At 37.3% G+C, this 72089-nt stretch overlaps 1 non-coding gene and 1 pseudogene across 1 annotated transcript; both read left to right on the top strand.

Moving 5' to 3' along the window:
• Window positions 1-29019: 29019 nt before the first annotated feature.
• LOC116763848 lies at window positions 29020-29152 on the top strand. The gene has a single exon (XR_004352659.1). It is a non-coding gene; the product is annotated as a small nucleolar RNA SNORA41 (small nucleolar RNA).
• Window positions 29153-36534: 7382 nt separating this feature from the next.
• On the top strand, window positions 36535-40883 carry LOC116763316 (annotated as a pseudogene).
• The last annotated feature ends 31206 nt before the right edge of the window (window positions 40884-72089 follow it).

The raw sequence follows: 72089 nt of genomic DNA, 5'->3' as shown, positions 1-72089 counted from the left end.
ATTTGACATACAATAAAGAAGAGAGTGGATATCATAAAGTAATTTGCCATTAATTTGCCAAATAAGTGATATACATAGTGTTTTGGAATTTAGACAAAAGACAAATCTGAATGCTTGCTATTCCCAAAGTCTCTCTTCATGGTAAATATTTCCTTATGTCAGGCAATTTATTGATGACCATAGTCTCAGTATCTTGAACATAGATGTTTAAAAACCTATGGTACTTGAGTCAAAGTCTTACAGGTCCTAGACAGTACCCCAAATTACTGTCTTCTTGATTGTGATATATGAACTCAACCAAATCTTCTCTCTCGAGGAGTTTTATTGTGATATTACAGAGAGAGTCAGTATATCAAAGTGTAATTCAAAATAGAAAAGATACATAAATAGAGAAATAAGTAGAAATAATGATTCAGAAAATCCAGAAATCAGAGGCAAGTCAAAAAGAGGGGGGACCTTCAAGATGGGAGAGGAGTAAGACGTGGAGATCACCTTCCTCCCCACAAATACATCAAAAATACATCTACACGTGGAACAACTCCTACAGAACACCTACTGAATGCTGGCAGAAGACCTCAGACTTCCCAAAAGGCAAGGAACTCCCCATGTACCTGGGTAGGGCAAAAGAAAAAAGAAAAAACAGAGACAAAAGAATAGGGATGGGACCTGCATCTCTGGGAAGGAGCTGTGAAGGAGGAAAAGTTTCCACACACTAGGAAGCCCCTTCACTGGTGGAAATGGGGGGTGGGGTGGGAGAGGGTGAAGCTTCGGAGCCATGGAGGAGAGCACAGCAACAGGGGTACAGAGGCAGAGCAGAGAGATTCCCGCACAGAGGATGGGTGCCGACCAGCACTCACCAGCCCGAGAGGCTTGTCTGCTCACCTGCCGGGACAGGTGGGGGCTGGGAGCTGAGGCTCGGGCTTCGGAGGTCAGACCCCAGAGAGAGGACTGGGGTTGGCGGCGTGAACACAGCCTGAAGGGGGCTAGTGCACCACAGCTACCCGGGAGGGAGTCCGGTCAGTCTGGAACTGCCTAAGACGCAAGAGACCACTGTTTCGGGGTGTGCAAGGAGACGGGATTCAGAGCACCACCTAAACGAGCTCCAGAGACGGGTGCAATCCACAGCTATCAGCTCAGACACCAGAGACAGGCATGAGACACTAAGGCTGCTGCTGCAGCCACCAAGAAGCCTGTGTGCAAGTACAGGTCACTATCCACACCTCCCCTCCTGGGATCCTGTGCAGCCCCCCACTGCCAGGGTCCCATGATCCAGGGACAGCTTCCCTGGGAGAACACACAGCATGCCTCAGGCTGTTGCAACGTCACATTGGCTGCTGCCACCGCAGGCTCACACCGCATTCGTACCCCTCCCTCCCCCCGGCATGAGTGAGCCAGAGCCCATGAATCAGCCGTTCCTTTAACCCCTACAGACGCCCTCAGGTGACCTACACACAGAGGCCAAAATTTAACTTTGGGGCCACCTCCAAAACTGAACCCCAGGAGCTGTGCGAACAAAGAAGAGAAAGGGAAATTTCTCCCAGCAGCCTCAGGAGCAGCAGATTAAATCTCCACAGTCAACTTGATGTACCCTACATCTCTGGAATACCTAAATACACAACGAATCACCCCAAAATTGAGGCAGCAGACTTTGCAAGAAACTGTAGAGTTGCGGTTTGCTTTCTGCATCTAATTTGTTTCTGGTTTTATGTTTATCTTAGTGTAGTATTTAGAGCTTATGAACATTGGTAGATATGTATATTGATTTGGTTTCGTTCTTCCTTTTTAAAAAAAAATTTTTTTTTTCCTTTTTCTCTTTCTGTGAGTGTGTATGTGTATGCTTCTTTGTGTGATTTTGCCTCTATAGCTTTGCTTTTACCAGTTGTCCTATGGTTCTGTCTGTCTGTTTTCTTTTTTATAGTTTTTAGTGCTTGTCCTTGGTGGATTGCTTTTTTGGTTTGGTTGTGCTCTTCTTTCTTACTTTTCTGTTTTTTTATTACTTTTTTATTTTTAATAATTTTTTTTTTGTTTTAATAACTTTATTTTTTTTCTTTCTTTCTTTCTTCCATTTTTCTCCCTTTTCTTCTGAGGCATGTGGCTGACAGGGTCTTGCTACTCTGGCTGGGTGTCAGGCCTGAGCCTCTGAGGCGGGAGAGCTGAGTTCAGGACATTGGTCCACCAGAGGCCTCCCAGCCCCATATAATATCAAACAGCAAAAGTTCTCCCAGAGATCTCCATCTCAATACTAAGACCCAGCTACAGTCAAAAACTAGCAAGCTACAGTGCTGGACAACCTATGCCAAACTAGCAAGACAGGAACACAACCCCACCCATTAGCAGACAGACTGCCTAAAATCATAATAAGTTCACAGAGACCCCAAAACACACCACTGGACTCGGTCCTGCCAACCAGAAAGACAAGATCCAGCCTCATCCACCAGGTACCAGTCTCCTCCACCAGGAAGCCTACACAACCCATGGAAAAACCTTACCCACTGTGGGCACACACCAAAAATAACAGGAACTATGAACCTGCAGCCTGCAAAATGGAGACCCCCAAACACAGTAAGTTAAGCAAAATGAGAAGACAGGGAAATAGACAGCAGTTGAAGGAGCAAGGTAAAAACCCACCAGACTAAACAATTGAAGACAAATAGGCAGTCTACCTGAAAAAGAATTCAGAGTGATGATAGTAAAGATGATCCAAAATCTTGGAAATAGAATGGAGAAAATACAAAAAATGTTTAACAACGAGCTAGAGGTACCAAAGAACAAACAAACAATGATGAGCAACACAATAAATGAAATAAAAAATTCTCTAGAAGGAATCAATAGCAGAATAACTGAGGCAGAAGAACGGATAAGAGACCTGGAAGATAAAATAGGGGTAATAACTAACGAAGAGCAAAATAAAGAAAAAAGAATGAAAAGAATTGAGGACAGTCTCAGAGACCTCTGGGACAACATTAAATGCACCAACGTTTGAATTGTAGGGGTCCCAAAACAAGAAGATGAAAAAAAATGGACTGAGAAGATATTTGAAGAGATTGTAGTTGAGAACTTTCTTAATATGGGAAAGGAAATAGTAACATTCAGGAAGTGCAGAGAGTCCCATACAGGATAAATCCAAGGAGAAACACGCCAAGACACATATCAATCAAACTATCAAAAATTAAATACAAAGAAAAAATATTAAAAGCAGCAAGGGAAAAGAAACAAATAACATACAAGGGAATCCCCATAAGGTTAACAGCTGATCTGTCAGCAAAAACTCTACAAGGCAGAAGGGAGTGGCAGGACATATTTAAAGTGAAGAATGGGAAAAACCTACAACCAAGATTAATCTACCCAGCAAGGATCTCATTCAGATACAACTGAGAAATTAAAACATTTACAGACAAGCAAAAGCTAAGAGAATTCAGCACCACCAAACGAGATTTACAAAAAGTGCTAAAGGAACTTCTCTAGGCAGGAAACACAAGAGAAGGGAAAGACCTACAAAAACAAACCAAAAACAATTAGGAAAATGGTAATAGAAACATACATATTGATAACTACCTTAAATGTAAATGGATTAAATGCGTCAACCAAAAGACATAGACTGGCTGAATGGATACAAAAACAAGACCCATATACATGCTGTCTACAAGAGATCCACTTCAGACCTAGGGATACATACAGACTGAAAGTGAGGGGATAGAAAAAGATATTCCATGCAAATGGAAATCAAAAGAAAGCTGGAGTAGCAATTCGCATATCAGACAAAATAGACTTTAAAATAAAGACTATTACAAGAGACAAAGAAGGACACTACATAATGATCAAGAGATCAATCCAAGAAGAAGATATAACAATTGTAAATATTTATGGACCCAACATACGAGCACTTCAATACATAAGGCAAATGCTCACAGCCATAAAGGGGGATATCAACAGTAACACAATAATAGAAGGGGAATTTAAGACCCCACTTCCACCAATGGACAGATCATCCAAAATGAAAATAAATAAGGAAACACAAGCTTTAAATGATACATTAAACAAGATGCGCTTAATTGATATTTATAGGAATTCCATCCAAAAACAACAGAATACACTTTCTTCTCAAGTGCTCATGGAACATTCTCTAGGATAGATGATATTCTGGGTCACAAATCAAACCTTGGAAATTTAAGGAAATTGAAATCGTATCAAGTATCTTTTCCAACCACAACACTATGAGACTAGATATCAATTACAGGAAAAAAACTTTAAAAATACAAACACATGGAGGCTAAACATTACACTACTTAATAACCAAGAGATAACTGAAGAAATCAAAGAAGAAATCAAAAAATACCTAGAAACAAATGACAATGAAAACACGATGGCCCAAAACCAATGGGATGCAGCAAAAGCAGTTCTAAAAGGGAAGTTTATAGCAAAAGCATCCTACCTCTAGAAACAAGAGACAGCTCAAATAAACAACCTAAACTTACACCTGAAGCAATTAAAGAAAGAAGAACAAAAAAACCCCAAAGATGGCAGAAGGAAAGAAATCATAAAGATCAGATCAGAAATAAATGAAAAAGAAAGGAAGAAAATGATAGCAAAGATCAATAAAACTAAAAGGTGGTTCTTTGAGAAGATAAACAAAACTGATAAACCATTAACCAAATTCATCAAGTAAAAAAAGGGACAATACTCAAATTAACAGAATTAGAAATGAAAAGGAGAAGTAACAACTGACACTGCAGAAATACAAAGGATCATGAGAGATTACTACAAGCAACTCTATGCAAATAAAGTGGACAACCTGGAAGAAATGGACAAATTCTTAGAAAAGCATGACCTTTCAAGACTGAACCAGGAAGAAAAGAAAACATAAACAGAACAATCACAAGCACTGAAATTGAAACTGTGATTAAAAATCTTCCAACAAACGAAAGCCCAGGACTAGATGGCTTCACAGGTGAATTCTATCAAACATTTAGAGAAGACCTAACACCTATCCTTCTCAAACTCTTCCAAAACTCAAACTACCAAACTAATTCTACAAGGACACCATCACCCTGATACCAAAACTAGACAAAGATGTCACAAAAAAAGAAACTACAGGCCAATATCACTGATGAACATAGATGCAAAAATCCTCAACAAAATACTAGCAAACAGAATCCAACAGTATATTAAAAGGATCATACACCATGATCTAGTGGGTTTTATCCTAGGAGTGCAAGGATTCTTCAATATAGGCAAATCAGTCAATGTGATAATCCATATTAACAAACTGAAGGATAAAAACCATATGATCATCTCAATAGATGGACAAAAAACTTTTGACAAAATTCAACACCCATTTATGAAAAAAACCCTTCAGAAAGTGGGCATACAGGGAACTTACCTCAACATAATAAAGGTCATAAATGACAAACCCACAGCCAACATCATCCCCAATGGTGAAAAACTGAAACCATTTCCACTAAGGTCAGGAATAAGACAAGGTTGCCCACTCTCACCACTGTTATTCAACATAGTTTTGGAAGTTACAGCCACAGCAATCAGAGACAAAAAAATAAACAAAAGGAATAAAAATCGGAAAAGAAGAAGTAAAGCTGTCACTGTTTGGAGATGACATGATACTATACATAGAGGAACCTAAAGATGCTACCAGAAAGCTCCTAGAGCTAATCAATGAATTTGATAAAGTAGCAGGTTACCAACTTCATGCACAGAAATCTCCTGCATTCCTATACACTAATGATGAAAAATCTGAAAGAGAAATTAAGGAAACACCCCATTTACCATTGCAACAAAAAGAATAAAATACCTAGGAATAAACCTACTAAAGGAGACAAAAGACATGTATGCAGAAAACTATAAGACATTGATGAAAGAAATTAAAGATGATACAGACAGATGGAGAGATATACCATGTTCTTGGATTGGAAGAATCAACATTGTGAAAATGACTATACTACCCAAAGCAATTTACAGATTCAGTGCAATCCTTATCAAACTACCAATGGCATTTTCCCCAGAACTAGAACAAAAAATTTCACAATTTGTATGGAAACACAAAAGACCCTGAATAGCCAAAGCAATCTTGAGAAAGAAAAACGGAGCTGGAGGAATCAGGCTCCCTGACTTCAGACTATACTAGAAAGTTATAGTCATCAAGAGAGTATGGTACTGGCACAAAAACAGAAATATAGATCAATGAACAGGATAGAAAGCCCAGAGATAAACCCATGCACATACAGTCACCTTATCTTTGATAAAGGAGGCAAGAATATACAATGGAGAAAAGACAGCCTCTTCAATAAGTGCTGCTGAGAAAACTGGACAGCTACATGTAAAAGGATGAAATTAGAACACTCCATAACACCATACACAAAAATAAACTCAAAATGGATTAAAGACCTAAACGTATGGCCAGACACTATAAAACTCTTAGAGGAAAACATTGGCAGAACACTCTATGACATAAATCACAGCAAGATCCTTTTTGACCCACCTCCTAGAGAAATGGAAGTAAAAACAAAAATAAACAATGGGACTTAATGAAACTTAAAAGCTTTTGTACAGCAAAGGAAAACATAAAGAAGATGAAAAGACAGCCCTCACAATGGGAGAAAATATTTGCCAATGAAGCAACTGACAAAGGATTAATCTCCAAAATTTACAAGCAGCTCACACAGCTCAATATCAAAACAACAAACGACCCAATCCAAAAATGGGCAGAAGAGCTAAGTAGACACTTCTCCAAAGAAGATATACAGACTGCCAACAAACACATGAAAGGATGCTTAACATCACTAATCATTAGAGAAATGCAAATCAAAACTACAATGAGGTATCACCTCCCACTGGTCAGAATGGCCATCATCAATATATCTACAAGCAATAAATGCTGAACAGGGTGTGTAGAAAAGGGAACCCTCTTGCACTCTTGGTGGGGATGTAAATTGATACAGCCACTATGGAGAACAGTATGGAGGTTCCTTAAAAAACTAAAAAATAGAACTACCATATGACCCAGCAATCCCACTACTGGGCATATACCCTGAGAAAACCATAATTCAAAAAGAGTCATGTACCACAATGTTCACTGCAGCTCTATTTACAATTGTCAGGACATGGAAGCAACCTAAGTGTCCATTGACAGATGAATGGATAAAGAAGATGTGGCACATATATACAATGGAATATTACTCAGCCATATAAAGAAATGAAATTGAGTTATTTTTAGCAAGGTGGATGGACCTAGAGACTGTCATACAGAGTGAAGAAAGTCAGAAAGAAAAAAACAAACACCGTATGCTATCATATATATATATATGGAATCTAAAAAAAAAAATGGTTCTGAAGAACCTAGGTACAGGACAGGAATAAAGATGCAGACGTAGAAAATGGACTTCAGGACACAGGGAGGGGGAAGGGTAAGCTGGGTGCAGTGAGAGAGTGGCATGGACATATATACACTGCCCAATGTAAAATAGATAGGTAGTGGGAAGCAGCTGCATGCCACAGGGAGATCACCTCAGTGCTTTGTGTCTACCTAGAGGGATGAGATAGGGAGGGTGGGAGGGAGATGCAAGGGGGGGAGATATGTGGATATATGTATATGTGTAGCTGATTCACTTTGTTATACAGCAGTAACTAACACACCAATTGTAAAGCAATTATATTCCAATAAACATGTTAAAAAAAAAAAAAGAGTCAAGAAGAAATGGAGGCAAGACAATGGTAGGGCATTAAATCAGGACACCCCTTTCTCAGGACACAAATCAATAACATTGCTGCTTTGTTATCTGAGATCTTTCCAGGCTGAGTTGCTGCCATTATATCCGGAAATTATCAGTTATCAATGAGCTTTTGTTCTGAATCTGTTGGGATTTCTTTGTGCCTCCAATACCTGTCCATTCGCTCTATAAAGTCATCATTAATGAAAGTAGTCTGAATTACCAGCCTGTAGCAATCTGAAAAACTCTTAACACATGGGTTCTGGGAAGAGCAAAGCCCTTAAAAAGACTTCCCTTGCAGGACATAAGCCCCAAATAAGCAAAAACATGCCCAGAGGACAGTGCGGAGACTCATTTGTCTGGAGCAGAGCTTCAGAAGAGATACAGCTCTGTACCAAGGTAATGAAGGGCCTTAAGAGCAAGGTTAATGATTCCGAATATTATTCAATTTACAATTAAGAATATGAGATATGTTCTACTTTTTATGCAGAAAAGAAGAAAAGATCAAAGTCTGTTTTTCAGTAGGAGTCATGAGGGCACTAACTTCGTGCAGGTCCATGAGTGAAAGCGATGATGCTGACAAGCTACTCCAAACCCTGAAAAGCAGGGGTGTAGCCCAGGCTCACTCTGCACTAAAAGCAGTGTCTTCTTTCCCTTCTCCTAAGTTTTATATCTATTTGTGTCTTCCTGCCTCTGCATATTCTCACTCGTACATGCTCCCCATTCCCTCCCACCCTCAAATGTAGGAATGAAGGCACTTTCAATTTAAGTTCCCTAGTGTTCATTTATATAACGCTAACAATTTTATATTTCTTTCTTTTAAACTCATTTATATTGAGTTGCTTTTTAATTTTATGTGTCCTAGATCAAAGCTTCTGCTATAAAAGTTTCCGTGGCTCCCGCAGGCTTACCTGAGCACTCTAATTATTAAAAGGAACCTCCATACTTCTGTCATTGCTTTGCTTTAATATAATTTTCCCATCTGTCTTGGCTGTTAATCTATAAACTGTTTTAGGTTAAAATTGTTTTTTAATCATCTCTATTTTCTCAGAGACTGGCACAGTGCCTTCCATGTTAAAGGTACTAAATAATTGTTGAATAAATGAAGCAAATCCTTCACCTCTAGTTTAGCGTAAAATTTAAGATATTCACATGTAGAAATCTATAAGAGGCTATGTCATTTGCCAGAATCAATAATCATCATCATTTTTGTTTCTGTCACATTAAATGAGATTGCACTGGCTAGTATTGTTCCTTCTTGATTAATATCTTCCCACACGTCATTGTCTCATAGCAGCTGGAGCAGTACAAGAGATTTATGTCTTTTCCAAAGGCATAAAAATTAATCTGATTTTTAATTATTTTTCCCAATAGTATATAAGCTTCAATTTAGTTTCAATATTAGGATTGAATCCTTCAATATTAGGATTAATATTGATTTAAGTTACTTTTAAGTTACTTTAGTAGTTTAAGTTACTTTATTAAGTTACTATATTTAAGTTACTTTAGTAGTTTCACCTTTTTTAAAAAGAAGCCATGTCACAGCCAACCTCATAAAATTATGGCTTAGTGTTCATTAATATTAATCACAGGCATTAAATTTGATTTTCTCTTTGGGGTTTAGGAAGGTATAGGTTTAAGCAGAGGAAACAAGTCCTTCTTCCCTGAATTAAACTGAGATCACTACCTTGTGGTCAGAATGGCCCACATTCAATCGCGATGTACTTTCTATTCTATTCCTAACAAAAAATTCTATGGGTGCTCAATCTTACTGTTTACCATGGAGTGTAGTTGGATGCCTTATGCAAATCTTTGGAAGGGCTAGAATGGTTTTAGTACAAGAATAAGGACACCTTGCTATCTTTTTATATGGAAAACCAGCCTGACGCTCATTGTTCAACTGGGCAGTAGAAGATGCAGAAGACTTCAATCTTCCATAAGGTGAACAAGGCAATTCCTGGGGATACAAACGGCAAACGTGTAGCATTCATGCCACCAATCCTCTGTTCTGCATCTATGACCAACAAGCTCTTCTTTCCTGCATCTGGACTTAGTTCAAAACCCTCCACAAACAATAACTCCAGGCACTATGACTAGTCACCAGAATTAGAACAAGTACATAAACCTCTTTACATACCTGCCCAACAGCATAATATGAGCAAAATCTCACTCAACAAAGATTAAAACTCTTCCACTTTAACTCTAGGCTATAGGACATTATCACTGGATGTGACCATGTCTCTGATTTGCTCATGCAGTGGTGTACCATCGTAATCACTTACCTTATTTCCTTGATCTCAATATATATGTGTTCAGACTTTAATGTTTCTGAAATTGAGGTTTGTACGTATAACATGATAGTGTTTGTTGTGTATGATTATATTGTATTCTGCTTTTGTTTTGTTTGATGTGATATGATTTCACTTGAAAATGTGTTATTATGTTGATGATCATTTATATAATAGAATAATATCAAATTTGTGAGTTTTCAATCCTTTTTAGGGTAGATAATTTGTTGTGCTATTTCATCAGAAGTATACATTTTGAAATACATCATGTCAGACATTAACTCACAAGAAAATAAGCTTTATTATAATTAACCAATCAGATTTCAGGAGCATCGTGATGATTTCCAATTTTGTTTGCCTCTGACAGGCATTATAACTTAGCACCTAAACCGAAGTAGAGATTGATGTGGCATAACTCTGTAAACGTAGGCCAATTGCAAAGTCACAGAGCACATAGTTTAACATATAATGAACTATAATATTATCTCTAGCATAAAAATAACTAATAATAAGAGGGTATGTGACAAAAGTAGAACATATGAAGTAGGTTTTACGAAATAATAGAAGTAAGTAACTTCGGAAGAATACAACTTGTCTCATTTTTACATTTGCCTAAGGCCTTGCTAGCAGGAGAGGTACCTATGTTTGGGGAATATATAGACCTTTTCTGCTTTTATCAATAGGTGTATAGAAATATATACATAAATACATATATATACATATATGTGTCACTTTGCTGAATAAAATATGTATTTTTTATAGTATTCTAAACAAAGACTATAAGTTAAATCTCTTGTCCACATAATTATTGTTTAATTTGAAGTGATAGAAACGTTAAGTTTATTCTTTCCCACAGAGGAGTTTACAATCAAATCAGACTGGAATATTTATAGAAAGGGAGAAATCCATATAGCTATAGTACATCCTCTGGCTACTAAGAATAAATTAGATAATGCATTTGAAAAAATAGAGGGGAAGTATGCAGGCTAGACTAGATATCCTGTAAAATCCTCCTACAACAAAGCACTGAGAAACTCTAAATAAAACATTACAAAATATTATTGCAAATGCATATTTGTACTCACAAAACAGAAACTCCATAGGCACCAAAAATATAAAGTGTAAAGCACACTGATAAATAGGCTTTCAAGTCACAGTGACCAAGGAGTGCTTGTTGATATCAAAAATTTAGAGCTTTGGGTTTCATGGCTGGTTGGGTCAGGAGATAAGCCCTTGGATCCCATAATTTAGGGAACTGTGACAGAGACTTCTGTATGAAGTCAGGACCCTTGAAAGTATACACCTTTAGGAAAAGAGAATATTGGATAAAATATCTCTCATGAGCAAAGGGAGATTTATTTTCTCTATCTGAGAAAGCCCCTGAAAATTTATTACCACAGTTTTGCTCTCACACAGATGCTAGCTTTTAATATATTCTACCTGAATGTTGGTCTTAGATATCTCAAGAGAAACATTAAATTAAATTAAATTGATCCTGGATTGGTAAAGTTTCTGAATACATGACAGAAAGAAGTTCACATTCTTCCTGGATGGATATACCCTCACAACAAGCCTTGGTATTCCCAAACATAAACTCAGTCAAACCTGAATTCACAACCCCAAATTGCAAAATACCTAAGAAAACAAGTCAACATAAAGTAGAGGTGGGAAAAATCAATTAAATAAAAGCAGATTTTCACTCCCCATGACTGAAGATATTAGAATTCCTGGATCTTGAATATAAAATCATATGTTTAATATGTTTAATAGAAATAAAATATGTATTTTAAATGAGCAAGAAAGAAGATACCACTGAAAATATAGGCAGTTTTTCAAAAAACCAAGTAGAAATCCTACAAATTAAAAAATTCAACATAGAAAAATTCAGTGGATCAGATAAACAGCCATTTAGACTAAAGCTAAAGAGAATTTGTGATCTGGAAAAGAGATCTGAGGAAATCAACTAGAATACAACATAGAAAGACTAAGAGGTAAAAGATTTGAAAATATATTAATGAACTAAAGAGACAAAATAAACTATAACAAAAATGAAATAGGAATTAAAAATAATTGAATAGAAAAATAAAGGGGATATATATTCAATGCTATGATGCTTAAAGCCTTATAATACTTGATGTAAGATATGAATACCCAGAGTCAGGACATATGTAAAGTAGAATTAAGTAGAAAAAAGAAAATAGAAAATTATAATAAGACCTGTCATAGTAACACTGTACACCGCCAAAGACAAAAAGAAGAGCTCAAAGCTTCCAAAAAGAAAAAAGGTTCCCTTTAAAGACAATGAAAATTCTTTTCAAGGTGTTAAGAGGAAATAATCATCAACCAACTACGTTTCATTTTCATTAAAGGATAAGTGCTAAATATATAGAATTTCAAAAAATGGATATTTTTATCACTAATGTATCATTAATAAAAGCTATAATTTAAGAAGGAAAATAATTGTGGAAGGGATGTCTGAGAGTAGAAAGACAAGCAAATAAATTGGGGTATCAAAACTAATATCAACAACATGTAAAACAATGATAATATGTACTTTGCGATGTTAAAACACAGATAAAACTACTATACTAGACAATAATGTAAGATAAATAAGATATTTAATCAAAGAGAAGGCCTTTCATGCCTTTGGATCATTCGAGAGGAAGCTCCAGTAATTGATTTACCTCAAGCATTATTAAAGTAAGATTTGTGTGTTAATATTTTTAGGTAATTACCCTATAAAAATAGTCTGTATAATTCTACACCAGTGCATGAAAAAAAATGGAACTAAAAATTCAGTTAATTCATAAAGAGGAAAAACAGGTGAAATGCAAAAGCAGAGAAAAAATAGGACAAATAAAAAGCATAAAATATTATAGTAGAAATGAATTCACACATATCATTGAGCTCAATAAATAGAAGGGTTTAAAATAGACATACTCAAGATAAATTAATATATTATGGTTGAAAGTAAAATAACAAAAGTAGATCTAAAAGGAAAAAAACAAAAGAAAAATTATTTTAGCATATTATTACCATATAAATATACTTTAAGGAAAAATGCATTATTAATCACAAATAGGATAAAGATATAATGATAAAATTTGAGTTTAATAGAAAAACAGACATTGTAACATTGAGGCATGAAATAATATAACTGAAGTATGTATAAATAAAAAGTTGACATAATTCTATTTCTAGAAGAAATAGAAAAATTCATCATATATAATTAAAATTCAACTCTTTCAGGTAATTGATAGGCCAAGCAGAAAACAAATTTATAAGGCAATAGAAGATTTAAGTCTCACTGTTAGTAAACTTGACTTAGTGAATATACAACCCCAAATCCAACAATTCTCCCATCTGTAAACACACACGGAACATTTTTTTTAAATGACCAAATAGCCTAGACCTACACTTTCTAATATGATAGCTACTAGCCACAGGTGGATATTTAAATTTAAATATAAATTGATTAAAATTATATAAAATAAAAAATTAAGTGTTTCAGGCACAAGAGTCACATTTCAAGGGCTCAATAACCACATGTGGTTATTGGCCACTATATAGGGCAGCAAAGACACAGAATATTGACATCACTGCAGACAGTTCCACTGTACAACACTGCTCTGGAAAAATATTAAAATATTTCTGCAATGCTAACCATAGAGGAAATTACTGCAAGTTCAAATAAATATCAACTTTGAAGAAGCATGTGTCCTGTTATATCCAAGCCAATTAAAAAAAAAAAAATCTTTGATGTAGAAGTTATTTCGTGGGTTTCAAATGAAACAGAAAAAATAAATGAGAGAATTGAGAAGAGGATTGCATTATGCATAAAATCCAATAAACAGGGGCTTCCCTGGTGGCGCAGTGGTCAAGAGTCCGCCTGCCGATGCAGGGGATGCTGATTCATGCCGCGGTCCAAGAAGATCCCACATGCCGTGGAGCGGCTGGGCCTGTGAGCCATGGCAGCTGAGCCTGCGCATCTGGAGCCTGTGCTCCGCAACGGAAGAGGCTACAGCAGTGAGAGGCCCGCGTACCGCAAAAAAAAAAAAAAAAAAAAAAGAAAATCCAATAAATAAATGATCAAATGATTAAGTAAGTCACAAAGGATTACAGAGAAATGGTAAAGAGTCACACTCACCAACTAGCATTGCTTAAAGAAGAAAAAGCATGATTTTAACCTGTTGGACTTTGGGAAGTCCAAATAAACAGGAGGCCTGTTCTAGATATTCTTGGCTAAAATATACAGATTAGATCACTTTTCTATTCTTTAACAATATCCTATACCCAGAAATAAACCCACACATATATGTTCAACTGATCTTCAACATGGATGCCAAGAATATCCCAACGGGGAAAAGATAGTGTCTTCAACAAATAATGTTAGAAAAACTAGATATCCACATGCAAAAGAATGAAATTGGACTAGACAGAAAAATCAACTCAAAATGGACTAGAGATTTAAACATTAGACCTGAAACTATAAAACTCCTAAAAGGAAACATAGGGGAAAAGCTTCATGACAACGGTTTTGGTGATAATTTCATGACACCAAAATCACAGGCAACAAATGCAAAATGGACTACATCAAACTAGAAAGCTTCTGCAAAGCAAAGCAAACAGTCAAAAGAGGGAGAGGCAAATTAGGGAATAGGAGAAAATATTTGCAAACCATATGTCTGATAAGGGGTAATTTTCCAAAACATATAAGGAACACCTTCAACTCAATAGCAACTCAAAAGCAATACCTCATTTATTAATCAAACTTGATTAATAAATGAGGTAAGTACTTAAATGGACATTTCTCCTAAGAAGACATACGAATTGCCAGAAGGTATATAAAAAGATGTTCAACATCACTAAGCATCAGGGAATACAAATCAAAACTACAAAGAGATATCTCTCATGCCGGTCAGGATAGCCATTATTAGAAAAAAAAGAAAAAAGAAAAAAAGACAAGTGTTAGTGAGGATGTGGAGAATTTTGAACCTTTGCACACTGTTGGTGGGAATGCAAAATGGTGCAGCCACTATGGAAAACAGTATGCAGCTTCCTCAAAAACTTAAAGATAGAACTCCTATGTAATCCAGCAATCCAACTCCTGGGTATATATTCAAGGGAGTTAAAATCAAGATATTGAAGACACATTAGTACTCCCATATTCACTGAAGCACTATTTACAACACTTAACATGTGGAAACAACCTAAATGTCCATCAATGGATAAATGGATTTTAAAAATATAGTATATATGTACAAGGGAATATTATTCAGCCTTTAAAAAGAAGGAGATCCTGCAATATGTGATAAGGACAATATGGATGAACCTTGGGGACACCATGCTAAGTGAAATAAGCCAGTTACAGAAGGACAAATACTGCATTATTTCACTTATATGAAGTATCTAAAGTGGTCAAATTCATAGAAGCAAAGAATAAAATGATGGTTGCTACAGACTGTGGGGGAAGAGCCAATGGGGAGTTGCTAATCAAGAGGTATAAAACTTCAGTTATGTAAGATGAATAAGTTCTAGAGATCTGCTGTACGGCATCGTGCCTATAGATAACAATGCTGTATTATACACTTAAAAATCTGTTAAGGGGATAGATCTCATATTAAGTGTTTTATGCAATAAACAATAATTAAAAAATACTACAGATGAATCAAATATACAGTGAACCAATGGAGCCTAAACTAAAGCTGATCTCAATTCCATGGTTTGGCCACAGACTGTGGTCCTATTGAAGGCTGAATACACATCTGGATAATATCTCATCTAACTCTTCACCTTATTAACTCCTGAACTCCTCTTTCAGATCTCAGAATAAATAATTTAAAATTTCTCTACATCCCTAGGTCCTAGAACAGGGTCTGCCACATAGTTGGGGCTCGGAGAATAATGGTTGAGTATAGAAAGGGATAGATGAATGGGTAGAAGACTCCACATCTAACATGATTCCATGTTCTATTTTCAGTGTCAAAGTGTAAGAGGTTATAGGTGGTAGAGGTGATGAATTTCTAGTCAGAACCAATCATACTTTCATGTCTCCTCCTGGGGGAATTCTCATTCCCTTTCCTCTCTAGACACCCAGAGTCCTGGAATTAACCCCTATTGAACTAGAGAAACTTTAGCTGCATATCCAATGCAACCATGATGTTTTTCAACAGAAATCTGCATTCTATTTTTAAACAAGAAAAAGAGTTGCCTATTGAGACTCTCTTCATCACAAGTAAGAGAAATCCAACTAAAACAAACTTAAACCAAAATGCTAATATATTTACAAATATTCAGGTCTTATGCATGGAGAATAGGAGTGCAGTTGGTTAACAGGGTTTCCAGTACCACCAGAGTTACCATTCCTTTTTCTTCATTCTCTCTGTCTTGTTTTCCATAGCATGTTTACCTAGGGGAGAATTTGGCCAAGCTTCAGTGATGTGCCCTTGGCCACCTTTGGTGAATTGCCAATGCCTGTGCCAATTAATTGTGGCCAAAAGAGAGTGTGTGTGGTGGAGGGGGGCGGCGGGGAGGGCGGATGATCTGTAAGGAAAAGGAAGCTCCTCTGCATGTTGAATGGGAGGGGGAGTTTGCCTGGAAATGGGACAGGACAGAACACTGGGCGGACAAAAGCAATAGGTGCCTAACATCTGCTTGGAGGTGTTGTCTGACTATTCTTCTAAGTGCGTTGATATAGAGACAAACTGAGCCTGGATAAAACAGTCCATATGCATTTTGCACTGTTTCTTCACATTAAAAACAACTAAAACAAGACATTTTGCAATATGCATTGAAAAGTGTCTGGTTCTGACACATGTAGGAATACCTCTTACATTACTCAAATATTCCACATGTCCAGAGTTTCCCTAACTGCTTTGATCTGCTTCAGTATTTTCACTTTTGACAGCTATGCAATGCCATAGAATCAGCTTGGTATTTGTACTGGGTTCCTAAAATCCATTCATCTAGCATTGATATTATGAGCCCCAGCCTTCAACATTGTGGTGATCTACCAAAATTCCTGCTTCAAATTTCCATAAAGCTATAAGAAAGGGAGTTGGAGTTACATAACTGCCACAAAGACTATTGCTACAACCACAGGGTTCATATCAAGTGCCCCAGGGCATAAATAATGAAATAAAAGCAGATAAGATGAAAAAAATAACAAATTCAATAAATAAAGTATGGATGGGCCAGAACAATACAAGGACAATCTGTAATATGCTTTTAACAACCATGACTCTTGGATGCAAACAGAATCTGATTTGTCTGAAAGATTTTTTTCCCCTGTAATGATAAAGCAACACTCAGTAAACCCTCGTTTACTCACTCAATATGTTTTGTATAAGTAGGACATTTAAAGAACATTGCTTCCCAGATATAATATGCAAGGAAATGCTTGCATCATAGGAGCACGTCCTTAGTGACCTGGGGATATTTATTCACTTCAAAAATAAATTTACTACAGCAAGGAATAGGTCCCAAATTATTCAATAAAAAGGAAATTATCTTCACTAAATTTTTTGATCAATATATACCCTTTGCTTATTCCTCATTATAATGCTGTCAATATTCAGAGGGAAAAGATGAACACAAAACAAACTGCAGGACCTGCAGCTTCAGGAGGATGTTTGCCATTTGGAGACAATGCATCGCTCATAGTAGATTGGTATGTTTCCCTCTAGTGGTTAAAAGGCATTTAACTCTATCAACCAAGTCACATTTTGAGAAACAAATCGGGAATCAAGAACAAGGCAGCATTTAGCGAGGCAAAAATTAACATGGGTCTTAAATTAAATGATCTGCAAGTAGAATCAAGTCTGATTATTACGAAAAAAACTAATTCATAGTTTAAATACCTGATCAGTTTCCACAGGATGAACAAGGACTCGGGCTGATGAGAGAGGTTGAATGAAAAATCAGAAGGGGAAACAATTGAAGTACTTAGTACAACCAATTCATTTCAGTGTGGCACGAGATTAGTAAGGAAGCAAGATTAGCAATTTTTAATAACATGTTGCATTACTTATTTAAAAATCCCTATTAAAATAATTTCATTTTTGAAAATCAGAATTCATAAACTGGCTTCATTCCAATGACTGACTGCATTTCTCTTGGGACCCTGTCGCCTTAGGGTGGGCAGGGTTATACTTCACAAGGAAGAGAAGCGGTGACGCTCTAATCACAGCGATCATTTGCCGAAATACATCACCAGGCCTAAAATATTCCACTAGGTGAGACAAAGGAGTAGTTTGTGACACTGGTTGCATTTAACTCTTTAAAACGCAAGACAATTACACAAAATACTGTATCTCCCTTCTTCTAAATACTATGAGCCTGTTAGGATATTGACAATCAACTCAACAGCAAATGCCACACCAGCTCCAAATATGCACGCTAGGGTTTCCTGAGCAATCAAACTTGCTGAAATTAAGGGTCAAAAGATCAGCAGTGTAACTTTAGGCAACCCAGGGGAAGACAACAATCTTCCACCTTTGTGGTATTCTGTGAACTGGCCATGATCACAGAATGTGAAAAACAGCTATCAGATCACAGGATCATTTCTGCACCAGAAAGCACCTGCAGTTATTATGTACAAAAGAGGCTCACAATGCCAGGCTTTCAGAAGCATATAAAGCAAGCTGGCCTTCCAATTTCTCCTACGAAATACGTGCATGATATAGAGCAAAGAAAATGCCCATGATACAGACACACGCCTACAAATCCTTCCCGACTCAACTATTCAGAGTTTGGTTTACACTGTGAATTATTGAAGGGAGCGTGAAAAAGAGAAGCTAAAAACAGAAGCTTGAAATTATCAGCTCATCACCCATAAGGAGGCTAGAGATCCCAAGGAGGAAGGCTGAACAAAACAGAAACAATTATTCTACAAATCCTCTTTGTGTTTAACAGGTTATAAACAACACAGCCAATAAATTTATCTTGCCTTTCTAAGACAAATTAACGAGGGAAATAGAACTGCATTAAATTATTGATCATTTACTTCATATATTTAGTCACTGTCCACAATGAGCTGTAGAAAAAATACAAGGGGTCCTAGCCTTCTAGAAAATGGAATCAATAAAGCAGATACACAAATATGCTATTTTAATTTATATTTTGTTTCTCTTTAGCAGCAACTGTACAAAGCTACAGGAGATTAAACAGAGATTTCTTGGTTCTTTTAGAAACCTTAGAGAAGGTTATCAGTTGCGAAACCCAAGCTATGAAAATTCAAAATACACCTCTTTTTCCATATTGTGGTCAGCTAAAATAGATTAGTCACAAAATACGTTAATTACTGAGTCATGTCAGAACAAGGCAAAGGTGTGTATAAAATCTTAATCCAATCTTGCGCAAAAGGTAATGCGTAAAAGGCTTCGACCAATAATATAGCACCTTAAAAAGGTGAAGTTATTTTGACCTTATTTTATTTCTGATTTTCCATCAGGTTTAGGGAAATTTATAAAATCTGAAACTATTTTTTGAATTCCTTAGCATAGGTGAGGTTACAGGATGGGAAGAAATTCATGTAATGCATACTGATATCTATTTAATAAGCGATTTCGGTGATCTGAAATATCATCTGGCCTTTCTAGTTGACGTGACATTAAAAATGAAGCTTGTGTTTTGCATGCAGTATGCTTAATTTAGTCATTGCCATTGCATAGAATTTGATAGGTATATATAAACAGAAGTCATCAGTGTGTACGTCATAATCATCCTGGGAGAAATCCTATACTATGCTTGAAAAATGGAGCTTTTAATCTCTATTTTGATTGTAATATTGAGCCAAGCCAGATCTGGAGCTTAAGTTTCTTGACATAGTCCTGTTAAAATGAAAAAAAAAAAATAATAATAAGGAGATCTTGGTAAAATGCTATCTCACTGGAAGACAGAAGATGGGTGATGAGAAAGGAGGAAGCTGTGGGAAAGGGAAGGTACAGATGAAAGAAATAAAAGGCCAGCAAATGAAAAATGGAAAATGGATGGCAGGCTCACAGCACTTCTAGAATATCCTCCATGAAAAGAAAAGACCAATTGTCAAGAATACATATTAGAACTGTATCATGTTTTTTTCTCCCACAGTATACTAATTTCATTTTTTGAAGGATGTGGGAGGATTTTCTCTCTCTTCACGTCCTAGAAATTATTCTATACTGAGAGCTGCCTTACGGACAAACAAAGGCATGCAAAGAAGCAGGGGCATTAGTATTTCCCAGGATGTACACAGGGTGATGCCTCACAGAGGTAAGGAGTGTCCTGGCCAGGAGCCAGGATGACAAGCTCCAGCCACCAAGCAGTGAGTCAAGTGCAAGACAACCACACAGACAAATGCGTAAGTCAACCAATTAGTTTTGCTAAACAGAAATATTTATGCCACAGTAACCAACTAGCTTATTTTCCCCCTGCTAGATGGCTATTTTCTGGGCAATTCTCTGGGTGGGGTGGGGGCACTGAAATGTCTTCTATCATAGAATGGACCTCTAATATGTGTTCTAATATGTATTCTTGACAATTGGTCTTTTCTTTTCATGGAGGATATTCTAGAAGTGCTGAGAGGCCAGAACGGGCCTCTCACCGTTGTGGCCTCTCCCATTGGCTCTGGACGCGCAGGCTCAGCCGCCGTGGCTCAGCCGCTCCGCGGCATGTGGGATCTTCCTGGACCAGGGCACAAACCCGTGTCCCTTGCATCTGCAGGCGGACTCTCAACCACTGCGCCACGAGGGAAGCCCTCTCTCCCTCTCTTCTTTCTCTCCTCTCCCTCCTCCTTCTTCTCTTTCTCCTTCTTTCTCTCTCTCTCATTCCCTCCCTTTTTCTCTTTCTACCTTTCTCCCTCTCCCTTTCCCTCTCCCTCTCTTATACAGCAGCACAGGTAAAGAATCAAAATGTCATCCCAACTAAGTAGATGACATACCAGTGAACCATACACCAGACACAAGAGATGGGCATGCTCCTGCTTTATCTACACTTTCATCAACAAAACTGAAGAATTCAATAAACTGGAACAAATGCTTTTGAAAGTTTATAAAGGAAAGCTATTCCTCACATTTTACAGGCTTGGCTTAAAATAGCTACATTCAGTGCCCATATTAAGTACATAGTCCACCTAATTAACAATGCACACCTCAACTATCCTAAATATAATTTAGAGAAATTCATTTATCCAAGGTTTTACTAGTGAATTCAGAAACCTCCCCATAAGTTCCGTCTAACACAAGTTTGGGAAGCACTGTAGCCTTTACCTACAAACCCAATACAGTGTTGCAATGTTTTCTACAAGTCTGAGAAGGCAGCTCTAATTGATGAAGTACAGTTCCTAGACTATGTCATCGGGCCAAAGATCAATTTTCTGTCCAAAAGATAACAGGACATAAAGAACACACAAAAACAAGATGGCTCTTTCCAAGGAAAGGGATCAATACTACAGTCTACTTCCTCCCACCCCATCTTATTTCTGAACCACTGCAGAAGAATAGAAATTCCTAATGATTTTCCTGCCTATAGCATCCTCACGGCTTGGGTATAAGGTGCACTAGAGCAGGCTACATTTAGAGCAGAGAGGGTTTCCCAGGCTGTGAGGAGATCACAGATGAGCATTACCTGGGAGGCAGAAGCAGCATTATTAGCTCAGTGGGGTAAAGAGGGGTGGCATTTCAATTCAAGAAAAACGAAAAGGGAAATCCCAGCCTCCTTCAAGATTCTACATGGGCAGTTAACATTACGGAAGGGTCAAGGATGTTAAACCCAAAGTCTCCTATATCCACGCAGGAAAAAGAACAAAGCATTAAGAGCCATAAGAGAAGTCAATAGGCCAGCCTGACCACAGTTGTCAGGGAGTTCTCGGTGTCCCTACACAATCTGCATACCCAATGTTGGATTATACGTGCTATCTATTTTCTGTGAATTAAACCTCTTAGTATAACTTTCTGGCAGAACTATAGGTCCTACAATTCACATATTTCCCAGAGCGCTGCAAGGTAGCAAGAGTTGAATATGTCACCCAGCAATAGTGCTGTAAACTAATGACCCGGGGGAATTCATGAAAGATTGCATAGATTACTATACCTCAACAATAAAGTGATGAGACCGGTCTCTACAAAGCATACATAAAAATCCCATCTATCTGGATCTATCTGGTGTGTATTGACTTATGCACACATTTTAGAAGATGCGTGCAAATCTTACCTGGCTCAATTCTTTCCCCTTTGCAAAGCCTTCCCTTACAACAGAGCTGAACGTCATGTTTCTGTCCTCTGGATTTTGCATGCCACTCATTTAGAAGCTAGGATTTATGCAGCTACTAGCTGTTATCTTGTTATGTACATATGTATTACCCATTCACAACCGCCTTCCCATTGTTAATCTATTATTGCGTAACAAATTACCCCAAAACCTAGCAGCTTAAAACAATATTTATTTCACCCAGTTTTTGAGAGTCAGGCATCTGGTCATGGCTTAGCTGGGTGGCTAACTCAGTGTGGCTCATGGGGGTTCAGCAGAGCTGGCAGTCAAGGATCTAGTCATCGGAAGTCATTACCTGGGCTGGTTTAGTTCCTCACTAGCTGGAGTCCTCAATTCTTCAGCATGTGGACCACTGCATATGGTGGCTCATGACAAAAGGAGCTTCATCTAGAGCAAGCTGCTGAAAGAGAGAGAGAGGGGGGTAAAACCAAGCGGGAAGCCATGGTTTGTTTTATAACGCAATCTCAGAAAAGACAGGATCATCACTTCTACCATGGTCTATTATTCACATAAACCATGTGGGAAGAGATTTACACAACTGTGTGAATCCAGGCGGCAGGGATTATTGTTGGGAACCATTTAGCAATCAGCTACCACAAAAACGGTTTCTTTCTACCACTCCCCCTGTCAGAGATTCTAACATGAGACCTTGCTTGGAATGAGTCAATGAATATTTGTTATATATATGATTATCTCCCATATCCTCAAACTATATTATTCATTTACTCTTTCACTCTTCACCAAGTGTCACTGCATTTAAACACATTGATAATATAACATAATAATATTCACAATCCGTTTATTAACAATTACAGTAATTTGACTAGAACTGAAATGATAGAGGTACATTTTTACCATGAACAAATGACTTTTAGTTAAATTATTCAGTCTCATTTTGTCTTTATTTCTAAATATTTATTCCTACAAGAAATATTTATTGACCATCTACCAGCTGCCAGGGACATGAAAATACTATACACTTAGATGAATATTATGGTAAGGAAAATAAAGAGTCATGTGGACTCATGAATCAGAGAATACTTTTCTCTATAATATTGAGCAAAATTGAAAAATATGAAATGTAAGATAAAAAACAAGCCTATAAACATGCTATCATTTCGAAGAAAATTAAGTTATGTTTCTACAAGCTTGCGATAGTGTTGATTGTACTAAAATTTGTGACAATTGGATCTCCTAGTAGAAACACAGATACGAGTTCCCACATATACTATTATTAAAAGGGATAAAAATGAGCATAGAGTAACATGAAGAAGCTGTACTAGCAGATCTGTTCATAATCCTCCAACTATTCATCTCATTTTCTTTCATAAGAGATCTCAATACTGCTCAGATTTCTACCTTTCTCCACACAATTCAGAGCCTTAAGGATTGTACTGATAAGTTTTATTTGAGTGCTTAGTTCAAATTATCAGTTTTCCATTTAGCCTGAAAATTTCATGGATGCAGTGGCAAGGTTGGCCTTAGGAAAAATTTGGAATTAAGTGTGACACTTACCCTCTGTAGTGGATTAAACAGAGGTCTCCAGAAGGTATGTTTATGTCCTCCTCCCTGGCATCAGTAAATGTGACATTATTTGGAAAAAGACCTTGCAGATGTAATAATTAGGTTTAAGATGTCGAGATGAGATCCTCCTGGATAATTGGGCCCAAAATCCAATGACAGTTTCCTTATAAGAGACACAAAGGAGAGACACACAGAGAAAAAAGGAGAAGTTATGTGAAGATAGTGGCAGAGACTGAAGTTATGAAGCCATGGAAGTTAAGAAACTCCTGGAGCCACCAGAAGCTGGAAGAGGGAAGAAAAGTTTCTCTCCTGGAGACTTCAGGAGAGAACAAAGCTCTGTGATAACAGAACACAAATCTACCAGTTTCAGACTTCTGGCCTCCAAAATGGTGAGAAAACAAATTTCAGTTGTTTTAAGCCAAGCAGTTTGTGGTGTTTGTTACAGCAGCCCTAGGAAATTAATACACCTTCCAACCTAAATAGTGTCCCAAAATTAATTTACATGGTTTTTTTTGTGGTAAGCTCAGCCTTTCCTAAAGCCAACACCAATAAATGCCAACACCTGCACTAACCTGTCTCCATGCCAACAACTGCACGAACCCTTCCAACACCAACACCTGTACCACTCAGGATTCTCTTCTCCAACAGGGGTGAGCCAGCCCATCAGCAAACTAATTCAAGCAATTGGTTAATGGGTATAGCTACATCGATTGATTCATTATTGTGCTACCTTTTTCAGATGACATAATTAGAAATGAGACCTTTCTAACAGTCCTATTTTCACTGTATTAACAGACTCAGAGCAGGTCAGTGTTTAATGAACTCAGCTCTCACCACTTTGCAGAAGATGAATGAAAGAAAATATTTCAGTAACAGAAACATATTGTCTGGACTTCCCTGGTGGCACAGTGGTTAAGAATCCACCTGCCAATGCAGGGGACACGGGTTCGAGCCCTGGTCCGAGAAGATCCCACATGCCGTGGAGCAAATAAGCCCGTGTGCCACAACTACTGAGGCTGTGCTCTAGAACCTGTGAGCCACAACTACTGAGCCCACGTGCCACAACTACAGAAGCCCAGGTGCCTGGAGCCTGTACTCCGCAACAAAAGAAGCCACCGCAATGAGAAGCCTGCGCACCTCAACGAAGAGTAGCCCCTGCTCGCCGCAACTAGAGAAAGCCCGCGCGCAGCAGTGAAGACCAAACACAGCCAAAAGTAAATAAATAAATAAAAATTTATTTAAAAAATAAACATATTGTCTGAAAGGAAGTTGCGACAAGGGTAGAGAACGAAAAAAACAAGGCGGATACTGATTGAAAGCTTGCAAAGTAATGTTTTCTAGAGTGTAGTTCAAAGAACAATAGTTTTAGAAAAAGTTCTCCAGGAAAAGTGGTTGTCTGGTCAATTAAGTTAATCTGTAATACTCTACTTTGAAAGTAAAAATATATAATGATTTCAAAATGTTATGTTGTTTAAAAATAAGAGGAAAAATAGAGAGAGAGACAGAGAGACAGACAGAGAGAGACAGAGAGAGACAGAGACTCAGCTTGATCATCCCAGTACGTATAGTGGTTACTAGTTTGGGTTATTGTATCAAAGTAGAAAAACTTTGGAGTAACATAGACAAATCTGTTTCTAATCCACTACTTAACTAGTTAAGTAATCTTCAGCAAATTACTTAGTAGTTTTAGTTTCCTCACACGTAAAATAAGGAAATGATGCCTATTAAGTTATCTTGTGATCATTTGTTATAATTCATGTGAAACACCTGTACTTCTTAAATGAGATGTTTCCTATAGCCATAAATCCTCAGTAAATGGTTACTATTATGTTTTGTTATTTTTGTGGTTATTATGGTGGTCAGTACCACCATATGGTAGCCAGCATCCCTACTGCCACCCATTACATGCACGGAAATGCAATTATCTGTGAGAATATTGCTTCAAAATAAAAATAATATAAATAATCCCAGCAGAGATAGCAAAGTAGAGAGGGCTATTGTTTCAGCAGTAGAAAACTCCTCAGAAAACTGAAGGAATTTATTAACATATCTAAAGAAAGCATCAATCTATCAAATAGGGCACTGCGTAGCCTGGAAAGCAGGAAAAGGCGTAAGACTAAGTTTGGCACTGATGTCCAAAGGTCCTCAAGTATTCTGGTGCTTGAGGCAAAGTCAACCTGACTGTTGAAATGACTGTGGAGTCATAGCCTTAAAATTGTCCTAAAATGACTTAAAATGTCTTTGTCCTTTTGACAAAATGGTCCTTAGTTGTAAATGTTTGTATCAAGCTACCAACCTACCTTATCCTGGTACCATTAAATACTGGATTTATCTAGCTTCCTGTACTGAGTTGAATGGTGTGCCCCCAAATTTCATATCCACTTGGAGTCTGTGAAGGTGATCTTATGTGAAAATAGGGTCTTTGCTGAAGTAATCAAGTTAAAATAAGGTTATCTGGATTAGGCTGGGCCCCAACTCCAACAGGATTGGTTTCCTTTAAGAAAAGGGAAATTTAGACACAGAAACACACAGGAAGAACTCCATATGACAATGGGGCAGATGTCAGCGATGCATCTACAAGCCAAGGAACAGCAATAATTGCCAAACCCGAGAAACGAGGAAGAGGCAAAAACAAACAAACAAACAAACAACAACAAAAAAACCCCCAACTTTTCCTGGAGCCTACAGGGTGTATGGCCCTGCCTACACCTTGATTTCAAATTTCTAGACTACAAAACTAACTAGACTAAACTTGTGATAATCTGTTACAGGCGCCCTGAGAAAGCACATCCTGTTCATCAAGTAGTTCTCTGGACAAATTTCCCAAGTAAGTAAGCATATACATGGAAATATTAATACTTAAGTACACATAAATTTTTCCAGTTCCTGTCTCTATGATAACTATTTTGTATTTGCAAATTTGTATTATAGCTTTTTTCCATCAACCTTATGAATTTTTTTTTTTTTTTGCGGTACGCGGGCCTCTCACTATTGTGGCCTCTCCCGTTGCAGAGCACAGGCTCCGGACGCGCAGGCTCGGCGGCCATGGCTCACGGGCCCAGCCGCTCTGCGGCATGTGGGATCTTCCCGGACCGGGGCACGAACCCATGTCCTCTGCATCGGCAGGCAGACTCTCAACCACTGCGCCACCAGGGAAGCCCTACCTTATGAACTTTTTAAACACAATCTGCCACTGAAAGATAAACCTGCTCTTACAGGATGTGGACAATAACAGGTTTCTGAAGGTACTATCCTATGGCAGGAGATAATGTATGAAGCCCCTCTTTAGAGCCTCTAGGGCTTGTGGTCTTGCTCTTGCTGATCCCAGTTCTCTGCTTGACACCATATGCCCCTCCTGATACCTTTGTTGGCAGAGCAGCAAAGAATTTTTCTTTAATAATATTTTATTGCTACTTTCCCACTCAGAACTCCGAGATGGGTTTAATTACCACTGATGTACTGAAAAAGTGCTAAGTGACAAAGAATTCACAAAAATAGTAACACAAACAAATAAATGTTAACATTGGTCAACTTAATCAGACATTTGAGAATATAAGATTTCTTTTTCTAAAAGCCTATGCTTTATAGCTCCAAGAAATAATGTACATTTTGATATTTTGGACATAGCTGAGATGATGAAATTAAGAAACAGTTATACCAACATTTCAGTGGACAACTTTCAGATGAAACACACCAAAATAATACAAATATATTCGAATTTTGCCATAAATTTCCCAAAGAATCACTCTCACAGTATTATTATATGGAAAATATTTTTCATTCATTAATGTATTCATTCAATCAATTAAGAGACATTTCTTGAGCACTTATGATGGGCCAAGAAATATGCTAAGTGCTGGAAATACAAAATAAATAGGATATATGATCCATGCCTTCAAAGAACTTATTCTCATAGGGGAGACAGACACAAACAGATAATTACAGTAGATTGATTTGAGTGCTCTTATAAAGGTATAAACAAAGTCCTGTTATTTCCCTGAAAAAGAGAGCTAATAACTTCTTGAGGGAGGCAGGAACTGCTCATTTAGTTTCCTGGCAACATTAGGCTAAACAGCAAGTATAATAGGGCCTATTGGCCAACATATCTATACATTCTAACTAATTTATTTAAATCAATATTAGTCACAGCCTTTCGAATGAATCAAGTTCTGAGCATTTGTTTTTTAATTAAAAAGTAAATACCAGTAAAATTCGCATCAATTAAACCAAACTTCAGGGCTTCCCTCATGGTGCAGTGGTTAAGAATCCACCTGCCAATGCAGGGCACACGGGTTCGATCCCTGGTCTGGGAAGATCACGCATGCCACAGAGCAACTAAGCCCATGCGTCACAACTACAGAACCTGTGCTCTCTAGCTGGCAAGCCACTACTACTGAAGCCTGCACGCCTAGAGCCTGTTCTCCACAAGAAGAGAAACCACTGCAGTAAGAAGCCTGCTCTCTGCAATGAAGAGTAACCCCCACTTGCCACAACTAAAAAAACCAGAAAGCCCACATGCAGCAACGAAGACCCAACACAGCCAAAAATAAATAAATAAATAAATTCATTTATTTAAAAAAAATAAATAAACTTCATTTCCATGCTCATCATCTTCTAAGAAAATCTCTGATAACTCAGTTGATTTATCTCACCAATAAATATTTTGCCCTGTACGCACATAGATTTCCTTTACCAAATAAGTTAGAAAGTGAAGCAAGGGACGTCCAGTTTCAGTCCTGATGTGTAAAAAGCTTAAAAGTTATAACTGCCATTCTCATAGCAAGTAAAATCTGAAAAAAACAAAAATCAACAACTCTTCTTGAAGCTATAAAGGAACTGAGACTGTAAGGCAAACCACCATCTACCCCAAAATCTGGAGAGACAGGTGAATAATAGCCAAGATCTGTTTACTTGGAACAGAAACTCTAAACTGGTAGGAATACTTAAAGGTAATTTTGACAAATTGCTGAGATTAAGTGTCAAACTGAGAAACTACTGAGGGCCACTCACAGGAAGGAAACATATGTGTGTGTGGGTTTTACCTTCAGGAATCTCACCAGGTTCTCATGGTGAAGAGCCAAGAAAAATCTAAATCTCTGGACCTGCTCTGAAAGACATGTCAAAAGAAGTTCTTCAGGGAGAAGAAAAATGATAGAGTTCAGGAACTCATATCTACACAAACAAAAAGGAGTATTAGAGAAGGAATGAATGAAGATAAAATATAATTTAAAATAATTTTCTTCCACAGCTACTGGTCTGCAGCTGTTTTTATGGTAGCAGTTGTGGCATTCCTCTGTGGGAAAGAAACTGTTACACAACTAAACACCTCTTTCTCAGCAAAATAGAAAGTGGGCATATGTGTGACGAACACAAGGTGAAAAAAAAATGAAAAAATAAAATAAAATAAAATAACTTTCCTTCTTACTTGCTCTAAAAGATAGCCATTTGTTTGAAGTATAATAATAACAATATTGGTGTGATTATAGCATGTGCAAAAGTGAAATGGATGTCAGGAATTTCTTAAGGTATGTGGGGCTGGGGATTGGGCATATTCTATTATGAGGTATTTGTCTTACCTAAGAAGTGATATAGCATTATTTCAATGTGGATTGAATCAGTTGTAAATGTATATTTCAAACACCAGGGCAAAGACTAAAATATCTTTAAAAGAAGTGTAATCGATATGCTAAGAGAAGAGATAAAATGAATCACATAAAATGCTCAATTAGAACAAGAGAAGGAAGGAAAAGAGAATAAAGAAGAAGCAAAGAATAACTGCAGCAAATAGAAAACAATTACAAACATTAGATATTAATCAAGCTATATCATAATCACATTAAATGTGAATGTTTGAACTACACCAATCACAAGGCAGAAACCGTCAGAATGGATAAAAGAAAACGACCCAACTATATACTATCTATAAAATCCCACTTTAAATATAAAGATTTGGATAGGTTAAAAAGTAAATGGCTAGATTAAGTTATATTATATTAACACTAATCAAAAAAAGGTGGAGTAACTACATTAATTTGTGACAAAACAAACTTCAGAGCAAGGAAAATTATCAGGGATAAAGAGAGATATTATGTAATGATAAAGATGGCAATTCTCCAAGAAAATATTATTAATCCATAAGGTGTATGTACCTAGAAACAAAGCATCAAAATATATGAGGCAAAACTGATAAAACTGCAAGGAGAAATAGACAAATCTACTATTTTAAAAGACTTCAATACCCCTCTTACCAGTAATTGATAGATTAGACAGGCAGAAAATCAGTAAAGACATAGTAGATCTAAAAAAACACTCAGTTAACTTGATCTAATAGACACTTATAGAATACTCCATCCCACAAGAGCAGAATACATATTTGTCTCCACCTCACATGGAACATTCACCAATATAGACCACAGGCTTGGCCACAAAACAGACCTTAACAATTTAAAAGAAAAGAAATCATAAAAATTGTGTTTTCAGCCACTTGAAATTAAAAGAGAAGTCAAGAGCAGAAAAATAGCTTACAAAATCTCAAAATATTTGGAGATTAAACAACAACACACTTCTAAATAATGTAAGGGTCAAAGAAGTCTCAAGAGAAATTTTTAAATATTTTAATTAAATCAAAATGAAAGTAATACTTATCAAAATTTGTGAAATGCAGCATAAGCAGAATTTAGAGTGAAATAAATGGTAGTAAATGCATATACTAGAAAGCAAGAAAAATATAAAAGTATTAAACCTTAGGAAACTAGAAATAGAAGAGCAACTTAAGCCTTCTTAAAGCAAGCAGAAGAAAAGAAGAAAAATAAAAACTGTGCAGAAATCAATAAAATTGAAAATGAGAAAACAATAAAAAAAATTAACAAACCCAAAGTGTGGTTCTTTGAAAAGTTCAATAAAATTGGTAAACATCTGTTATGGGTTGAACTCTCTGTCCTCCAACCTCCACCCCCTGCCAAAATTCATATGTCGCAGTCCTAACTCCCAGTGCCTCAGAATGTAAACTAATGTGGAAATAGGGTCATTGCAGATATAATTAGTTAAGATGAGGTCATACTGGTATAGGGTGAGCTCCAATATAATAAGACTGATGTCCTTATAAACAGGCACACATACATTGCACACATACATTTATACAGAGAAAACGACCCAGGAAGTTATGCTGCCACATGCCAAGGAACTACCAGAGGCTAAGAGAGAGGCCAGGAGCAAACCCTTCCCTAGCACCTTTAGAGAGAGCATGGCTCTACTGCATATCAGTTTCAGATTTGGGGCTCCAGAACTGTGAGACAATACATTTAAATTGCTCTAAGTCATGCCAAGTTTGTGGTACTTTGTTACAGGGAAACTAATACAACCTCTAGCAAGGCTAACAAAGAAAAAAAGAAGACAAAAATTGTCAATATCAGAAATGAAAGAGCAGTGATCACTACTGACCCCATTAACATTAAAAGGATAGTAAAGAAATACTATGAACAACTCGATGCCTGCAAACATAATTTAAATATAATAGATCAATGATTTGCACATTGGCACAATCAACCAATACATCCACAAGGAGAAAGAGATAAACTAAATAGGCCTACATCTATTAAGGAAATTGGATTGATAATTAATAACCTTCCATAAAAGAAAGCAACACACCAGATGGTTTCAGTAGCAGATTCTACCATACATTTAAGGAAGAAGTTGTCAATTCCCCACAATTTCATCTAGAAAATAGGAACTGAGGGAACACTTCCTAATTCATTCTAAGACCAGCATTACCCTAATACAAAAACCAGATAAAGACATAACAAGAAAAGAAAACTACAAGTCAATATCTCTTATGAACATAGACGCAAAAATCTTTAACAAAATATTAACAAAAATAATCCCCCAATGAATAAAAGCAATTATACACCACAACCAAGAAGGAATTATTCCAGGTATATGAGGCTGATTCACCCCTTGGAAATCAAATAATGCAATCCACTACATCAACATGCTAAAAAAAATCATATGGACATATCAGTTGATAAAGACAAAGCATTTGACAGCATCCAACACCTAATCATGATGAAAACTCTCAGCAAAGTAGGAATAGAAGGAATACACTGAAACTTCCTTAACTTGATGAAGAACATTTATTAAAAAAAACAAACAAACAAAATCCAGCTAACATCATCATACTTAATGGTGAGAGACTGGATGTTTTTCCTCTAAAGTTGGGAACAAGGTAAGGATGTCCCTTCTTTTGAATTCTATTCAAAATCATACTAGAAGCCCCAGCAAGTGCATTAAGACAAGAAATTGAAATAACAATCTATACAAATTGGATAGGAAGAAATAAAATGGTCTCTGTGCACAGACGACATGATTGTCTATATAGAAAATTCCAAGGAGTGAACAAAACAAAACTTGGAACTAATAAGCTTACAGAATACAAGATTAATATACAAAATACTGGGAAAAATATTTGCAAAACAACACATATCTGATAAAGGACTTATATCCGAACTATACAAAGAATTCTAAAACTCTACAATAAAAAAATACAAACTAATTTTAAAATGGGCAATAAATCTGAATAGATATCTCACCAAAGAAGATCTACAGATGGCAAATAAGCATATGAAAGCTGTTCAACATTATTTGTCATAACCTTCTGAAAAAGAATCAGGCAGTTGCAAATTAAATTAAGCAATTGCAAATTAAAACAATAAGCTATCACTACACACTTACCAGAATGGCTACAATTTAAAAAACTGACAATACCAATTGCTGACTCGGCTATGGAACAGGAACTTTCATTCTTTGCTAGTGGGGATGCAAAATGCTATAGCTACTATGGGAGATAGTTTGGAAGTTTCTTACAAAACAACACATTGTCTTACCACATGTTCTAGTAGTCACACTCCTAGATATTTACTTAACTGATCTGAAAACGAATGTCCACAAAAAAACGTGTATGTGAAGGTTTATAGTAGCTTTATTCATAATTTCAAAAGTTGGAGGCAACCAATGTCTCCTTCAGCAGGTCAACGGGTAAACAAACTATGTACATCTATATTATTCAACAATTAAATATTGTTATCAACAAATTAATTAATTTAACAAATTAAATATAGAGTTATCAAGCCATGAAAATACGCAGAGGAAACTTAAATGTATATTGCTAAGTGAAAGAAGCCAGTCTGAAAAAATTTCACATTGATGATTCCAATTCTATGACATTCTGGAAAAAGCAAAATTATAGATGGTGAGATCGATGATTGCCAGGAGTTTGGTGGAGAGGTGTTGAATAAATAAAGCACAGAGGATTTTTTAGGGTGGTGAAAGTATTCTCTGTGATTTGTCAAGTTCCGTAGAACTTTATAGACAAAAAGTGAACTTTAACATGTCAAAATTCCTTTAGGAGATTCGGGGATCTTAGAAAGGACTGCAGACTGTTATCAGATAAACTTACATTTTTACAAAATATGAACAAATCACACTAAGGGAGTTGGGGGCAGGGGAAGGTGATGACCTACATAACTGGAAATGAGCGGATTCTTTGACCGAAGGCAAAAGGAACAATAACACTGTCTTCCATCTGATAAAGTTGTTTTCCATGGAGGTGCAAGTTAACAATTATGATGCTGCTATACATGTATCCTGGAATTGAACAATTATGTCAATGAATGGTGGATGATGAGAGTCAGATTTCTCACTGTTCAAGTAGGAGTTTACATACAAGCAAGGAAGGAGGTTAGAATGATCCATGTGGTAACAGACAGGAGACATCAGGATGAACTCATAGTTAGCTTAATATAGATACAGATGTTTACATATAGAAATATTTACAGATATATGTATATACACAGGTTAGTATACACACATATATTTCTTTTTTCTGTCAACTAAGACGGCCTAAAGCAATCACATCACAATAGCAATGAGCATACTTAACATACGGATCTTGGTTTCAAAAACCTTTCTCCAGCCAAAGGAACCAGCAAAACTTGCATAAATAGCAGATTCCAGGACTGGGGCAGGAAATATACAAGACGAGTTTGGAATATCTTGTAGAGCCCAAAAGTAAGTCCTCAGAAAAACTTCACCATGATGGAGGCATGTCAAAGGGATATAGGAATCGACTGAAAGAGCTCCCAGTAGCCCCAGAAGGAACAATTTGATAAACAAAATATTTAAAGCAGTATAAAATACATTTCCATGAGGCTATATTGATATTAATAAGTAATTGAATAAGTAAATGGAAGGGAAAGAAGAAACAAATTTTCCATGCAGAAGAATTACAGATAATTTATGAGATACTCTGCCCTAGAGGAAGGGCACATAACTTTCTGCCCCTTCAGTGTGGACTGGGCATAATGACTTCCTTTCAATGAGTACACTAGGGAAAGAGGGGTTACTAACTTCATAGTGGAGAAACCTGACAAACACTACCTCAGCCAGGTGATCAAGGTCAACATCAATAGCGATAAATCGTGTTGATAGTATGTATTATTGATATAATATGATGAAAATGGCACTTTACCTCTGTGGTCTTCCTCCTAAAAGCCCATAACTCCAATCTCATCATTAGAAAAACATCAGACAAATTCCAGTAGAAGGGCATTCTACAAAATGCCTGACTAATACTCCACAAAACTGTCAAGGTCATCAAAGCTAGCAAATTCTGAGGAACTGTCACAGCCAAAAGGAGTCTAAAGAGACATGACAACTAAATGCACTGTAGTATCCTGGATGGTGCCCTGGAACAGAAAAAGAACCTTAGGTAAAACTAAGGGACTCCAAATGATATGGACTTTAGTTAACAATAAGGTCAAGATTGGTTCATTAGGTGTAATAAATGTATCATGATAACATAAGATGGTAATAATATGTGAAACTGGATATGGGGTGCATGGGAATTCTCTGTACTATCTTCTCAATTTTTCTTTAAATCTAAAGTGTTGTAAAAAATAAAGTCTACTAAAAAAAAAGAAAGAAATCCACTCCTAATCATAAGAAAAGACACTACAATTATTCTAATTTTTAAAAAGTGAAACAAGGATTATACCACATGCTTTTGAGTTCTCAATGCTTTTCTACTTTGGGGAGTTCCCCCCCTCCAAATATTCCAGCAATACAGGAACATTCTCAACTGTTCCAGTCAAAAATAGTAACTTTCAAAAATGGTGAAAATCAGTCACTTCCAGTCGGCTTGACTGTCAACATAACAAGAAAACACAGCAGGTTAGAATTAGAATCTCTCTTTCTCCACCTTGAGTGTGTGAAAAATATACCCGTCTTTATTTTCCATAGTAATCTTGGGTGCTTTTATCTAGACATGTTTTAGCTGTGTAAGATAAACGAAGGGTGGCAGAAAATAAAGGCTTTAAGTTTAGTTGCACATCAAATAGTCCCCAGACATAGTCATTAATAACAAGATGCTTGAAGTTTAATCAACCATAAGTTGCACTTCTATTTTTTTTTCACTGTAAGGATATGTTTTACAAAATCTACTTAGAATAAGAAGAAATGGTTAAAAAATAAAATCAGTTTAAAACATTTAAGAGAAAAAGACTTAAAAAATAATATGTGGCTTCACACTTAACATCAATTGTTAAGTTAAAAACAATGTTAATAAGTTATTAATTATCAGTAACTGATAGAGTGATAAAATAAGCTATTAAAGAAATTTACTGCATATTAATCTTTAGATAAAATACAACATATTTTCAGCGATCCATTTTCTTATTATTCTAATAACATACAAGCTAAGAGGCTTTTCAGGAGCCATAACTGTATAGATATTCAATTACATTATTTTAAAGAGGAAGCTGAGGTAAATTGCTCCTTATGTCTCCTTTCTCTGACTGCATCCAAAGTCTATGCATTTTGAGGCCCAATTCTCCATCCACTTAATCCACAATTATTTGTTTAAATGCTCTAGCATTAATTGAATTCCTAAGCTCTTACAGCTTGTGGCAGTCATCCTGGAAATTGCTATGCCTTATTAGGTATTATATCGTATAGCACTATTTTAATTTTTAGAAATTATATCACTTTTTAGCCAATTGTAAATTCTCGGAAGATCAGAACCATGTGAAATACTTCTTTGATCTAGCTTCTATTACCTAATAAAGTGCCAAACACATACTGGGCATTATAGAAATACTTTCTGATTAATGAAATGATATGATCTAATCTACTCATTGAAGGAAGAATTTGTAAACATCAGTGTTTAGTAATATATTGGTTTTATCTAAAAATAAATCATGTTTGAAAATGTTTTGCTAAGTTCCTTAATGGAATATCTTCTCTTTTTATTTTAGCAAAACTCAAATCATGTTTGAATATTTTCTTATCATTTTAACATAGAAAAGTTTATCATATAAATAAGATGTTGCATTTAAAGAACATACTTCTTTTTGATGAACAAGTTAAATATTAACAAAAACAACTATGTAACAGACAATAAATAAAGCCTTTATATAGACTATGTTCTCTGAAAATTATGCAATAAAATTAGAAATCAATAGTAAAAGGAGTAAAAATATTCATGTCTCTGATCACCACTTTCCAGTAAAGGTAGATTATTTTTACCAAACCTCCTACTAGAAACAACTAAAAATAAAGGATAAAGTAAAAGAATAATCTTTATAAAGGCAGCACAAATCTGATGAAATATTAAGGAATTCCCAGCCTGCAATCTAAGAACAGGAGGGGAAAGGAAGATTCTAATCCACCCTGCCATAAGGCATTTGCTCTGGCTAAACCTAGCTATGGCCTGGAAGGACCCCGAAAAGCCTAGGGACACCCATGGTGAGGACTTTGATTCGTGAGCCTACGACGTTGATTTGTGACACTAAAGGCTACACGGTTAGAGTAGGGTGAACCTAAAGTAAACCCTCTGTCACTTTGCAAGGCAGTAGGGAAGGACTCCATCCTTGAGTGCCTGTAAACACATGTAACCGTCATAGTGTTATAGAGCTCCACTTGTCTTTGTTGGGAATGTCCCCAAATAATCACAAACTGTAATTTAGTTTAACATGATCCTGAACTGTTAGTGCCAGTGAGCTCTGGGAAGGAATGAATGTACTCCTTCTGGAGGACACCATCTCTATTTTGCCCTTTCTTGTGAGAATGCTCCCAAGAAAAATTTTATGATAAACTGAAAAATAACCAAGCTGGCAAGATAATAAGGCAACATATATAAAGTTTATCAGAAACAACAGAAAACAGAAGCAGAAAAAAAAACTTCAGAAAATTAACTTAGATGCAGAGCATTAAAAAAAAAAAAAGGAAGAGAAACAGAAAAAAAAGAAAAATAGGCTTACTTCATTATTAGAATAAAAATAAGCTTGGCAGAATCAGCATGTAATAGGAAATTATTTTTTAAATTAATGCATACAGTATTGAGAGATCATTACAGTAACTGGGGTGAAAAATATAACAACTGAAATTTGAAACTCAGTGAATGAGTGGGGCAGCAGATTAGCCACAAAAAGAGAGAATTAGTAAAATGGAAGTGGAGGCAAAAGAATTCTGAAAGTAGTGCAGAGAGAAAAAAAATGGTAGGAAACATAAGAAAGAGTTTAAGAGGTACAGATGAAAAGTTAGAAGGTCTAAAATACATTTAATTTGCATTCCAAGGTATGGGGGTACAAGTTCAGGGTACAAGAGTAGAGAGGACCAAGGGCACAGAGAGAAAAGCTCTGAGCCAAGGAGCAAGGCTTTGTATTTACTCCCAGTATCAGAGGGCACGACAGTGACTTGTGGCTCAATGAAAGAAACTCCTGATGTTTTCACCTCATCCAAAGCCTTATCTAGGGTAGCAAGGTCATTATTACTGACCCCATCAATTTTGAGGTCTCCTATCTCAGCAGTCACATTGCTTTCTGGATTGGCTCATGAGGTCTGTATGACTGATTTGGGCTTCCACAGTGGCAACTATTTTTAGGAGTCCATCTTTTTTTTTTTAATTGAAGTGTAGTTAATTTACAATGTTGTGTTAGTTTTAAGTGTACTGCAAAGTTATTCAGTTTTATATATAAATATATATATATAATATATAATATATATTTTCTATAAATACATATAATATATATATACGTATAATATATATACATATATTCTTTTTCGGATTTAGGAATCCATCTTAACTCTTGGCATCTGCTGTTATTACAAGAAAATAGCTCAAGTTTTCTCCGTAGGAAGAGTGACTTCGCTATTTTTCCCTTCATATAAAAGTTTTTAATCCCAGGAAAGTCTAGCCTTGCAATATTCACATGATTTCTTTTGTTTTTCTAGTACCATTTTAACACTCTCTCTCTGTTACTCTTGCCCACTAAGCTTTAAGTTGGGCTATCTCTACTCTAGGAAGTTTTCCAGGTTTGCAAGGCTGATTGAATTAGTTTATCTACATTCCTTTGAGTCAGTTTCTTATTTTCTGATGGGTCACCTTCATCAGCATTATTAACTCAATCTTCACCGTAAGAGGCCAAACACCAGCCAATGCTCCATCTATAATTTCCCATGGGAACTGATCTCTCTCATGGATTTCTTCTGAAAGTGCCAAAGCTCTCTTACAGCAGCCAAGATCCACTGCAAAAAAAAACACCCTGATGCCAAATGAATTTGTTTGGCATCATAGACTGTAGGAGGGGCTGAGCTGTAAGAAGGCTAGGCTGTCACCATCCTTCTTAACAAGCCTTATGTGCCTGGTCCCCTCATCTCCCAAGCAAACCAGCCAAGATTCAAATGATTTGCTCGGTTTTGCAACAGAGGTCATGAATATCCCTTGTTTCACCTGTGTGGGTGCACATCTCTATAACTGTTTTCTTAGAGGGTCAGAAACATCTGCCCTCTGCCACCCTCAAACAAATCTTAGTCTCAGTTGTTACAATGGGAAAGACCTGAGGCTGACTGCCAGATTGGTAAGGAAGTCCTCCCCCAACCCCAGCTGAGAAGACAGTGGGCAACACCCAGACAGTGTCTGGGCATCTATCTGTATTTGAACCTTCTTCCTGGTACTCTTCTTGCAACCACCTCTCCAGTTCTTCCTCATCAACAGGCAATAAAGCAGAGGACCATTTATTGCCCAGTTGACCATACGATTTTGTTCACTATTGAGTCCCATGACCATACGATTTTGTCAACATGTCACTACCGAGTCCCATGAATTTTATTCAAATCCCATTAGTTAGCCCACAAGGTCCATGTCTTTCCTCTTCCAAAAGGCCAGATCCCTGTAAGCATATCACCTAAGTTGCCAAAAACCATCAACAAATCGCTGAGAGGTCAGCTAGTCTGCCAAGCTTCATGGATGCTGGCAGATGACACAAGGCAGAGATCAAAGGTGAGTTTATTGCAAATGCAGTACCAAAGTATCAGCATTTATACCATTTTTCTGAGCTCCAGTTCTTACAAGGTGACATGAATTTGGGCCATATGGTGACATGAATTGGGCCTTGTATGACAGGAGAAGGGCTCTGAGCTTCCAGAACCTAAATATTTTACACTGGACAGTGAGCACAGATGCCCTTTTTTCTAGAAAGAAATGACCATCTCTATCTCCCAGGGCTGTAAGCACACCTGTTACTTGCTTCAGAGGGAGACATTAACTCTACCATCCAAGTCTATTCTCTATAAAAATATCATTTAAAAGATCATCTGGGGAGGGCTTCCCTGGTGGCACAGTGGTTGAGAATCTGCCTGCCAATGCAGGGGACACGGGTTCAAACCCTGGTCCGGCAAGATCCCACATGCCGCACAGCACCTAAGCCCATGGGCCACAACTACTGAGCCTGAGCTCTAGAGACCATGAGCCACAACTACTGAGCCAGCATGCCTAAAGCCCGTGTTCTGCAACAAGAGAAGCCACCACAATGAGAAGCCCGCGCACCGCAACAAAGAGTAGTCCCCGCTGGCCGCAGCTAGAGAAAGCCCACGCGCAGCAATGAAGACCCAACACAGCCAAAAAATAAATAAATAGATAAAAGATCATCTGGAACAAAGGGCAGTCAGTGCCCCTGCTTGCAAGATGTACAGAAAAAAAAAAAAAAGAGAAACCCATGTAGAATTATCTCCCAATATATCACAAGTTAAAGAAGAAAATTTCAGGAATAAATTGTTTTACTCCATTAATTTTTACCACCAGAGAGCTGTTGTACCACTCTTTCTGTTAGAATTATTTGGTGGTACCCTGAATCACATGCACTTAACTATAACATGCAATGTGCAAATATGTTTTTTCATATTTTTTTCAAAAAAAAAAAAAAGCTTGAAGCCCCTTTTGGAATGAAGGTTCTTCAGAGGTGGCTAAATAGTATCCATTATCTAAATCAAATATTTTAAAAAGGGAAGGGAAGGAGGAAGTAGAAGAATAGTATAATGAGGTGGGGGTGGGGCGGGCCCTGCACTGTGGCGGGAAAGTGGCGGGAAAGCTCCTCCCGGAGCCTGGGGAGCTGGAGGCGCCGCCGCGGACGCCGCTGACGCAGTTTCTGGCCGAGAAGCTGGTCACCATTATCCCGAACTTCAGTCCGGACAAGATCTTCTAACTGGGGGCGACCTGGGGCTCTTCCACCCTGACTCACCAGTAGAGGTGGCCCTGTGGCTGGCGATCGACCCGACACCAAGATGGATGCATTGGCTGCTTCCTCGCGAGTGGAGGGAGGTGGGAAAGTTGGAGAAGATGAGGGATCAGGAAGGAAAAGGTAGAAACGTTTCCCTCTACGCCTAGCCCTTAGTCCAGGGAACTTACCAAACTCCTGTTAAATCAGGCTTCGGACAACATCCCCAAGGCGCATGAGATCCGGACCCCGATGGAAGACGCGCAGGACAGTAGCGTAGCCAAGCTCCCGTGTGTGCTGACGCCTTCGTGACACAACAGGCGGCCCGCGCCAGGCTGGATAACTTGACCTCGATGCAGGTCAACACCCGTGGGGCTTTCCTCCCACCAGCGCTCGATCCCGTGGACAAACTCCGCACAGACCTGCAGCCTTCACACAGCGCCCAGTCTCGAGTCTTCCAGGCAGAGACGGGTTTGTGGAGGCCCGTGTCTGGGGCAGGAGGCCCGCCAGCGGTGTGTGAGCGCTCAGGACGCGATCGAGGGACGCCCATCCGCTTTTGAACGTCTGAAAAAAAGTGCAGTGGAGCAAGGAATGGATTTATAACATTGTTAGACAGCAACGGGCTTGTGGTGATTTTCTGTAATTCCACACCTGTATCTTGGAGCCAGCTGTCCTTTTACAAAGGAAAGAAAAAAACTTTGGCAAAACAAGCGGTTTTCCCCGGCGGAACCTCCGGTCTCCTGATCAGAACTGCCATGCGCAGGTGAGTGTTCGGTGACTTCACGTGTTGCTTTTAAAAGATGGAGGTATAGCAGGAGTGCGGAAGTGGCTAGGCCTTTTTTTTTTTTTTCTTTCCTTTTTTGTTTCCTTCTTGAACCTGATCCCTTGGGCTAAATTTAGAGTCTCCTACAAAGGTGGTTCATCCAGAGAAAGAGAGCCATTGAGTGGGTAGTGACGGTGACCCATGTTTATCATCTAAGCCCTGATACACAATAAAGATGGAATCAAGCCAAATCTCTGTTGGGTTTTCCTGCCTAACTGCCACGTGAAAGGAGCAAGCCAGGGGGCTAGAATGACTTGTTAGACCAAACTGAGAGGTTTAGCAGGCAGCTGGAAACTTTAGACCAACACTCTGGATGTCTCTTGTTCTCTTTGCTACTTTTGGGTAAGGTCTAAAGGGTTGCTTAGCACCAAGAGGAAAGTCCGGGAAAAATTAATTCCATGTTATCAAGTGTGTGAGTGAAGACATGATGCCGGGGGAAAAGTGGGACCTGTGACATGGTTCTTGATGGACTGAGGCATAAGACTGTTATAGGCAGCAGAGGCTCAGTTAAGGGCAATTTCTTTTTTTTTTTTTTTTTTTTGCCCTAGGAGGAAAAGTTTCATCTGTAGCATTTTGGAATTGCTAAGTTCCTTACAGAAAGTATATTACTGAGAGAGGAAATGCTTGTCTAGTCATGCAATGAGTAGGTTCAGTAACCAGCTGGTTTTGGACGGTAGCACCATTGGTGAAAAGCAGAAGCATGCCATCTCGAGGGTTTTTTAAAGAGCCTATGTGCATGTCAGCTGAGCCTAAAGAATATCTACTGGGATTTTCCCTTCAGTGTTTAAAGTCCAAACTTACTCAAGCTACACGAGCACTATTTCTCCGTTCCACATTGGTACCCAGATGTTCCTCTAACAAACAGCTGATGGTTATTATTTGAACACTGAAGGGCCAGACATGAAGGGATTAGGACCTAGAAGACCTGGTCTCCACCGTTTAAGAGATGACAGGACTTGCCTTTTCATCTCACCCTTATGTGGAATCCTTCAGATTTAACCTGGGGAATCTTCTAGAGTGAAACCACAAGTTTTTGTGGAGGTTGAGGAGACCTGCATGTCTCAGATCTCACCCTGAAACACTTTTTTTACAATCTGTCTGAGGTACAATCGAATCTGTCTTTACACTTTACCTGTAAATCTCTGTAATTGTTGAGCTTTTATTTTTATTTTTGACTTCATTATAACATAAAAAATGATTTTTCTCTTAATAGTATTATGAAATGACTGCAAGTAAAAACGTTAAACAATACAGAGATATGAATGATGGAAGAAAGTGAACACTCAGTTAGATTGGCACAATGGAGTGAGGACCAGAAATCACAGAGCAAGAATACATTTTGGCTTTGCAGCTAAAGTAGATTTTGGCAGAATTCGATTTATTACTCTGAAGTGTTCCTGTCTTTTGAAAATAAATATTGAGGATGATTCTGTAGTGTGGACTGATACAAAGGAAGTCAAATAAATTGAGAAAAAAGTACAGATATCTCAATTTTAAGTTTAAGAGAGGTAGTATCAAAATAGTACAAACAAACAAAGGGACAATGTGCATATTGTAAGGCTAGTCTTCTTTGGGGAAAAGAATACGTGAAAAGAAAGGTGAAAAAAAAACCTCTCTTTTTACTACTGGACATTTTAAAAACTAAATAACTTTATGTGACTAAAATAACCTTAACAAAGAAACTCATATACTTAAAATTTGCATGAATTTAGATTAACCTGACAACTTTAGATTCAGAAAAGTATTAAGGGCCATCACTCTGGTTGTATTCTTTTCTTCCCTTTATTTATTTATTTTTTAATTGAAGTATAGTTGATTTACAATGTTGTATTAGTTTCAGGTGAACAGCAAAGTGATTCAGTTATATACATATATATATATATAAAAATCTATTATTTTCAGATTCTTTTCCATTATAGGTTATTACAAGATATTGAATATAGTTCCCTGTGCTATACAGTACGTCCTTGTTGTTTACCTATTTTATATATAGTAGTGTGTATATGTCAATCCCAAACTCCTAATTTATCCCTTCCCCTTTCCCCTTTGGTAACCATAAGTTTGTCTTCTATGTCTGAGTGTCTGTTTCTGTTTTTTAAATAAGTTCATTTGTATCATTTTTATAGATTCCACATATAAGTGTATAATATGATATTTGTCTTTGTTTGACTTAACTTCACTTGGTTTATCTTTGTATCTGAGCTCTGAGTAATATGAAATGACAGAGTGACAGAGACAAAAAAAAAGATGGAGGAAGAAGAGGAGGGGGAAGTGGAAGAGGGGGAGGAAGGAAGGGAAAAAGAAGACAAACAGAATAAAGGAATAAAAGAAGGACGGAAGGGAAGGGGAGAGAGAGCGAGAGCCCTCGTTTAGTGTCAAAACAAATGACCTATAATGGTGTTGCAGTTAATAAAGTTGGATCAAAAAAATTAAGTTTATTGGTAGAGTTTATAATCTTCAGAACACTAATATATGATCTGTTTGGTTGCTTTGACTATTAAAAAATAAAAACAGGGGCTTCCCTGGTGGCACAGTGGTTGAGAGTCCGCCTGCCGATGCAGGGGACACGGGTTCATGCCCCGGTTCGGGAAGATCCCACATGCCGCAGAGCGGCTGGGCCTGTGAGACATGGCCGCTGAGCCTGCGCGTCCGGAGCCTGTGCTCCGCAACGGGAGAGGCCACAACAGTGAGAGGCCCGCGTACCGCAAAAAATAAATAAATAAATAATAAAAAACTAAAAAATAAATAAAAAGTCTGTAATTGTACATCAGTAACACAAAAATGGAGGCATGTTCAAAGCCAGCTATGATTACAGTCAACGCCTAAGTCCACTCACTCCCAGCTCCTCTCTATCCAGCCTCAACATCTACTCCTCAGACTAGAACAGCAGGGAAAAGTCAATATTTGTATTGAATCGTTTTTACACTTCTAAAAAGATAAATATTAACAGGTTGGAATCAAGTGAATTATTCAATTACATACCAACAGTTTCCAAAGCATACTCATTACGTTCTAGAATTGTAGTAGATTTATTTTTTTCAAGGATATTTGGCTCAATAATTTAAAACTAAGTTGTTTTTACTCTTGCACTCTCTTTTGGGGAGGAAGGCTGTAAAAGTGTCCTGAATGTCAGTCACTTCCATAAAAATAATTTTAGAAAGTAGCTTTTTCATCAGTGTTATTAGAACATTAAAAGATTTATTTACAGAGCTAAAGTTTACTCCAATGTTCATCTTCCCTTTGTCTATCCTCTATATCTATTCGCAGTGTCCTCTCCGAAAGGCTGTGTTACTATTACTATCAGAAGCAGTGGGTTGAAAGTTGGACTGTTACATTTGATATTCCTTTACTGACTACACCTTTGAATTTTGCAGTGCTAGTCAAATGATATACTATATAAACTGTTAGACATAACAGTCTAATAACTGTTAATAAATAGTCTTTAATAACTTGAGAGTCTGTCAGAATTCAGACATTTTGTGTTATTGCCTCCTATTCAAAGGAAAATTATTTGCACCATTTTGGTGTATTGATTTGTCTTTTTTGTTGTTTCCTGGAGAAGGTCTATTACTGAACTGAAAGAAATATTCAACAGTCACTTTGCTCTGACTCTCAGCAAGAAGGAATTGTTTTAATATGATTACAAATTGAAGAGTAACATTAAATCTGCCATCCCTTCCTTGGTCAGCTCCAGTTATGCTTTTTAATTTGAAACTATCTTCTAAGAAGTTACAAACAAAACATCAAATACCTGGGAAGTTGCAAGGACCTTCACTTTCCATTTTAAAACTAACAATTTTCATAAAATATTTCATGACAAACGACAACAACTCAAATATCATGTTGCTTCTCATAAGATTTTCTTTTGCATTATTGAGTATTGGGTAAATAAGCCTGAAAATGTTAGCAAATTTGATCACATTTGTTTGAGTCTACGTGCTGCTCTCAGGCTCCCCTGAGAATAGAAACAATTACTCCACATTCTCCTTCAATTAGGGCAAATCTCCGCTTGGCCGTACTTCATAGAAACATCGCATTTTATTTTCTACCTACTAAAAGCTGACTATTGCAGGCTCTCCACACTAAACTAAAGGTGATAGCTTTAAGATTGTCTCTTTTGTATCCCACTAAATGTTTCCAACTGTTCCCTTCACTAATATTTAAACAGCCTAGTATAAAAACAGAAAGAAGAAATAGAAATGTCCTTTCCAGGGTCATGAAGCTCTAGTCACCTTTGAAATACATTGGCAGGAAGTAGGCAACTCTGTCCCCTCATCTTTCTATCAATCTACCAAACAGCATGGCAGCAGTCACTTACACCCTAGGAAGAAATCAAGGCCCTGAATAACTGCCTGGTCGTTGTGTTATTTAGCTTTGCCAATGTCAGTTCAAAGTGTTTTCATCCTTCAGTGTTTTCTCAACCTGGCAGAAAAATGGATAATGGATGATGATGTGGATGACAAAGTGGGTGGATTCTGCAACTGATGAAGAGGAGAGAGAATTTGATAAGGAAAGCACTTCTGAGTCCACAGCATTATGTATATAATCTCAAATAAACACACACACAACACACACACACACGGGGAGCCCCTTTGTTGCTGCATTGCTCTCTTAATGGTCATGCCATCTTAGCTTTCTGCTTACCCAAGATGGTAAGACACGCAGACACACAAAGTGTGTTAATAATAAGGATTATTGCTATTTCCCCAGTAAATGTTTAAGGTAGATTGACAAATCCTTGCATTTTCAATTTCCAATTTATTTGAATCTCTTAGATCACTATGAGAAATTATTACTATTAGTAATAATTCCTATTCTGTATATAAAGAACAAAACTGGATAAGAAGTAACTTAAATGTATGTCCACTAACCATCTGGTGTGTTATCATGATAGGATGTATTACACATTTACCTACAAATGAGAATAACATCTTAGATTGTGAGTTGTGTATTATGACAAACCCACGAGAAGTAATCAGAAGAAAAAGAAAAGGGTGAGAGCAGGAGAATAAATGGAACCGAATGTGTTTAGTTGATGAAGTAAATATATTTTGTTCATCTCTCACTTGCTCTGTATTCTTTCCCTCTAATTCTTCCCCATCACCACATTTTCCTTTACCTTTTCTTTCTCTATTGTTTGCGTCACTGTTATTTTCATGGTTTTCCCAAATATCACTGACCTGAAGTAGGTATTTGTTGATAGTATTTTTATTTTTGGAATGGGTGATTTGTTTCCTTGCCTCTAACCTGCATTTATCCATTTTTCTTTGAACTTTTTTATTGAACACCTGTGATGTACCCAGTCCAGTGCTAAGAGGACAAGACAATACAATACAGTCCCATGTACCTTATAACAGGACATGTGCCCTATTAGGTGGACACTCAAGACTCACTTTGCTTATTTCCTCCTTTGGTTTCCACTCAAACAAGTCCTATTGTCTTTCTCAATTTTGCCTGGTAAATGTTTGTTACTGTTTCAACTCTCCGTTTAAACATCACTTTCTCCAAGAGGACTTTCTTAAACCTCTAGAGTAGATTAGATATGTTAGCTATTTGCTCCCATGAAAACTTGTCTGTACAAGGTTTGTCTCTAAAAGCTGTCTTGCTGTTCAATATATTTTTGTTGTTTTAACGTAACTCAAGAAATATGAACTGAAAATAGTAAAGGTCATATTGTTTTTCATCATAGTTTTATTTTCATCTTTCAAAGAATGCATCAAACATATTTTAAAGCTAAGAAGGATAAGTATATATGTACAAAGGACGTCAAGATCCTATTAAATATAGTATATTAAACCCTCATCTCCCACACCCCTCTCTCTTATTTTTTGGCTCATCAAATATACAACCACAGTGCAGAAATTTTAAAGAAGATAAAAATCATGAAAATCCATTATGGTGTTTTTTTCACTTTTTGTTGGAACATATAAATGAAAATGATCACAACTGCTGAGGCTAAAAAGTAGATATGCAACAAAGTTGAGCAACGCATGCATTGATTTTACTTAACATGTTGGAAAATCAGCTTTCTCCAACCTGAGAGTTATGGAATTATTGCAAAAGTTCCATAAATCTCACGTGTACCAATCTCTGTGTTTAACCCAGGTAAACATCGTGGTCTTTGCCAGCCATCCAACACAAAGCAGATTCCAACCTTTGTCTAACTCATACCACGGGGTCAAAGGCCATGCTGGTGATCTGAACCTTGAACAAGAGATGTGGCTTCTGTGTTCAATGGTTATTGATACGCTAAATAAGTGTAAATTTGGTGCTAGTGGGAATATTATCTCAAGCTATTTCTGATTATTATTCCTGCTTATTCTGCCCCCCAAAATAGTGATGTGTGCCTCAAATTTGGAATAGATTTTCTGTCTGTCCTTCCTACCTTCAAAGAATTCTTAGACCCTATTGATAGTCATTTTTCTCCTTAGATCATGTTTCTAAAGAGAATGAAGGGAAAAGGCAAATAACCCCCTGTGTCATTTGCTGCATAATTGCTAGTATGATAGGTAAGGAGAAGAAAATGCTAATTTAATTTTTTATTCTTCTTCTATCTTCTGGGATAAAAAAAGATTTATAAAATAAAGCACTAATAATATAACAGTATCACTCCTCCAATTAATAGCAATAATACACTGTGAGATTGAATCATTTTCATTTTTCTGCAAGTCAGATAAAAGATGCATAGTGCTCATGTGAAGCAACATAAAGCTTCATCTGTGTTTGAAGCCATAACGCTTTGTAAAAATGACTACTTTACTGTTAAAGTGAGAAATAGCCTTTTAGCTATGTATGATAAGCAGGCATTACTTAGAGAAAGAAAATAATTTCTAATTTTGAATAAATATTTTGTGTATTATACTCATTTCCCAGCAATACATAGAAGTATTACCCTGGATTAGAATATGAAGAAAAAGGTTAGTTTTCCTATGTGAGTCACTAAAATAACCAAATTATTCTGTAATTATAGTTTCTCTATGCTTTAGTGCACATACGTTTTTAATTAAATCAACACTTAAGATAATTTTCTAGTACATAAATTTCGTGGTTTTCAAAAATATCTAATGAGAATTTCAGTCTAAACAAAATAAAGATTGCGGGAGGTGATGTATGTTCATCTTCAACTAAATTTTTCAGTTCTTTCTCGTGGGGCCTCTTAATTTTTCATATTTGCTAAAGAAGGTTTTAGTAGTAACCCATCATTCGCAACTTAAATTTCTTTAGACATTGTTTTATACTTTAGTATTGTAGTTAGTGAGGAAATTCTATCTCCTTTGTCAAAAGTTTTTCTTAGATTTTTTTCTGTGAGAGTCTTCTACTTTTTCTGTGAGATATTTTAAGTTTTGGAATAAAATGTTGACCCTTAAAAAAATTGGCATATAAATTCAATATCCTCCTATAGTTCATGAACTTATGACTCATTTCCTGATAAATATGATACTTCATAATTAAGACAGTGTTTACCTCACAAAAAGTACTCCAAATCTTGATCACTGGGGAAAAACAGTCATCCAATAAGTGATTCCAAAAAATTTTTATTTTTATGTTTCAGGCAGATGTATGTTTCACAATTACAATACTTGTCATAGATGGTACTTCAGATAAATAAAAGCCAGTAAATACAGGGTCACAGATTAAAGGAATACTGACAGAGGGTTGGCATTCTTATGTTTCTGTCCTGCCAAGATGTTCAATCAGAAAAGGACATGGGAGGTCATTTCCTTATCATACAGAATCAGGAACAAGCCTCTTGTAGCAGCAGTGCAAAACTTTTATGGAAATGTTACTTGTGCATATCAATGCATAGCTGACATTATTTCTGTTGTCAGAGACTAAGCAAAACCCTGTTATTGCCCTATAACTATAAAATGTTAAAAGAAAAAGTGAGGGCTTTGTTTCATAGTTTGTTAGTGTTGGCAAAAATAAAATGTTACTTCCACAGCATAAAATTGACAGTTCTTCCCCTTCTAAAAGTGCAGACTCTTATTAACATTTTGTGTGTAAAATGTGTAAAATTTAAGAGTGCTTTGAAAATGTATATCTGTAGATAGGCTAAGTATATAAATAATTGCAAACTGCACAAATTGCATAATAGACAATACAGCTTCAGGTGGGATTCGTCATTTATATCTGTGATGTGACCATCTCAAAAGTGAGTGACATACATATTTCCTTTGTCTAGCTTTTCCATTTCTCTCCCATGTCCTCATCTAGGATTATAATCTTCCCTACTCAGAATGGCAGATGCCAATTTCAGGTGATTTTGTCTACTTTTCTAATGGAAAAGTAGAAGAAATTATGATTAATCTTGGAACCAGATTATAGATTTTGTTGCATTTCTGACATTTTTCTAGCAACTGATTTGGACCAAATCTTCAGGGTTATTCTGGTTTTACCCAAACCTGATCTGGGCTCTTTCAAGTGGGAGAACCTCCAAGTGGGGGAACTCTGATACTATACTAGACACACATCCTTCTTGGATAAGCCATTGGAGGATGGCATCCAGGAAAAAAATCCTTTCAAATCATACTTACATGAGGACATTTGTTTTCTGAGGCTTAAAATGGGAAATAAAAACTCTAAAGCTTAGCATTTTCTTAGTGGATAACATATTGAAAAATATGGTTAACAGAATAGGCCACTTTAAAGGAAAATGCTATCACTATAGATGTAAGATAGTAGTCTTATATTCTTAAATTATATATTAATCTCAAAGAATTCTCACTGTTGTGGCCTCTCCCGTTGCGGAGCAACAGGCTCTGGATGCGCAGGCTCAGCGGCCATGGCTCACGGGCCCAGCCGCTCCGCGGCATGTGGGATCTTCCTGGACCGGGGCACGAACCAGCGTCCCCTGCATCGGCAGGCAGACTCTCAACCACAGGGCCACCAGGGAAGCCCACAATCTTCTCTTTTTATGCTTTCTTTCCTCTCCTTTGACTCTCACATACTAAAAAGACCCGGTAAGGAGCTGGGAATCCTTTAGGATTATAACATGCCATTAGAAACTGTCTCAATACACATACTTTAGTAAATATGTAGAATCACAGCATGCGACTCTTCAATTTTATATCTATAAATAAATCACCATTCTGATTGCAGCCAAGAGTAAAGAAAAAGAAAAAAAGTTTAGTTTTTCAAACAACTTTTCTTTTTCATTACAAGGCCAATAGATGTAGGTGGGAAGCTAATTTGGCTTTTCAGTTTCTTGATTGCTCTAGATCTATCAACTATTCACCTTCATGTTAGTGACTTCGTTAAATTCTGATTTAGAAGCTAATTTGAAAGAAGCCTGACCTTTGAAATACTGAGTGTGACAAGAGGGCTAAGGAAGGAGGTGGAGAAGATACTGCTGAGCAGATCTCAAATCATATTTATGTTTTAAAAGCTACCTAACGAGCTATTCACCACTCACAATTTAGCATTTTAATCCAAATTTTCACTTGAAAGTAGCCCCTGCTGACTCAAAAGTGTTATAACATGCAGTGGCCAGGTGGGGGAGAAATGCAGCCTTATCCCTTTGAAGCCTGGCTGCCCAAGATCAATAGGAGCTCACAGGTGGCCAGACTTCAAAGAGGAGGTACAGGGTTGCTGTTTCTGTCCAGTCCCTGTAGCATTTATTTCCACACACCCCCGACAGTGGCTTGGAATTGGCTTTCATGTTAGACTTTCACTTAAGAGAGTAAATGAAGAGCATTAGAGGCAGATCTTGATTAAAAGAATTTTAAAAGAAGCTAACATCTTGAGAGAACCAGCCACCTTTTAAAAGCACCTATTAATGCAATTGCTGGGTAGAAGGGAAGGTAAGCCTACGGGGGAGATTTTTAAAAGCAGCTCACTTACGGGGTTGCATCTGACATTTTAGCAACTAAGCTACATCCCTTCAATGAGCTACAATGGTTGTAAGTAAATTTTTATTCAACATTTTGTAGCTGGGTGTCTATTCAGCAGTGGAGTTAGAGTGAAAAAATGCCCACAGCTGCCAAGTCCAGGTGGAAAGAACACAGTGAGGTTAGTTGAAAAATAGCAATGATCAACTTTTTAGTCATTAAACATATTTCTGTACAAACAACACACAAGAATGTAGTTGAGAGCATGAACATTTGCTGAAATATACATTTTTGCTTTATTTTAATTTTTGTTTTTATAGAAAAATAAAAGTATAAAGGTACAGTTTATATAAAGTAAGTATAACAGGATATATAAGTATATCTTATATAATTCATTTTGTAATAACAAGATTCTGAAATAACGAGTAATGTTTCTCTTGTCACAAATAGATCATGTACATCACAAAAACTGTATAAATAATATAAAAACTGGAGGAATTCTTTTTACTCCAGAAAAAGTGGTTCTTAGTCTTGGCCACATATTGAAATCATCAAGATCATCTGGCATGCTTTAAGGAAAAAAAGATGTCAGGGGGCCCATCTGGAGATTTTAATTTAATCAGTCTAGAGTGGGCCTGGGCATAGGAATTTGGAAAGTTCCCCAGGTGATTCTCTTGTGCACTAACAGTGAGAAATGCTGGCCTAGAACAGAGCCTCTCAAATTCTTATGTGTGTATAACCACCTGGGAATCTTGTTAAATTAAATATTCTATTTCAATTGGTCTGGGGTGGGGTCTAAGATTCTGCAACAAGCTCCCAGGTGATGCCAAGCTGCTGGACTGGTCCCCAGACCACTCTTCGTGGAGAAAGAATTGAGATATTCTCAACTCAAGAGAAGGACATGAGTTGAAATCATTAAAGCATTTGGGTTGAAACTCCCTCTATTTTCATAACCCCCAATCTAACCAGACACCCACTCCCCACCTGCCCCCAGTTGCCTCAATTCCATGTGCCAGTATTTTCTCAGTTTTCAGGGTAGACTTGTTACTGAAGATCATTAAAGCTGGTTTCTGGAGTAATTTCTAGAAGGCTGTGCTAAGATTTTAAAATGTAGTCCCTAATAGAAATTGCATACTGGGATATTTCAAATGAAGAAACTGCTTGCTACAGGCAACGAAAGAAACAATTCTGCATTATTAAACTTATACTGTCGGTATGCTGAGCTTGATGCCAGCAAGAATGCTAAGTGAGGCTGTTGCTCTGGACCATATTCATGACTTTTATTCAAGGAAAGGATAAGCTGAGTGAAGAGCCATCTGAACCTAGGAAGAGGACTGGTTATCCATACTGGCAGGGAGGTCAAGCAGTTCTATATTCACAGCAGGGGACGTTTCACCCTGAGTGACCTGCATGGGTCCCAGGCTACTGGCTGTGCAGGTGCTCTAGCCCTGTATGGAAGTTTCAAGTTCCCGACACAGAGCATCAAACGCACCTTTGAACTTATCTTCCTTTACCCATAGATCTTTTAAATAAACTACGGTATTTGAAAAGTATAAGCAAGAATTCTATACACTGTTCCTGAAGCCTTCTTGTATTCTCTGACAATGCGATGTTTTAGAAAGATCCTGGGCTTTTAAATATGAAAAAGTTAAGTTTGGATGTGAGCGCCAACAGAATTTATGACTCTTGGGAGTATTAGTACAACATCTTTAAGGCTCTTAGTTATCTACTGAGAATCCTCATTTCCTGCAATGCCCTGGCTACCCAGGAGCCTCAATCTTGAGTTCTGAAGTTGTAGCTTTTGTAATTAGTAAAGTCACAGTTTTCCAAGCTCAAACAGTGCACTAGAGTAAGTGAGTTTAGGAAAGCTTTCAATGCCTGCCACAAATCATGACAGGACACAAACACTTAGATCCTTTCATCAAGGGATGCTCAATAGATTAGGTTTATTTCAGGTACCTCTTCCACCCTGCCATTTAGCCTTGCTTTTGACAACCTTGTCTGTTCCGCAAATGTCTTCCTTACTCTGAATCCTGGTGATAAGAATTGGAGTTTATTCCTTCCCGAGAGAACTTGAGAAATCTTATGCAAATTTACCCACCTGCCCTCTAAATCCTAATAAGAAAAATTAGGAGAGCTATTGCTAAGATACACAAAGAAACAAGGTTTGGTATGTTTTGCCCCTAGGCAGCATCTCACTGGGCATTCATTCATCATTTAATCACTTACTCAGCTAACATGTGGTAGACAATCTTCCAGGAACTGAAGATTTAGAATTTAAAAATATAGACAAAACCGTTGTCCTTTAATTACAGATTCTCTAGATTTGGGGAAAAAAACCTATCATATTATAAGAATAACAGCTGCATTTTGTTGCCAATTTACCATTAATGAGGTATCATGTTAAGCGTCTTCATAGATCTACTTAATCCTCCCAGCAGTCTTTTGAGAAGTGCATGGATGACAGCAAACGTAAGCAAGCACCAGACTCACCTGCAGTGCTTGTTAAACTACAGCTTGCTTACCCCTCATTCCCAGAGTTTCTGACTCAGTGTTGGGGGCAGGGTAGTAGAATTTTCGTTTTCAAGAAATTCCGAAATGATATTGATGCTGCTAGTCTGGAAACGACACTCTCAGAATTGCTGGATTAGAGGAAAATTTATAACAAATAAATATAGTTATCATTAATGGTTACATAGTGCATGCAAAGCACTGTTTTAACCTTTTTAAAAATAAATTTATTTATTTATTTTTGGCTGCGTTGGGTCTTCGTTGCTGCACGCGGGCTTTCTCTAGTTGCGGTGAGCGGGGGCTACGCTTCGTTGTGGTGCATGGGCTTCTCTCACTGTGGTGGCTTCTCTTGGTTGCAGAGCACGGGCTCTAGAGCGCAGGCTCAGTAGTTGTGGCGCACGGGCTTAGTTGCTCCGCGGCATGTGGGATCTTCCTGGATCAGGGCTCAAACCTGTGTCTCATGCATTGGCAGGCGGATTCTTAAACACTGTGCCACCAGGGAAGTCCCTGTTTTAAACATTTTGTGTAAATTATCTCATTTAATTCTTACAACAACCCTGTAAGATAAAAATTATTAATATCAGCCCAATTTCACAGATGAGGAAACTGAGGAACAGGCCAGTTAAGTGACTTTCCCAAAATCACATGCTTTGCAAGTCTGTTACTCTGTTGGAATATAAACCCAGCATGAACTCTAAACTCTCCCCACTGTGCTCATGGTTAGGTGCCTCCATGTGCTAGTTATACTTAAGGTATGGATTCAGTGATGAACAAGACTGACAAAATCTCTGATTCCATGGAAAGAAGGACTGGACTTGCTTTACTTTGGAATGTGAAATATCAATTGAAGCATGAAGAATGAGAAGGAGATGCCCACCCAAAAAGCCACGGGAAGGACTGCATAGGCAGAGAGAACAAAAGCAAAGGGTCTGGGCTGACACACAGTGGCATCTGAATACTGGAAAGCCATTGTGTGTAGGAAGAGTGGTACAGAATGGGGTCAGAGAGAGATGCATGGGCCGGATGACATAGAGCCTTGCAGGTCATTGTAAAAAGGTTAAACTTATCTTGAGGGCTGTGAGAAGTTGCTGAAGGGTTTTAAGAAGTAGCATGATCTGAATTTTGCCTTTAAAAAGATCATGTTTGTGACTGCAATGAGAAGAATAAGCTACTGGAAGGCAAGTTTAGAACAGGAAGATCAGTCAGGAGACTATTGGAAGAGTCAGGATGAAAGGTGATAGAGCTTGGATGATATATCAGAGGAATCACAGAACACATCACACAAAGTACATGCTTAATAAATGGCAGCAATGATTATCATAATTAGTCCAAGGAGGATCTGTTTGTCCCCTCTGTAATGTTCTTGTCAAGCCATCGTTAGGGACCACAGCTACCATTGCTCCCTTACCTGACGCGCTTGGGTTGGTCCTTACTTTCCCAAAGAGCAGGAAGCTTTTCTCCAACTAAAACCAGATTGTCCAGAATTATAATAACTTTTCTGAAAAAGCATTTTAGACACCGCATTACTCAATCTCATTATTTGATACTAACTACAGCATTTTAAAGATTCTGCTATTAGCATAAATTAGTAAGTATAATTAGATGAAATCATTTTTTCCTGATCTTTGCTCTCAAACATAAAGTTAGTGGTATTTGTGAATAAAAGTGGTAATGGATTTAAGTTACTCTATTTCCTAAATTCCAAGAGGTTCCTACTTCTTTTAATAACATTTTAAAGTGTTTGGGATTGGGAACCTTTCACAGTTGATGTGCACAATGAATGGGATAGCATTTTATTGTTTCCTGAAAAATTGTTATGAAATAGACAGCTAACACATTCTTACAATCATGAAATAATGGTGATTTTAAATAATACATACATAAATAAGAAAAAACCCTCATAATCCCAGACCATTATTGATTAGTAAATGACGGCTTTCTCAGCAACAGCGAAGCAGTTTGAACATGACTTTTTACTTTGCAACATACAATGAAGATAACAGATACAAGTTATATATTGTAGAAATTGATAATATTGAAACATATCTCTAAATGAAAGTCCTCCAATACTATGAAAAATTTGCGTCTCATGTAATTTATGAAGAAAAACTTCAGGTTTTTAATTTAAACTGTGGTCTCAATAAAGACTTCACTGAGAGAGGCTTTTGTCCAAATTTGCTAAGAGAATGAGTACAACAGAATGTTGAAATAATGTGATTAACTTCTGGCTTAGAGAGAGACCCTCAGAAGGACTGTATCAATGTCCAGATTTTTCTCAATGTAAGGCTCATGGGCAGGTACCTCATGGAAACCATTATCATATCCTTTAGGGATTAAGAGCTAAGAAGGTCAGGAAAATTAAATAACACATATTATTCTGTATTATAGTGGAGAACTGTTGTGTAGTATAATAAAGCTATGGGAAAGAACACAGGTAACATGATGCCCTGTTTTTAATAAAATCTATATGGAGGAGTACTGCCAACCTACAAATGATTAGCATAACAATACCAAACAATTGTCATAGAAGTACAAGTACATCATGTTTTCCCATTAAATGTATTTTTAAAAATTTTATTGGGGTATAATTTACAATGTTGTGTTAGTTTCAGGTGTACAGCAAAGTGAAACTGTTATACATATGCATATACCACTCTTTTTTAGCTTCTTTTCCCAGATAGGCCATTGCAGAGTACTGAGTAGAGTTCTCTGGGCTATACAGTAGGTTCTTACTAGTTATCTATTTTATATATAGTAGTGTGTACATGTGTCGAGTTATCCCTCCCCCCCATTAAATGTTTTTAAAAATTGACATGTGAAAAGGTCTTTGAAAAAGGTAGAAATTTCCACATTGATTTCCATTATAATATCAGATATCGTTTTTTTCCTATCACTTTAGTTATCTTCTGTCACTTTAGCTTACTTTCTTTGCTATCTAGTTTCTTTTAAATAATCAAGTGTATAAATACTTTACATGGAATACTTATCATAAATTATTTTTAATGCAGATGGGTGCCACTAATTAAATTTCTCTAGTCACCTCTAATATTCAAAGACACTCTGAAATGAGCTAGCTAATAAATGTGATATCTGAAGGCAGAAAGCCTCTAACAAAATGACTTAAGTTGTATGTGGTAAAAGAGAGCAGTTCTTGCCTCTCATATTCAATGTTCTAGCCATGAGCAGGAATCATGAAAATTACTCCATTAGTGTCAATGGTTGAAAAATAATGTCACCTCTTTATGCTTATACGAAGCACTGAATATTATTCAGAAATCTTGCCTGTAAACTCATTCTTTCTACCTGAGAGATATTGCACATGGTTGCTCTTTATTTCCCTTTCCAATTCTATAGTTTAACATAAACGATCAATTCATTACACAGTATGTTTCATAAAATATATACAGCATTTACATTTTCATTTGTTTCCCATTTTGTCCACAATGTATTTTGTAATATACCATAGTGAGCAAAAATGACCTTTTCTGCTATTCTCTTTATCCTAGGTTTGAGTTTTTCCTTTTATTTCCCCTAGAGATAACTAAAAGGGAGAAATTCAGGAGGTATAGATTAAAATGCTGTTTCCTAGGATAATGGCCTTCCTGTTTTAATTCAGTCAATAAATCAGTGCTTTCCCTCCAAAATAGTGTGTTTCCTTAGAGAACTAAATGAGCTTATTCCCTATGCAGAGCTCAGTAGGAACATAATAGAGAACGTTTTGACAGGGTATATAGCCATAGTTCAAATGTCAACAAGCATTACAAGGTTAAGTTCAGAAAGAAAAATAGAGTAAGTGAATAGATGAAGTGAACATATTTATGAGCTATAACAGAAATGGTGTGACCCACAAAAGCTGTTTGTAGAGAGCATGGAAAATCATATAGTTTAAGACACAGCTTAGCTTTCTTTGGTTCCTCTTGACCTCACTCCACTCATTCAATCAATGAGGAAGGTCAAGACTGGTACTCATCTCCAAATCGTATCCCAAATCCCACTCTTCAATTCCTTCCTCTAAAAGATCTATGTGTAAATCACCATCATCTCCTAGCTGCTCACCTTTCTTCCACTCTGGCTTCCTGAAGTAGCCCACACCCCACACCATCCCCAAACCCACACCCGAGAGCCAATTATCTTCATATAACAGGCTTTTCTAGTTCCCCCTGCATTAAACCCTTTCTTGGTAACAGTGGTCATTAGAATAATGAATTATTTTTACCAATCGTTCAATCCCAGTATAAGCTATGCCCATGTTCCTCTGTCTTCATCTCACACCCCTATGCCCTTGTCTCTTAAACCCCAGGCATTTCTGTTCTTGGAATATGAAAAGCTTGTTTCTACCCTGGGGTATATTTACTAGTTGTTGTTTTTTTTCCCTGAGATACTCTACATCCTGATTTTTGCATCCCCTGAATGCCCTTTCTTCAGCCTCTTCTTTTCATTAGATCTCAGCTTAATCTTCATTTCCTTGTAAAGAATTTCCCTGACCCCTTGATCTTAAGTAGGCCTCTTTTTCAATCCAGTTCATCACCTTATTTTATTTCTCTGTATAACACTCATCGATAAAATATATTTTCTTCTTTACATCCTGGTTTTGGTCTAATTATCACCTGCTTCCCTTCCTCCACTAATTAGAGTGTAAGCTCCACAAGGGCAGGAACCTGGTACACTGCTCTACCTCCAGGCCTAGAATAGTGCTTAACATATACAAAGGGCTCAATGACTGTTTTTTTTGTTTGTTTTTTGTTTTTCCCCCCCGTACGTGGGCCTCTCACTGTTGTGGCCTCTCCCGTTGCGGAGCACAGGCTCCGGATGCGCAGGCTCAGCGGCCGTGGCTCACGGGCCCAGCCGCTCCACGGCACGTGGGATCTTCCCGGACCAGGGCACGAACCCATGTTCCCTGCATCAGCAGGCGGACTCTCAACCACTGCGCCACCAGGGAAGCCCCAATGACTGTTACTGAATAAATGAAGAGTACCTTCTTATTTCTGCTCTTTACCCACTAAATTAGGATCCTCAGTGATGTGCCAAGGTTAGTTATATCCTTTGGAAGGTTATCATTTCATCATATCTAGATAGAGATGCTAGGTGGGCTCATAGAGCATTTACAATTTATAAATTGACCGTTTTTATTTGTCTTAATTTATTGCAATTAGCATTTACTAAATACAAGCATACTGAACATATAATATCAGTTGGCCAAAACGTTTGTTCGGGTTTTTCTGTACGATGCTACAGAAAACCCGAATGAACTTTTGGCCAATCCAGTATGAACAAAAAACAACCTCAAACTCATGTATAATTTGAAAAGTCCCAACCAAATTGAATAAATATTTAGTCCACGTGCTCAGTAATCATGCTGATGTTTGCTAAATAATATTCTTATCTTCTCCTTTATTCTTTGTTAATTTATCACTAACACTTATTCTAGTTCTATCCATCTCTGTATATTTGTTGTTTATTATATAAAACCTAAAACATTAAATATTTTAATGATGTGCATAGTTAATGTTGTAACTAAATATTACCAAAAAAAGTTTCCTTTTGTTTACTTTTGTGTGTGTGTGTAGATATTGCAGACAAGTCCATTTTGGATAAGACTGACGATTTGGAATTCTTCCTGTTATGTTTTCAACACCTGACCTTGGAAATCTGACAAGCTACAATTTAATCTCTATAGAGGATATAGTTAGAGACAGACTGACACATAAGAATCTAATGTCTCTCCAAATGCACACCAAATGTTTATATTCTACTGCCCACAATCTCACCAAAGATTGCTACAATCAATCCTTTAAAAGGGAGATTTTATATATTTCAAGCAAACCTGACACCTGAAAAACATAAAATTACACACAATATAAATAAGGGCGTCGTTATACAGTGAATAGTTCTAAACAGAATAGAACTACAGAATTTTTACCTGAAAATTTCCCTTAGAAACTGTCTAGTTTAACTATCTCATTGCGTCGTGCAGGAACCAGAAACCCCAAAAGAAAAAAGTAGATCTGAAGTAGATTTGGGAAAAGTAATAGGATAGTATCTAAAAACTAGGTTACTTCTTGTTCATTCCCCAAATCCAGGAAGTATTTAATTCTTGGTACATAGTATGTACGCAATAACTATTTGTTGAGTTATTGTTCAAGGATAATGTTGTCTTTATTCTATGTTAAAAAAATCACAAGTACATGTCACATAAAGAAACCTCTGTTTATAGCATTGCATGACTGACATGCATTTAAAAAAACATTTCTAAGTTAAGCATGCCTGAGTTCTAATCTTGATCTGCCAGTGTCAGTCTCGAACATGCCAAGACTCTGTAACTGTGGGTTTAGTCCCCAATATTAACAGTTAACAATTCCCTTTTTAAAAGAATTGATCATAGGTATGCTTGAGGCCTGGCTGAAGGGTCCAGTGGTCCATTCCATGTAGTGCACAGGGAAATATTATCCTTGGGTTCAGAGCCATAGCTACTCTCTGAGGAACCTGGCACAGTCTGCATCTCTGCATTTTTGAATCATGGTCAATGCCTTTGCTCATAAAGAACCACTCATTTCTGGTTGCTCAATGCCAGATTGTTCCTGCTGCTATTGTCTCTCAGCAGGCCAAAGCCATGTAGCATCCTATAACATGAGGGGTTTCTCGACATTGTCAGTCCTCCGTATTTATGAAGCACTGCATTTGTGGGGAGGAAATATAGCCAAATCTATGTTGTTTCCAGCCTGCCTTTTCCATAACTGTCATTTCCTTGGCCTGAAGTGAGTAATGCTTACTTTCCAGGGAGCAAATCTTGCCTTCTTTCCGAGTGTTGTTTGGAAAGGGATTTACATTCTAACACTAAACAGATTTCTTGTTCCAAGGGTATCAAAAATCATCAAGAAGAGCAAGAAAGAAAAAGAGGGAAAAAAGATGCTTATAAGTCCAGAAACATTTCTGAGTCTCAAAACACAGTGGGACTGAAAGCTTTAGTCACAGCAAATATATATGACATTTGCTATATTTGAGATCAATTAAAAAAATAATACCTGCTTTTGTGCATAAATATGTCGCCAATTCACCTCTGCAAAATGTTATGACATTCAGAAACGTATATGGTTTTGCATAACATGGGATTCAAGAACTACCTGCAATGTGATAGAGGAATGAACAAAATTATAAGTAATACAATAAAAAATATATAAATTCAGTAGCCTACAACAGGCACATTAGAGGTCTTAGAACCTACTTCACCCATTATTAATTCCTGACAGTAAATTCTAAGTAAGTAACTGTCACAGAGAAAATTTGTAACTTGAGTTAACTTTCCAAGAATGCTAGATCACAATAAACTCCTGAACAGTTGTAGGGAAAAAACAGACCATTGACAGCTTTCTGTTGGGGCTGATCAGGAGTTTAAAAAAAAAAAAAAGTCAGCTCACACCCGTAGCTTAATGAATCAAACTCCTATTTGTGATTGTTTCAAAAAGTTCCTTTTTTATTTTTAATAATACAATACAGTTAAGAAGATATAATTAGTTTTTAAATTAAGGATACCATTATTAGTAATATTTAATGAACTATTTCATTAGTATTAGTATAACATAGTATTACTGGTTATATTTGAAATAAGTCCAGTTACTTAGTGAAAGAAAATATAAAGTGAGTTTCTGTTATTCCAAAGAAAGAAAATTCCACCACTATTAACAGTGTCACTGGACCTAAATTAAGTTAGAATTAAAATATTTTAGGAGTGATATGCTTGTTACGTAGGCAATACTCAGATACTGTTTTATTATTCCAGCGTAATTGTTCTTTGCAATACTTTGCTTTTCATTTTACAATATCAAAGTTGTCTTGTTCAGAAAAAAAATAAAACTAAAAACATACAGATGATATATGACAATGAGAATGCAAACATTATAAGAGCATTAATCATGTAAATAGTTCAGCAAATATTATCCATACCGTCTCAGCCCATTTGTTCTTTTTTGTTGTGTTTTATATCACTGTATTATGATAAACTATGGTTTCACATCATTCATCAGCAATTGGATTATGGCTGTATTGCAATTTGCTTAATTGGTATCAAAGCAAAAATTATGCTGTACTGGACAGGTTGTTAACAGAATGTAACAAAGGGGGAAAAATATCGTCTCTGAACATCACAATATAATGCTACCCCTATCAACTGCAAGTGGATTGGTTTTAAATGTCACCATGAATAATTAGGAACTGTGAGCATGATCTGAGATCATTCAGAAAGTATTTTATTAAAATACTGTACACTTCTGGCCAGAAACTTTGAAGTTTCAAATCATCTATTAAGAAAAAATACTAAAGAAAAGAGATAATATAGTGCCATCAAAAGTAGAAAGTTAAGTTTTCCTTCCTTTGGAGCAAAAGGGCAACTGAAGCACTCAAAATCAATGTGCTTACCCCAGGATGAACAAGAGCTGCATTTTTCATAAGCAGAATTCAAATTTCTCTCCACTTTGAAAAGTAATTTGAAAAGCTAGTAGCTGATTTAAACATGGCCATATTCTAGTTGGATTCTTGACCTCTTTATGCATTAAAGAATTGTGAGAAGAATTCTTAGAATTCATTAACTGGAAAAAGTCACAGACTTTCAAAGGTCTATTTTATTTACAAACAGACGCACGTGCATACACCTATACCTATATCTCTCTACTTAAGTTCATGTAAAAATAAAGCCTAAAGCCAACTTTCTAAAATCTACTTGAAAATGAAATATCAGACCTAACAATAAAATAGTAGATTTGTCATACATAAATATAATTATTTATAAGTTTTACCTGTCTAATTATATTTTCAAAACCTTCTTTTACAAGAAAATGCATTCCTTCATCATATACTGATAGCACTGAAAGAAGAGGTATAGCAATTAACCTAGTGGTGACTAAAGATCAATTTGCATTTAAGAAATGCAAAAGGTGATTTATAAAATAATTTTCATGTAAAACCAGTATAATTGTGAGGTGTATTGTATGCCTTATGACATATGATTTTACATACACATTCTGCTCCAGCATATATCTGTGTACAATCAGACAAATATAAGTATGTGAAAGCAAGAGTAACCACCCCATTCCTTCAATAAGTAATTGTTGAGGATTACTCGTGTGGGTCTATGCTATTCCATCTGACAAATTCAAAAAGGGCATCAGAGATTCCTTGAATATTATTGCCAAAAGGTAATTTTGAGCTCTTTCAGTATAAATTCATCATGCAGTTCAAAATGTCAATCAAAATATATTTAAATACGTTATAGATGAATATTTTCATCAAGCAGTCTTATGATAATGTACATACACATTGAGACAGACATTAGCCATTCTCAATCTTGGCTGCACGTTAGAATCACCTGAGATGTTTTTTAAAACTACCCATACCTAGGCTACCCATCCCCAGACAGTTTATTTAATTTGGTGAAGTCTGGTCATCAGCACGCACTAATGTGCAGCCATGGTGGAGAACCACTGACCCACATGAATCACATAAGTATTCACTGTTAGGAGGAGATATCAAAATGCAAATACAAAATGTCAGAAATGAGCAAAGTCTATTTCCAAGTTAAAACAAATTGTTAATATTGCAATCCAGATTCATACATGTAAATTCATATAAACAGTTCTTTCTGTGTTTATTAAATGAATCATTATGCATACATATTTTAAAATTTTAAATTAAGGCTACTTTACATTTTTATGACACTGAAGTTGCTAAAAAGCACTTTATAAACATTAATTGTGCTTCACAATATCCCCATAAGCTACGTATTATTATTTCTGTTTTACAAATGGCAAGACACAGGCGTGAAGAGGCTAAACTAATTGCCCACAGTCATGCAATTAATGAACATTGCAGCTGGGAAAATAAGGGGGGGAGTCTAATTCTTAACTACCTTATCTAGTAAAGTTTTCCACAGGGTTGGAGAAGGGACAAAACCCCACAAAAAATATTTTATATTTGGTGCCTTTTTTAAAAAAAAAAGTACTCTGTCATCATCTATGAACATGTACCATGTAGCTTCTATGGATAGGGACCACTCGAGACACAGGGAACATGAAATAGCATATGCTAATGAACCCCTATTTCATGTGCCGAATCAATAGGACCAAGAACCTCCATTCTAAAAATAGGACTAAGAAATGCCATCTGAGGTGAGCACATCCAAAGTAAAGGACCACACAAATATCATATATGCTAAGGGCCAAATTTATGCTGAAGAAAGAACTATAAGGATTCAGAGGTAATTTGTGGAGAAGTTTGAAATCAAACCGCTGTAAAAATATTTAAAAGCTCAAGGCATAAACACCTACAAAATATTTGGGAACAATTAATTTCTTCATTTCACTTGCGCTCAGTATCCATGGAGAAGAGTGTAGGTGACAAAGTTCAGAAACCGGTAAGAGCCAAACGTTGAACAGAATTGAATAGCAGTCTAAGAATTTTGCATGTTAACCTACAGGCAAAAGGCAAAACCAAGGATGATTCTTAAGGATGTAGAGGGGTTTCAAAAGCAAAGTACTACATAGGAAAATTAGACTAAAACATAATTTGTAGGAGAGATTCAAATGGGAGACATCAGAGGCAAGGACACTGATTAGAATAGAAATTGTTGGGTGAGGTGGAGAAACACCTGGTAAATAAGATCAAGTGTGGAGGTAGAAAGAAACGGATGTGCAAGAACTTTGAGAGAATCATTAAAAGACTTGGTAAATAACTGACTATAGGAAGAGATGGAGCAGAATTTGAAGGTGATATAGATCTGTCAGCATATGAATACTCTACACCTCATCTAGCTGAGTCTTAAATACATTTTGTTATGTAAAACTCCCTTTTATATGTGGCAGCTCATTTCATATTAAGGTGGCCCTAACTACTAGAAAGCTTGTTTTATTTGGCAAAAATTTCACCTTAAGATATTTTTCATCCATTTGTTCTAGGTTTACACTTAAATCTCTCTAGCTCACAGATGATTTTTTTTCCCTCTAAAGGGTCAGATAGTAAATATTTTAGGCCTTGCAGTAAGTCCCCTACATATGAACGCGTTCCATTCTGAGAGCACGTTCATTAAGTCCAAATTGTTCGTAAGTCCAACAAAGTTAGCCTAGGTACCCAACTAACGCAATCGGCTGTATAGTACTGTACTCTAATAGGAGTTCAGTGAAGTCCTCCTCTTGCAGATCTACCTCCAGCTTTTCACTGAGGGTCACTAAGTTCCTGAAGACCTCTTTGGACTCCTCATCCACCTTCTCAAATCCACAAAAATCGTGAACAAACTGTGGGCAAAGGTTCTTCCAAACTCCATTCATGGTGACAGCTGTAACCTCACACCAAGCAAAGTCAACGTTTTTTATGGCCTCGTAGATGGTATACTCCTTCTAAAGTTGTCGAAAGGTTGTTCCTGATTCATCACTTGCCTTTACTACCTGACGAACGGTGTGACATAAATAATATTTCTTGAAAGTCGCTGTAACTCCCTGGTCCCTGGATGAGTGACTTGGTATTCAGTGGCAGATGCACTACTTTGATGTTGGGATGAAAGTCATCCATGGATGGCGGGTGGCCCAGAGCATTGTTGAGCAGCAAAAGAATGTTGAATGGGATGTCCTTCTTGAAGCAATATTTCTCTATCTCCGGGATAAAGTGGTGGAAAACCCTGTCTTGGAAAGTGGCCTGTGTAACCCAGGCTTTGGGGTTACTCTTTCATACAACAGGAAGAGAGCCATTGGCTATGTTTTTGAGAGCTCTTGGGTTCTCTGAATGATGAACTAAGAGAGGTTTCAGCTTCACCTCGCCAGAAGCATTGCCACCAAACAACAGAGTTAGCCTATCCTTGGTTGCATTATAGCCTGGCATCTTTTCTTCCTTACTGATGTAACTTCGGTCTGCCATCCTCTTCCAGTACAGTCCTGTCTCATCCACATTAAAAACCTGCTTGGGTAAAATACGCACCTTCATCAGTAATTTCTCGAAGCGTTTCAGGAAATTCCCGGGCAGCTACTGTATCTGCACTCACTGGCTCGCCACTTACTTTTTACGTTGTGAAGGTTGTTGGCTCTAGCCTTGAACCGATGAAACCAGCCATGGCTGGCATTAAACGATGCGCCCTCTGATTCTTTGCCGTGTTTCTTCTTCAAGCTTTCATAAAGCCTCTTAGCTTTCTCTTGAATCAGCATTAAACTGAGCACCTCGACACATGCTGCTCCTGCATCCAGACACTGAGAAGTTTCTCTCTCCATTTCCTCCATCACTTTTCCACACTTCTTCAATATTATTGTCGAATCGTCGGCACAACAGACTTCACGTTCCATGATCTTGACCTTATTCTTTAGAATCATGCCAGTGGTTGAACGATTCATGTTATAAGAACAAGCAACGCCTACCATCTTTTGCCTCGCTCTGCTCTCTCAATTATTTTCACTTGTTTCCATTGGTATCACTTGGTGCTTCTTAGCAGTACCAGCTACATCACCGCTGCTTTTACACTTGCTTCCAGACATTCTGGTCTTGAAATAAAGGTACTGTACTACCGTACTTTACATAGTACTGTACGGTAAAGTACACAAAAGCACAATCACTTGTAGAGAAGGCATGCACGTGACAATGTACTTCAGACACGTGAACCAACTTACGTGATTGGACACGCGAATGCATGTTCGAATCCTTGAAAGTTTGCAACTTGAAGGTTTGTATGTAGGGGACTAACTCTGCTGTTAGTCTACATACTAACTCTGTATGTAGGGGACTAACTCTGCAGTACTCAACTCTGCTGTTATAGGGCAGAAGTAGCCATAGACAATACACAACGTGAATGAATGTGGCTTTGTTCCAATAAAACTTTATATACACAAACATGGCAGGCCAGTTTTGGCCCAAGGGCCATAGTTTGCTGACCCCTGCCATAGCTCATAAGTATATTTAACTTATTTTAAGGCACATTTTTATCCTTCAAACTTTCTCCAAAATCCTCTTCTGAACGTCTAAACATGACCAGGTCTTTGACTACTCTTGATATGACAGTATTTTGAAGCATACTTCTCTGATGTTCAGCAAAGTATCCATATATTTGTTAGACTGTGGCCCTCATAGTTTAATAAACCCTTCTCAGGATGGTCAGACAAGCCATAAAGTGGGTTTATTGACTCCACTTTTTTCTGACACGGCAGTTTACTCACAAATTCTGTGACTGAATTAACTATTCATGACAGCCACATTCCTCTGTCGATTCACGCTTCAGATTAAGCCTCCTCTTTGCACCTTGAGTAGATGGACTGCTGTGGCGGCTGCTACCCCTCCTCTCTGTGAATCTGACTTTTGCCAGTTGCGCCCTGTACAAGATGAGTAAAGGCTGTGTGTGCTCGAAGTTCTAGAAAAACAGATGCGACTGCTCAGTGCCTCATGGACTAGCTCCTTACCACCAAATGTCTAGTCCAGGCTGTGCCTTCTCCGCTTCAAATTTTATTTATTTTTAAAAATAAATTTATTTGTTTGTTTATTTTTGGCTGGGCTGGGTCCTTGTTGCTGCGTGTGGGCTTTCTCTGGTTACAGCGAGTAGGGCCTACTCTCTGTTGCAGTGCGCGGGCTTCTCATTGCAGTGGCTTCTCTTGTTGCAGAGCACGGGGTCTAAGCACACAGGCTTCAGAAGTTGTGGCTCGCGGGCTCTAGAGCACAGGCTCAGTAGTTGTGGCACAGGGGCTTAGTTGCTCCACGGCGTGTGGGATCTTCCTGGACTAGGGCGCAAACCCGTGTCCCCTGCATTGGCAGGCAGATTCTTAATCACTGCGCCACCAAGGAAGCCCCTCTGCTTCAAATTTTAGATGATTCCTAGTTTTGATGGTTTCCTCATTTTCCTGTGAGCTGGAAAGGATATGTGGAGTAAGTCAGAGCTGAGATTAATCTACAGTGGGCTGTGTTCAAACTGACCATAGGGACAGGAGGGATTTGCTGAAATAGAAGGAGTGCCATTCCCATCCTCTGGAAATCATGAACTCCCTGGAGATTTACCTCAAAGATATCTGCTATTGTTCTGTGGCTATTGGTCCAAGGGTAGAATTAATAACTATCAGTGATCTTTCCTTACACATACTTTTCTTTTTTATTTAATTTGAGCTTTAGAGAAGACGAACCAGTGATGTTAATATAACCAGCCATTCTTCATCAAGTCAACATTTGTAATTGCTTTCATGGCACTTATCATTAGGTAGATCTCCCTCCCTTTCTTTCTCCCTTCCTCCCTTCTTCCCTTCCTCCCTTCCTTCCTTCTTTCCTTCCTTCCTCTCTCCCTCCCTCCTTTCTTTTTTTTTCATTCTTTCATTCTTTCTTTTATTCTTTCTCTCACAGTAGAATGTAAGTAAGCTCTTGAAAGTAGAGTTCTTTGGTCTAAGATGCAGCTGTGATGTTCTAGGAATGATTTGGTGTCAGAGGATCTGTGGTGAATAAGACCATAGCTATGCCCTCAAGGATCTAACCTTTGGAGAAGCAAGAAAACTGTGAATAAGATTACAGTACATAATTATTCCTAATGTGCTTGGCACTAATGTAATGCCCATATGTTTTTTTACATGAACTACTATATAAAGACTTCTTTATATTTTACTATTAAACTTAACTTTTCATGTCTTTTGTAGTTATCTGATGCTATGTTTACAAACATCCTAAAACTTTGATTGAAACAGCATATATTTTGTTCCTGAATCTGTAATTTGGATAAGCCTCTGCCTCTGCCCTTTTTGATGGCAGCTGGAACAGCTGGAAGACTGGAGTCAAATGAAGGCCTATGCAGTCACAAGTCTGGGGATCGTCTGGCTGTCGTCGGGGTCTTTGGCTGGGACTGTTGGGCAGAATGCCTAAGTGTGACCTCTCCATGTGGTCTCACCTGTCCCATGACACATGACACAGAGACTGATTTCAAGGACAAGCATCTCAAGAGAGAGCTTGAGAGAAACTGTGGTCCTTTTCTAACCGAGCTTCATAGTCATGAGGTGTCAATGGTGCCATCTTCCATTCTTTGGAAGAAAGTAACAGCCCATATTCCAGGGGAGAGGAAACAATCTCCCTCTTTTTAGTGAGAGGAGTGTGGACATGTTTAAAACTACCATAGTCCTTTCTGTGTGAGCCACAAATTACTTACATGTCTTCAACACGAAAAATACCTCGTCTCCTCATAAGACCTCCCTAAAAGCCCTACAGCACTGGGCTCAAGGTTGAGGTCCAGGATTTCCTCATTTATATCAGGTCAAGGTGACATGAGACTCTTGGGTGTGTCACTTGACTACAGCTCCTTGAGTAGTTTCTCTCAATTTAAAGACCTTGAATTAAATAAAAGTTATCTGATACCCAGACAGATGGCACCTCATACAATGGTGGCACAGACATAGAATAATCATTAAAGACAAACCCATTCAAAAAAAATAGAAGAACAGGAGGTATAAAGCAGTCACTGACCCATAGCAATGCCTAATTCTAGCCAGGCACACACTGCTAGTCCTAATTTCTTGGAATAGTTCTCAAAGGTCTTAGAGCTGCCCTCTTGGTTCCTGGCTCCGCCCTTTAAGTCTTCCTTCCTTTTACATGAAACATGGCTGGCTGTTTGTAGCTGATTATTTTCCTTAGTCTTCTTACTGCCCATAATAGTTCTGGAGCCCAAAGGACGCTTTTAACTTTGTAATGTCTTTTTCTTTTTTAGTTCAAGCTGATACAATTAAAAAAAAAATTCCTAGACAAAAGCCACCCACCCCCTCAAAAAATCTCTTCAAGATGAGTTCTGCTCTACTTTAGGGTTCCCTGGAATGCTACTGTGGAGACAGTTCTCTCAAGATTCTTAAAGGGCCTTTTGTCTATTTGAAAGCATCTATATGACACCACCTTAAATCTTTCTGAGGTCTTAACAAAGGGTTTTACAGTTACATCTTTGGTTTTATCTTTAGACCATGTTTTTCTGAGAGTGCCCTAGATTTGATCTTTCCCTGGAAGCTGTTATTTAATTATAGCATCTTTTGCAATCTGGAGAGTCTGGGAATAAGAATCCATTTTATTTTTGAACCCAGCAAGCCCAGGCCCCTTTATATTTAACAATGCTTTCTTTAACTTTTCTCTCCCTTGCACATATTTTACTATTAAGCAATTAGAAGAAGCTGGGCAGCACCCAAGCACCCTACCTGGAAATCTCCTCAGTTGGATGATCCAATTACTTGGGTACATTTTTCACCTTTTGATGGGAGGAGTTTCAAAGAAGTTGTAGACATCTGTGAAAACCACCCCAGTATTCAGGGGCAATGACAAGCGTGAGATTGAGGAAAGATCACTGAGCCAGGAGTCTAAACATATTCTAACTCCAACTTTATCATTAATAGTAATATGACCTTATCCGGATTAAAATTTAGAAAAGAATTTTGTAATAAATGAAGGGATGTGTGATTATCTTCAGAAAAATTAGGCATCTCTATCAAGCACATAATTTTAACAAATGGAAAAACAGAATGAGGTGTAATCTGACATATGTAATATACTTGTTCATGTTGAAACTCTGAAGACCTCCGGTGGTATTTCTATTTTATAAAATATTCCCAAAACATCCAGTTATGAGTATGCCAGAGATTAACATAAACTCTCCTTTTTTGAAATTATGAGCAATTAAGGGTGTACAGTTTTCCAGTAACACACCAGGGTTCCAATGTCCCTCAGAGGATTGAGACAGTAGCTCAATATTATCAGTATAAGTTTCTAGGCACCTTAGATGGAACCTTTCATATATAGTAAGATTGAAGTTATATCAAGTAGCTAAAAATTCAATTATCATTTTGCCATCAATCCTGATCCTTAATTCTATTCTAGGGAGATGGAATATCACTTTAGCATTAGAAAGATACCACTGTGGTCACCTAGCCCAATGACATGCAATACCAAAGACATAAACGAGGAAGCAGGACATAATGAAATCACAAAGACCTATGAAAGCAAAGATGAATTTCAGAAATTAGTCATCAGGCAATGGAAAAATCATTGGAGAATTTCAAGCATAGAAGTATTGAGGCAATGGCATGATCGTTGAATGATAGGAGTGACCAAGTATATACTTATTACATATTTAAGAGAGTTAAAGTAAATTTTAAAAACCAGCTTTATATATAATTTAAAACGTCAGTGATAAGCCTATGATAATAGTACCAACACAGTTGGGTTTCAAAAAACTAAGAATCTGTATTTTTGGTGAAAATCCTTAAGGATTTTTTATACAAGTATTCCAACTGGGCCGAAAAGGTGACATACTTCAGAACAATTTTCAGGATCTGCCAAAAGATGGGGAATTTGGCTAAAACACATAAATTTAACCTGATAATCATTCTTGGCTAAAGAATTGGAAAGATTAGCCAAATGCTACTAAAACTGTTAGATGTAGTGTACACAAGCTGTAAGGACTAGGAAACTAAAGAATGGAAAATCCTCCTTTAGAGATCCAATCAGTGTCTTTGAGAGGAAAAGAAATAACTTTTGAGCTTATGTTAACAGGCTAGAGTTTGGGGTATGATCTATTGCCAGGCATTAACAATGTTAACAAAGACTTACAAGAAAAGAGAAGTAAAAGTGACTATTTTACTTTTAAAAGAACTTTAAATGATTATTTTTTCCTAGTGTAAAGCAAAATACATGTGAAGTACACAACAAAAGTAGCATTCCAATAAGTATATACGGAAACTAGAACCCTTCATTTATATCTCAGTATAAAACAACTCTAATTACTTTGTTATCAATGTCATCCAGAGGTCAACATCAACACACCCCGTCCAGCATTCATGTGGATTCTACATTCAAGATATATTTGAAAACTCTTCTATTTCTACTAGCATTACTTTAATCCAAGTGACATCATATTTTAAAATACATGTTTTAACTTCTAATTTAGTAAATATTGATGGGTATGATCCATATAACAAAAGCTCTTTGGGGTCCTCAAAATTTGAACCCCTAACCTTTGAGTGGCTGCAATAGACTGTAAGCTCCGTGAGTGTGGAGATCTTTTGTTTTGCTCATCGCCGTATACCAGCACTCAAGATACTTGCTGGATGAATAAATGCATGGTTGATAAAACAGTTTCCGTGGAATTTGGGATGAGAACCAGATTCCTTGAAGTTAGATAAAGTGTGAGTAAATAGAAAATGTCATCAGCATGCGTAAACAACTTCTTCCAGAGGTTTCTCAGCAAATTAAATGAGATAAACAGAAAGGGTGCTGAGGAAAAAGACAGGGCCAAGAGATTGTTTCAAGATGTAGGATTGGGCCCTGTGTAATTTGCACTTCCTCATAGTTTTGTGTGCAAGAATGTGCTCTAGATGAATTTCTTTTGTGTCGTGCGTCATGTTTCATGTGCTTGGGATCCTTTGGTAGTCCTTTTCTGGATGCCTCCTCTTCCACACTTCTGATAGAAGGTCACAACATGTGGATTGGAGCCTTTTGTAAGTCTGGTTGCCTTCGGGAGGTCTTCAAAGCTCGGAATATGCTTCTGGCTCCCCGTGTATGGTGGTTACAAAGGAAAAATGTACCAGTTGGGCAAGTTGAAATATCACCTGCCGTTTTGCGATGTAGTCATAAATGAAAGAAAATTT

This window comes from Phocoena sinus, chromosome 12 (assembly GCF_008692025.1).
Source record: "Phocoena sinus isolate mPhoSin1 chromosome 12, mPhoSin1.pri, whole genome shotgun sequence".
NCBI lineage: Eukaryota > Metazoa > Chordata > Mammalia > Artiodactyla > Phocoenidae > Phocoena > Phocoena sinus.
This window is presented reverse-complemented; position numbering and strand designations above follow the sequence as displayed.